General features: G+C 41.9%; 1 protein-coding gene across 1 annotated transcript; it reads left to right on the forward strand.

The window, feature by feature from the left end:
• The first annotated feature begins 6,371 nt into the window (after positions 1-6,371).
• LOC132830803 (beta-1,4 N-acetylgalactosaminyltransferase 2-like) lies at positions 6,372-39,854 on the forward strand. Its single transcript, XM_060848661.1, has 9 exons — positions 6,372-6,422; positions 16,589-16,695; positions 16,786-16,823; positions 24,888-25,068; positions 27,541-27,627; positions 27,731-27,918; positions 31,981-32,121; positions 33,521-33,746; positions 39,613-39,854. Exons 2-9 carry the CDS (start codon positions 16,668-16,670, stop codon positions 39,822-39,824), a joined length of 1,101 nt encoding a protein of 366 aa, XP_060704644.1. The 5' UTR covers positions 6,372-6,422; positions 16,589-16,667; the 3' UTR covers positions 39,825-39,854.
• Positions 39,855-72,089: the final 32,235 nt, after the last annotated feature.

Raw genomic sequence — 72,089 nt, forward strand, 5'->3', positions numbered from 1 at the left:
AAATCTAAACCAGAAATGGTTTCAGATTGGTTAGTTTCGGTTAAAGTCAGGAATGAAAAATGAAATAAGATTAGAAAAATGATGTCATCAAAAAAGGAGAGATGAACTGAACAATTGCAGCTTTCTGTAAAAGATTGATGTTTCTAACTTTGGCAATGATCAGTAAAATCTGGCGTGCTACTTCACATTTCTAAAAGAAAACGTATTGCTTTGCTGAGAAAGCCTTTGAGGACATTTGGTTAATGAGAGCGCTTTATTTAGATGATGGGTGCGTCCCAATTCCCGGGAAGAAACTTCTCTAGAGAAACGAGGGAAGAAGCTCAGCAGATCTGGCCGAGTTTTTCCAGCACCTGTAAAATGCACAATTGGATGACATCAGAAAGAATTAGTGAAAATTTAGTATAACATTGACCAACAAAATCATGGAAAAGGAACAGAGGCAAAATAAAAGTACCAATCAGTCCTGACCAACAAAAGCCAACAAACATTGCTCATTCCCAAGCAAATAACTAAAATCCTGAACAAGAACACATGTTGCTGGAAAAGCTCAGCAGGTCTGGTTTACAGCTTCTGCAGTTCTTTCAGCTTTCAAAAAAAATCCTGAGTTTTCTGAATAGCTGACTCAAAAGATAATCGAGCAGAGACTTGTACTGACGGTAAAAAAGGTCTGTTTTGTTATGTCATTCGGTGGTGCTATGTTAGTTTGATGTTTCAGGCTGTTAATGAAACTAACTGAGGTGTGTACATTGTGACATCTTTCTAAAACAATAATGTGTATTTTAGTGGTGCATTATATTAAGCTAAAAGCCTTGTAAATTTGGACAAATGAAAGCAAAGCAAATGGGAAATTTTCATTAGAACTTATCTATCCCACAATAATATATGATTTGTTCATAAGGATATAAAACTAGTTTACCAGCATTGCTGATACAAATCTTTAATACTTAACTTTGCCTATGTTTTTCAACAGGTGCAGATTCTTCAATGCATCATTCTTCCGCCTATTGACTTTACTGGTGGCATTTTTGCTCGGAACACTCATTTACACAAAATATATTAAGCCATGCAATTTAAACACTGTTATCCAACTCAAGAAGCAGATTGATAACTGGCATTTAAATCTTACACCACCAGAAAAGCTGACTTTTCTGTCTCCATATGGAGGAACTTGGTAAGCCATGTCAGATAATATTTCTACATTAAAATAATTCACATCCAGAACTGACTAAAAAAATTCATAATTCTGACATTTAATTATGTAAGACTTTTTTAATGTCTAAGATGCTTCTTTTACTGAGAACAGAAACTGTCAGCAATAGATTTAACATTATATAAATGATTTAGATGAGAATATAGGAGACATGGTTAGTAAGTTTGCAGATGACACTAAAATAGGCAGTATAGTGGACAGTGAAGACGGTTATCTCAGAGCATAACGAGACTTTCATCAGATGGGCCAATAAGCCAAGGAGTTTAGTTTAAATAAATGTGAGGTGGTGCATTTTAATACAGCAAGCTGTGGCATGACGTCCATGGTTAATGGTAGGGCCCTGGGGCGTGTTGTAGAAGAAAGAGACTCAGAATACAGGTGTATATTTCCTTCAAAGTGGGGTTGCAGGTAGACAGGGTGGTGACGAATGCACTATGCAGGCATGCCTTCATTGGTCAGTCCATTGAATATAGGAGCTGGGATGTCATGTTATGGCTGACATTGATGAGGCCGCTTCTAGAATACTGTATGCTGTTCTGGTTGCCCTGTTACCGGCAGGATATTGTTAAACTGGAAAGAAAAAATTCACAAGGATGCTGCCGGGACTGGAGGGTTTGAGCTATTGGAAGAGGCTGACGAGGCTGGGGATTGTTTGCCTGGAGCATTGGAGGCTAAGCAGGTGACCTAATAAAGGTGCGTGTGGAGAATGAGATGCCAGAGGAAGTGGTAGAGGTGGGTACAATTATAACATTTAAAAGGCAATTGAATGGGAATGTGAATAGAAAGGGGTTAGAGGGATATCAGCCAAAGGCTGGCAAATGGAATGAGTTCAGATTCAGATATCTGGATGAGTCAGGCCAAAGGGTCTGTTTCCATGGTGCATGATTCCCTGATTCTCTGACAGTACTTTTCACATGCGGAGATCCACCCCATACCTTACACCACTCTGATGACCTCTTAATAGCTAAATGAAATTGGCTTTGGAGACCCCACACTTTTTGCTGGATTCTATGTGCATGAATGTTGCATACTCGGAGCTGCCATGACAACATCAGGAAAACATTCCAACTGCAGATCAATGTCTTTCTCAATACTGGCCTTAACTTTATCTGCTGATGTAGAGTCTTCTCTGGCAAGTTTGCTTAGATTTCCTAAATGGAAACCATTCCTCACCTTGATCATAATGCCAAGTTTTGCGTGGTCTTTGGGAAGCAATGTTGCGTATTACCATGAGCAAAAATGTTGATGGTTTGGCAAGGATAATTCAAAAGAGCAAGATCATTGTGATTGTCAGACTAATGTCTGACAGTGACTGGAAAGAGCCAGTAAATTACTCAAGAATCAACAGCTGATGATTAATTGCTTCAGAATAGCTGAAGATACAGATAATAATATTTCCAAATATAATGGTTCATTGACAGTAGAAAAAACAAGATCAGGCATAAATATTGAATTTTGTTTAACCGAGGTGATTATGCAGGATTATGGCTGACAAAATAAACTTTTTTTTTAGATTAGATTAGATTACTTACAGTGTGGAAACAGGCCCTTCAGCCCAACAAGTCCACACCGACCTGCCGAAGCGCAACCCACCCATACCCCTACATTTACCCCTTTACCTAACACTACGGGCAATTTAGCATGGCCAATTCACCTGACCCGCACATCTTTGTGACTGTGGGAGGAAACCGGAGCACCCGAAGGAAACCCACGCAGACACGGGGAGAACGTGCAAACTCCACACAGTCAGTCGCCTGAGTCTGATGTAGCTACTGACAATTATTCAGCTGTTGTATTTGGAAACTTTTCCTACAATTATGAGAAGGTCCAAGTCATAAGCATCTTCCTCACATCAAGCTTTAAGAGTTTGAGACAATCAATATTTGGTAGGTTTATGACACTAATCATTTTCATTCATTCAGTGAAGGATGAAAATTTTGAGATGCGATAGAATGCCTTTATTTAAAAAAAAGGTTCACTCATTGGATGCAGACATTGCTTGTTAGGTACATCCCTGACTGTCATAGAGTCAAAGAGCAGTATAGCATGGAAACTGTCATTGTGAAAGTGGTGATGAGCCGCCTTCTTGAACTGCTGTGGTCCATGGGATACAGCTGCACATGCTGTGCTGTTAGGAAATGGGTTCTTGAGTTTTCAACCAGTGACTGTGAATGAATGGTGATGTATCTCTATTTCAAGGGAGTGAATGTCTTGGAAAGAAATTGTAGGTAGTTGTGTTCCCATATTTTTCTGCCTCTATGCTTTTGGGTGGTAGAGATTAGATTTTTTTAAGATGCTGTCAAAGGAGCCTTTGAGTCTTTTATGTACAATATCATTCTGCAGTGGTGGAGGAAATAAATGTTGAATTGGAGGACAGGGTGTCCATTATGTTGTCTACTTTATCCTGGATGCTGTCTAACTTCTTGAATGTTGTTGGACCTGTCGAATAATTATGTTTGAACAAATATTGTTGTTTTGTTGCCACTAATCACCAGATAGCCCCAAGACAAAGTGAAGACAAAGTAAGATTGATTGTAATGAACAAACTTAAAAAGAATCACACCCAGTATCATTTACTGCTAGAGGTGGAAAATACAGGTGACAAACCAACCATGGCTGAAAATGTGTTGCTGGAAAAGTGCAGCAGGTCAGGCAGCATCCAAGGAGCAGGAGAGTTGACGTTTCGGGCATGAGCCCTTCTTCAGGAATCCATTCAGGAATCATGCACGAAACGTCGACTTTCCTGCTCCTTGGATGCTTCCTGACCTGCTGCACTTTTCCAGCAACACATTTTCAGCTCTGATCTCCAGCATCTGCAGTCCTCACTTTCTCCTAGAAGATTTTAACCTACTGTGAATCCTCTTGCAAGGATGCCTTCCTTGAAGAAGCTCTCTTCCTCCCTCTACAAGGATTTCAGTGAGTCCCTCTCTCACTGCACACCCCAGGTCATCTCCTCTGCCCAGAAACTCTTCAGCCACGTTCTCAAACAGACTCGCTACCACAACCACATCTTCTTCCTCAGCGCCTGTCTACAGAACAGACTAATCCTGCACGGACTCCGGACTACGTTCAGACCAACAAAATTTGGACCCAACCAGGACAACCAGTACCTACAACAAATCCGAAGCCTCCAGCAACAGACCTCCCTCCAGATCCGCCGCTACCTACATTCCCTGCAATTAGCCCTACCCCAGCTCAGGACAACACTCTCACAGACCAGCAAAGGACCTCTACTGTTCTTCATCCACAGAAGAATCCATACACTAAACAAACAGTTCTTCCTAGCCATATCAGAAATTAAATACAGTAAGTACCAAAAACTTTCATGTACTTGCCCCCACACTGTGGGTTCCTCAACTGTTCCAGAATCTTCCATTCCTGAAGAGGGGCTCATGCCCGAAATGTCGACTCTCCTGCTCCTTGGATGCTGCCTGACCCGCTGCACTTTTCCAGCAACACATTTTCAGCTCTGATCTCCAGCATCTGCAGTCCTCAATTTCTCCTAGAAGATACAAACCAACCATGGTTAACCAAAGAAGTTATGAACCATATAACATTAAAAGAGAAACAAGAGGATTTGGAAAGTCTTTTTTAAAAAAACAATAAAAGTTGAAGGAAAAGAAAATAAAGAAGGAGAAAATAACCTGCAAGGGTAAACAAGCTTGTAGTGTGAAAAAGGATAATAAGAACTTCTTTAAATATGGAAATAGAGAGAAGACAGAGAACATGGGCCCCTTAAGGAATGAGGCGAGAGAAATATGATGTGGAGGAGTTGATGTTGGATTAGGATGTACAAAGTTAAAACTCACAATATAACAGGTTATAGTCCACCAGGTTTATATGGAGCGCTGCGCATTCATCAGGTGGTTCTGGAGCAGGACCATAAGACACAGAATATATAGCAAAAGATCACAATGCCATGCAACTGAATTGATATTTTGAACATACCATTTACCTGAGGTTACCAATAGTTACAATTATAAAGTCATAGAGATGTACAGCACAAAAACAGATCCTTCGGTCCAATTCGTCCATCCTACCCAGATATCCTAACCTAATCTAGTCCCATTTGCCAGCAATTGGCTCATATTCCACTAAACCCTTCCTATTCATAAGTCCATCCAGATACCTTGTAAATACTGTAATTGTACCAGCCTCCACCACTTTCTCTGGCAGCTCATTCCATACACGCACCACCCTCTGTGTGAAAGTGTTGCCCCTTCAGTCCCTTTTATATCTTTCCTCTCACCCTGAAACAATGTCCTTGAGTTCTGGACTCCTCCACCCCAAGGAAAAGACATTGTCTGTTCATCTTATCCATGCCTCTCATAATTTTATAAACCTTTATAAGGTCACTCCTCATCCTCTAATGCTCGAGGGAAAACAGCCCCAGCCTATTTAGCCTCTCCAGGAAGCTCAAATCCTCCAACCCTGGCCAACTTCCTTGTAAAATTTCTCTGATCCCTTTCAAGTTTTACAACATTCTTCTGATAGGAAGGAGATCAGAATTCCATGCAATATTCCAAAAGTGGCCTCATCAAGGTCCTGTACAGCCGCTATACACAAAGCTCTGACTGATAAAGGACAGTATACCAAATGCCATCTTCACTATCCTATCTACCTGCAACTCTACTTTCAAGTAACTATGAGCCTGCACTCCAAGGTCTCACTGTTCAGCAACACTCCCGAGGACCTCACCATTAAGTGTATAAATCTGCTCTGATTTGCTTTTCCAAAATTCCAAAATCCATCTGCCACTCCTCAATCTGTTGGCCCATCAGATCAAGATCCCATTGTAATCTGAGGGAACCTTCTTTACTATCCACTACATCTCCAATTTTGGTGTCAACTCCAAACTGACAAACTATACCTCGTAAATTCACATCCAAGTCACTTATATAAATGACAAAATTGAAGACAAATCATTTCCAAACTAGTTTCGCAGAAGTCATAGCAATGTTTGAGTAGATTCGGATTGGGTTATGATTATGATTGCGTTGAATAAGATTATGATGAGCAGACACATGTATTCTTTATATTTCACTTGTCAATTTGGCTAATGTTACCTTTAACTCCTTTACAGGTTAAATGACAAAAATAATTGCAGTTGTAATGTTGGGAAACCATTACCTTTAATAATCTCTTCCGATCCAAACGATGTATCCGCAATCAAAATAAGAAGAAGATTACAGTACGAACAACATAGAAAGCGGTAACTAAATTTGAAAGTACTGATATTTGAAGAACAACTCTCACAGATGGTATATAAATTGATGTTTTTATTTATCTTTGAAAACTTGCTTAACAGAACCATGCAAATCTTTTACATTGATTTGTATTTCTGTATTATGTAGACAGTAAGGAAAAACCTAATTTCATTTTTGCGTTCTGTGAGAGGTGATGCATGTCTGTAAATGTGTTTGCATGCACTGTAATTAAATGTTTCAAAAAATCTTGCGTTGAACGGTTCAGTGCTTTAGAAAACAAAGAATGCAAAAGAGAAACAAACTGGGTTGCTGCCAACCAACAAGGTGTCCTGGGACACAAGGAGGAAGGAACAAAACCAGTTCTTTTGAATGTCCAGAAGTTAAAGAGCTGAAGGATGTCTTTCAGCAAGTGACTGACAAAGGTCTCTATAAAAGCATGAGTTGATTTATGTGAACAGACTTCCATTGGCTGATCAAGATACTTATGTAAAGGATATGTGATAGACACAATGCAGAAGAATTAGTTCAAGCAAGGGAAGAGATTAAAGTCATGCTTTACAATGTGTAATGACTGTCCTGTTCTGTATTTGGGATTGTGAACTGAAATAGGAAAAGACGGTTGTAGAAACGTAGAAGAGTGGAAGGGATTGCTGGACTTTTTAAGAGCAGTTTACTGATCCACTTTATCAGAGCTGTTTGTGCTGCTGTTTGTTCAAACAGTGGAGAAGTTAATAATGGTTGAGCTGGAACCAGTGTTTGATGGGTATTCAGCAGACAAATTGCTGATTGGGGTGCAGAGTGATGATCAGTTGTTGACAACAACAGATTTTTACCTGTCAACAATTATAGGTAGTTGGCTCCCAAGTGGTTAAAAAGCTTGCGGCTGGTCACAGTGCTCCCAATGTGATCTCATCAGTACTCTATATAGTTTCATTAATACTTCCCTATTCTTCTACTCTAACCCTTTGAAATAAGAGCCAACATTCCATTGCAACCTGCTGCACCTGTGTGCTAACTTCCTACATTTCATGTCTCAGTACTCCCAAGTCCCTTTGTGTTCCAGTTTTTCTCCATTCAAATAATGCTCTGTTCTTATGTTCTCCCTTCCAAAATGGAACAATTTCACATTTTCCACAATATTCTCTATTTGCCAACATTTTGTCCACTTGCTAAACTTGTTAATACCTCCCTGTGAACTGTTCGTATCTCTCTTGCAACTTGCCTTTATATCTATTTTTGAATCATTTAAGCAGCACTTCTAGGGGTACAATGTCGGGATTATATGTTGTGCTCTGTGCCAGTGCTAAGAACTGTAAGATAGTAAATACATAGCTAAAGGGTTGGTGTAGAAGGGAGTACTTCAGGTGTGTGGATCATTGTCTCCTGGGCATATGGCCTGTACAATAAGAATGGGTTGTGCTGAAACTGGCAGAGTACCAATAAGCAGGCAGGGAAATTTGCTAATGCCACTCCGGAGAGCTCAGCCTACCGTGGTGGGGGTGGGAAGCCAGAGTAGCAGGTCATCAAGTAAAATGATCAAAGAGTTGTCAGAGACTAAGACCGAGAGGAAAAATGTTCTGAGATATATTTGTTTTAATGCAATCTCAGGCAGAAGAACTAAGAGCTTGGATTGATGTGTATGACTATGATGTTGTAGCTAGTACAGAGATTTGATTGGGAGAGAGAGACAAAATGAGCAACTTGATTTAGATGTTTCAGGCATGATAGAGAGGAATGCAAAAGAGGTGAGGGAGTTGTGTTAGTGATAAGGGAGACTGTCACAGCTGTACTGGGAGAGTACACCTTGCAGGGCTCATCCAGTGAGGCCATATGGGGACAGCTCAGGAACAGGAAGGGTGTAGTCACTTTGATGGGATTGTCCTACACACTTCCCAACAGCCAGCAGGTGATTGAGGCATGGATATGCGAATAGATTATAGAAAAATGTGAAAGTATGCCATGGTGAGTGGTTTTAACTCACACATAGGTTGACTGAAACTTATTTCGTGCCAGAGGCTTGGATCATATGGGGCGGCGGGGGGGGAGGGTTTGCAGGGTGTGGATGGTTTTGGAACATTATGTAAGTATTTCAACTAAACGGAAAAGGATCATACTAGACTTGGTTCTGGAGAATGAACTTAGCAGATTGAAGTTACAGTGGGGAAGCATTCCAGGACCAGTGACACTAATTCTGTAAGTTTTAAGTTACTTATGGTTAAGTAATTGTTGGTTGAAAGGTTTAAATTGGAGGATGGCTAACTATCGAAGTACTCGGCAGGAACTGGGAAAGGTAGATTGGGGTGGCTATTTGAGGGGAAGTCCACATCTGGAATGTGGGAATCTTTGAAAAGATAGTTGATTGGGGTTCAGGGCCAGCATGTTCCTGTGAAAATGAAAGATAACGATGAACTCGGAAACCTTGGGAACACGAAAAATTGAGAGTTTAGTAGAAAGCAAAAGGAGACATGCCTAAGGTTTAGGAAACCGAAGACAGAAAGAACCGTGAAACAATAAAAAGACAACAGGAAAGATCCTAAATGAGGAATGAGGAGGGCAAAAAGGGCCGGGAAATAGCTTTGGAAAAGAGGATTAAGGGAAATCCCAAAACAATTTATACTTATCTGAGGAGCAAGAGGTAGCGAAGGAAAGGATAGATCCACTAAATGAAAGAGGGGGAAACTTATGCATGGGGCCAGAGAAACTGGTTGAGATCCTTAACAGTGGTCCTTTGCATCGGTATTCACAAAGGATAAGGATATGATGGATGGTGAGTCCCAGGAGGGTTATGTCGAAACCCTAGGGCATGTGAATAAAAACAGGAAGAGGTGTTGGGTGATTTTAAAAGCTTCATGTAGAAAGGATCTGATGGGATCTGTCTCAGAATGATGAAGGAAGTGAGGGTAGAAATTGCTGGAGCTTTGTATTAAATCATTGTATCTTCTTTAGATTAGACTTTTTTAGATTAGACTTACAGTGTGGAAACAGGCCCTTCGGCCCAACAAGTCCACACCGACCCGCCGAAGCGAAACCCACCCATACCCCTACATTTACCCCTTACCTAACACTACGGGCAATTTAGCATGGCCAATTCACCTGACCTGCACATCTTTGGACTGTGGGAGGAAACCGGAGCACCCGGAGGAAACCCACGCAGACACGGGGAGAACGTGCAAACTCCACACAGTCAGTCACCTGAGTCGGGAATTGAACCCGGGTCTCAGGTGCTGTGAGGCAGCAGTGCTAACCACTGTGCCACCGTGCCGCCCACCTTTAGTCACAGGGAACGTCCCAGAGAACTGGAGAGTACTAAACATTGTTTTACTGTTTAAGAGGAGCAACAGAGATTATCAGGGAAATTACAGGCAATGAGTCTGATATCAGTGACAGGGAAATTATTGGAGAAGATTCTTAGGAATAGATTTACTCACATTCGGAAAAGTATGCACTCATAGCAAGAGGCACAAAGACTTTGTGTGGAAGATCATATCTCATGTTTTTTGAGGAAGCACAAAGATGATGGATGATGGTGAGGTAGTCGATGTTGTCCATGTGGATTTTCACAAGGCATTGGACAAGATCCCTTATGGCAGGCTGATAAAAAAGGTGAAGTTACATGGAATCCATGGTCAGCTGGTAAGATAGATACAGAACTAGCTTAGTCGTAGAGACAGAGAGTAGCAGCAGAAGGGTGTTTTTCAGATTTCTGTAACCAGTGGTGGATCAGTACTTGGACCCCTGTTATTTGTTATTGACATAAAATAATTGGGAGGAGAAGGTAGGTAGCCTGATTTGTAAATTTGCAGATGACACAAAGATTGTGGGCACTATGGATAATGAGGAGGATTGCCTGAGGACACAGCTGGATGTAGATAAGCTGGAGACTTGGGCGTAAAACATGACAGATAGAGTTTAATCCAGACAAATGCGAGGCAATATATTTTCAGAGATCTAATGCAGGAGTGACGTATACAGTTGCACCCTCAGTAGAACAGTAGAACACTAAGTCACATCAACACACGGAGAGGTCTAGGCAAACAGGTTCACAGTTCCCTGAAAGTGGCAGCACTAGTGGATAATGTGATCAAGAAGGCAGATGGCATGCTTGTCTTCATTGATCAGGGCATGGAATATAACAATTAACAAGTCATGTTATAGTGAAACAGAACTTTAGTTAGACTATAATTGGGACATTGTGTATAGTTCTAGTCACCACATTATCAGAAGGAGGCTTTGGAGAGGGTCTAGAAATGATTTACTAAGACCTTGCCTGGTTAGGAGGGTATTAATCATGAGGAGAGATTGGACAAAACTTGGTTTGTTTTCACTTGAATGTCAAAGAATGAGGGGCAATCTGATAAAAGCTTACACAATTATTAGAGGCACGGATAAAATGGAGACCTTTTCTCAGGGTAGAAAAGACAATTACAAAGAAATAAATAAAAATGTCAAAGGAAGTAAGCTTAAAAGAGATGTGAGAGGAATGTTTTTTTTATATACAGAAGATGATAAGTGCCTGGAATGCAATGCCAGAGGAGATGTTGGATACAAATTCTGATCCCACCATGTCCACAGACCAAACTTGAAGTAATTAATTTAATGGGTGTGACTGTGTTCTGAACATAGTATCCAGGTGCCTCTGCCTTTCCTCATGTATCACAGTGTCAGTGAATCAGACTCCAGCTCATCGACTCTCACGTTCTTGAACAACCAATTTTTGTTGAAAATGTGGTAACTATAGATTGGATCTGTTTCCACATGCTGCAGATACATCACTTTGCCTGCCCAACAACTCTAATCTGTTTAACTAACTACAATGGATTTTAAATAGTTTTAAAATCAATTGCTTAACTGCACTTGTCAGCTTTAATAAATGGAATAAGTTCAGATGAGATAACATGTTTGAGAGGACAGCTGTAAGATCCATTACCATATTCAAATGTAGAGAGAGGGGGATTCAGGGAGGATCAAAGGCCAGTAGCGCAGAGTGATCTCAGAATGAGGATGTTGGGTTTACATGGAAGTTAGAATCACCAAGTATGCAAAGTTAGCAAAGAAACTGAGAGAGAAAAGCGGTGAAGATATCACAGTGAGAAACTTAGAGCATTACTTGGGTGATTCACAAAATACAATTGGCTGAATCTTACATTTTCTTGGCTAAGTGTCAACTTTGTTAGTCTTTTGGAAAATCTTTTGACAAAAGTGAAATCAATATCACAGAATCCCTACAATGTGGAAGCAGGCCATTTGGTCCATTGAGTCCATACTGACCCTCCGAAGAATATCCCACCCTGACACCCCATCCCTGTAACTTTGCATTCCCCATGGCTAATTCCCAAGCATACTTCTAGACACTTGGGCAATTTAGCATGGACTGTGGGAGGAAACCAGGGCACCCAGAGAAAACCTATACAGACACTGGAGAATGTGCAAACTTCACACAGGCAGTTGCCAGAGGGTGGAATTGAACCCAGATCCCCGGTGCTGTGAGGCAGCAGTGGTAACCGCTGTACCACAAAATCACTTGCTGCATCTTACCAGATATTCCTCATTAACTGCCTATCTCACCCCTATGGCACCCTTCTTGTCCAGTTCAAGCCCCATCTTACCGCACACCATGCCCAGAACAACTCACTCGACACTCACGACATACCCAGTGGAAACCTGCATCTTGCCCCATATTGAAAAGGCATTTGTGCAACTGGATGAGCATGGGCATTCTGTACCTCCCCTGTCTAGTGACAGCATTCACTCAAGAATATGTTGGAGAAGGGAAGAAGAGTGTTTCAATTCTTTAACAGGATCTCACCATCATCTCACCTTAACAGCGTTACAGCTGGTTAAGAAAATCAAGCCAAGCCACTGGTAATGGGCAGACTGTTGGAGATGAAACAACTACTCAGTCCCAGGCATGAGAGGCCCCTTTGGTCTTAGCAATCAGGGGTTTCATTCACAGGTGAGAACAGGATCACCAGACAAATGTGTGCAAGGCACTGGCCTTCACGGTACCGAAGCTTCTGAAGAACAGCTTCCCTGTGGAGATTCAGCTTCTCGAGGTTGCAATTACTTGGCCTTCATGAGCCTTGATCTCAGGCTTCCTTGTTGATACACACAGACCCTGCCCTCCACTGTCCATATTGGTCAATGGTCAGTGGTCAATGGTTCTCAGGACCAAAGGCATCGTGACAGGGGATGGTGAACTGAGTGAGCACATGAGATGTCCTTTCCTCAGAAGAAGATGAGGAGATGCCAGGAGCCACTCAGACCGAGGAGGATGCATATGCACAGACCCCTCAGAAGACTTATTCAGGATAATTCAGAAATTGCTGACCCCTTCACCTTCACCCTGACTGCCTCCCTCCAACCTTTGGAAATTCAAGGTGAGCAGGATTCACCGGCCTTTGACAAGAAGACCCTCTGCATGCCTGGACTGTTCAGTCACAAACACACTCAGGGTCACCCAATGGGCATCACTGCCAAACAGACACCCAATCCCTCTATTCCTCCATCTCACCTGTGGACCCTGGGATGGGACTGAGACACTAAGAAAGAAAACAATACAATTGAGAATATTTTGGTGGCACAGGTGGCGTTGCACTTTATAAATATCACTACCGCATGAATATTTTTGGTTTTGCAACCAATCTAATTGTTTCAGTCTCTCTTGTGCCCTGAATGTGATGGTGTCAACATCCCCAGATCAATGTCTATGTTAAGACCCAGCTGCTGTAGTGTTGAAGCAAGTTGGAAAAGGCCGATATTAAGCAATGGGTTCTGCTCCTACCATGGCCCCTTGTGGTCAAATATTGCCATTCTTTCCCTGACCTTGATGTTCAGAAGTGTTGGCAAAAATGAGGTGCTCAGTGATGTGTGGGGCAAGGATGTGCAGCATACAAAGAGCCAATGCATTCAGATAAGAGGCCTACAGGTCTGCTTTCTTGACAGGGGATAAGTCTGTGTGTAATGTTGCTGCTCTCTCAAGGACATCTCATGAGTGCGTCTGGGAGTCCCCCTCCCCTACAGGTCAAACATCTGAAAATGCCAATTCTAGGTGTGCTTGTAGCCATTTTCTTTCTCATTGCACGCTGTCAGAGTGAGGCAATGTGACAGTGACACTCTTTGGTCAATGGTTTCCAGTTCCACATGTCGACCAGGCCCATTCTTTCCTAATGACTGTTCTCATGAACCCCACAGGCACCATACTTCCCCAGGTCCACTCCCAAATCCACCGACAATGCACCTGCACCTGCCCAATTTCCTCCCCAGCCTCTGGCATATGTGGTGACCATGCCAGGTAAAATCATACAGTGTCCCCTCCTGAAGCCAGACTCCTGCCTATGGACAAACTACAGCACACCCCATTTCATGCTTTATTGTATCACCTTTCCAAATTCTATTGCTCCCTTCAGAACTGTCATTCCTCCTTTTCCCCTCAGCCTACAATTTCCAATCCGAGAAACACTTTCCTGAGCTTTCTTCCCATAGTAACATGGCTTCCTGCTGTGTGTGAACCAATCCTGTATCTAGGTACCCACTCTGTCGCCATGTCGAGAATTCTCATTATCTCGTTTGTTCACGAGGGTGGTAAGATGGGAAGCTGAATAGTAATAATGCAAGATGTGGAATTAAAAAGCCATTAACAAGCAATAAACACCTTTCAGAGGCAACTCACTTTTCATCAGCGAGAATCTCACCTCACACCCAGAAATCAGTTAAAAAGTGTAACGAGTTGCTCCTGACATCAAGAGAGGCCTCATCTGACTGTCACAATTTTTAAAGAAACTTGAAAAACTGATTGACAGTTCAGAAACTCAGCAGCTGGGTCTTACTGCATAGTCCATTGAACATTGTTGTCCAGATGGGAAGAAATTTGAACACCAAGCTTCTTTAAAATTTTTATGTTAACCAAAGTAAGCAAGAACCAGTTCTAGATCTTACAGGTAAAACTAGATTACTATCCCAATGAGATAAAGGCCAAATTTTAGAAAGAGAGCAAAGTTCTGCTGTTTGCAAAAGAAGTCTCATGGAAATACATTGCCATTCATAGAACTGGCAGCACTATTTACTTTTAATAGGAAGTAATTCAGCTGTTACGATAACATTAAGGGAATTTATATTTGCCAGGAATTGGTGATGGAGAGAGTGTTAAGTCTGAAGGTTGATAAGTCCCCGGGGCCTGATGGTCTACATCCCAGGGTACTGAAGGAGGTGGCTTGAGAAATCGTGGATGCGTTGGTGATTATTTTCCAGAGTTCGATAGATTCGCGGATTGGAGGGTGGCTAATGTTGTACCACTTTTTAAGAAAGGTGGGAGAGGGAAAGCAGGAAATTATAGACCAGTTAGTCTGACCTCAGTGGTGGGAAAGATGCTGAAGTCTATTATAAAGGATGAAATTACGACACATCTGGATAGTAGTAACAGGATATGGTAGAGTCAGCATGGATTTCTGAAGGGGAAATCATGCTTGACTAATTAGACTTACAGTGTGGAAACAGGCCCTTCGGCCCAACAAGTCCACACCGACCCGCTGAAGCGCAACCCACCCATACCCCTACATTTACCCCTTACCTAACACTACGGGCAATTTAGCTTGGCCAATTCACCTGACCCGCACATCTTTGGACTGTGGGAGGAAACCGGAGCACCCGGAGGAAACCCACGCAGACACGGGGAGAACGTGCAAACTCCACACAGTCAGTAGCCTGAGTCGGGAATTGAACCCGGGTCTACAGGCGCTGTGAGGCAGCAATGCTAACCACTGTGCCACCGTGCTGTCCAAAATTCTTTTGGAATTTTTTGAGGATGTAACTCTGAAGATGGATGAGGGAGATCCAGTAGATGTAGTTGTAGCTGGACTTCCAGAAAGCTTTTGATAAAGTCCCACATAGGAGGTTAGTGAGCAAAATTAGGGCACATGGTATTGGGGGCAAAGTACTAACTTGGATTGAAAGTTGGTTGGCTGACAGGAAACAAAGAGTAGTGATAAACGGCTCCATTTCGGAATGGCAGGCAGTGACCAGTGGGGTACCGCACGGATCAGTGCTGGGACCGCAGTTTTTTACAATATATGTTAATGATACAGAAGATGGTATTAGTAATAACATTAGCAAATTTGCTGATGGTACTAAGCTGGGTGGGAGGGTGAAATGTGAGGAGGATGTTAGGAGATTACAGGGTGATCTGGACAGGTTAGGTGAGTGGTCAGATGCATGGCAGATGCAGTTTAATGTGGATAAATGTATGGTTATCACTTTGGTGGCAAGAACAGGAAGGCAGATTATTACTAAATGGAACCAAATTAGGTAAAGCGGCAGCACAAAGAGTTGTGGGTGTTCTTGTACACCAGTCAATAAAAGTAAGCATGCAGGTACAGGATGTAGTGAAGAAGGCTAACAGCATGCTGGCCTTCATTACAAGTGGGATTGAGTATAGAAGCAAAGAGGTTCTTCTACAGCTGTACAGGACCCGGGTGAGACCACACCTGGAGGATTGTGTGCAGTTCTGGTCTCCAAATTTGAGGAACGACATTCTGGCTATTGAGGGTGTGCAGCGTAGGTTCATGAGGTCAATTTCTGGAATGGCAGGACTACCTTAAGCTGAAAGACTGGAGCGACTGGGCTTGTATACCCTTGAGTTTAGAAGACTGAGAGGGGATCTGATTGAGACATATAAGATTATGAAAGGATTGGACACTCTGGCAGCAGAAAACATGTTTCCGCTGATGGGTGAGTGCCGAACCAGAGGACACAGCTTAAAAATACGGGGTCGACCATTTAGGACAGAGATGAGGAGAACCTTCTTCACCCAGAGAGTGGTGGTTGCGTGGAATGCTCTGCCCCAGAAGGCAGTGGAGGCCCAGTCTCTGGATTCATTTAAGAAAGAGTTGGATAGAGTTCTCAAGGATAGCGGAATCAAGGGTTATGGAGATAAGGCAGGAATAGGATACTGATTAAAGATGATCAGGCATGATCATATTGAATGGTGGTGCAGGCTCAAAGGGCAGAATGGCCTACTCCTGCACCCATTGTCTATTGTCTATTGTATATTTTGAATGTAATCCAATTTTAATTACAGATTCAGATTAATCAGCAGACATTTAATTCAAATTTGTTGCAGATGAAATAAATTAGATTACATCTATGATATGGCACCTAATTAAATCTTTCTCAACAGGATTGAGTCACCTTTGAAGAAGGTAATCATTGCTCAACCCAATTCCCCACTCAGCTATCCAATCCATGGAGTTGAAATAATGCCACTGCAGTCCACTGTCATTCCAGGTGAGAATATCAACTTAAGTTTCATGAAAGCAATGAATGTTATTCTTTTTTACTTTTCCATTTTGTATAAAACACAATCTCTTTTTTCAGGTTTGGGTGTGTTTGCATTTGGTAGACAGAACTATATGGTAGGTACATCTCTGTTTCTTCCAAGTTTTTGTTGATCTTAAACTATGTCTGGCAACAATTCCACTGGGAAGCAGGAGAGTCAATGTTTCGAGCATAAGCTCGTCATCAGGAATGTGGGGTGGGGGGAGGGGGCGGTGTTGTGGAATGCCCAAGCAGACTGAGAGATAAATGGGAGGGGGGTGGAGCTAAAGGGGAAGTTAGTTGGAATGCAATCAGTAGATGAAGGTGGGGGGAGTGATAGTGATAGGCTGGAATGGAGGACGGGGCGAATAGGTGGGAAGGAAGATGGACAGATAGGACAGTTCAAGATGATGATGCTGAGTTGGAGGGTTGGATCTGGGATAAGGTGGGGAGAGGGGAGATGAGGAAACTGGGGAAATCGACATTGATCCTTTGTAGTTGGAGGGACCCAATGTGGAAGATGAGGCGTTCTTCCTCCAGGGGTCAGGTGATTAGGATTTGGCGGTCGAGGAGGCCCAGGACTTGCATGTCCTTGGGAGAGTCAGAGGGGGAGTTGAAGTGTTCTGCCACTGGGCGATGGGGTTGTTTAGATGTTCTCTGAAATGTTCTGCAAGTTGGCATTTAGTGTCAGTGTCCCAACTTGCGGAACTTTTCAGCGAACATCTCTGGGACACACGCACTTAACATCCCCACCGCCCAGTGGTCAAACACTACAACTCCCCCTCCCATTGAATTGGATTATGGCTTTTAACACTTTAACCCCACTGCTGTTCATCCAACATGATAAAGAAACCCAGCTTTGTGTGGTTAAAATGCACCCATTTTAAGTAAAGAGCACACGCATGTTTGACCTGCACCTGACCAACCTGGAGATAATATCAGCATTGACCATGTATCATGAAGATGAATTATATTCCATTCATTAGATTGTTTAGCTTTGAGAAGTTGAGTTTCATAAAACTTTCAGTTCTGTGCTCTGAGGAATTGTAACTACGAAAGACGTGCAGTAACAGGTTTAAGCTTGGCATAGGTGACATAGAATGTAAAGTTGTCGATCGGATAGTGAGTAACTTTGAAATATTTTTACTTCATAATTATTCCAAAAATTACATTGTTCTCTTTAACCCCATTGCGAGATACAATAGGTACGGTAAGTAATTTTGAGCTTTAGCATGACCATCTTCCAGATTTAATTCAATACCTTGTGGTTCGGTTACTCCGGAGTTCCATTTTCCAAACCCCCTGAGTAAGTTTGCTGATGACAGAAAGGCAAGGTGATAAAGAAGATCGTGGGTTACAGGAGGATAATACACAGATTATTCAGATGGAATTTAAGTCTGATCAGTGTGACATGATGCAGTTTGGAAGAAGGATCAAGACAACAGAGTACTCAATTAACTGCAGGACACTTCTCACCTCAGAAGAATGGAGGGATCTTGGGATGCTTATCTACAGATTTCTGAGGCAGCAGGATAGGTTAGCAGGGTAGTTAAGAAAGCATACAGATTACTCATGGCAGAGAAGTCACGTTGGAGCTGTACAAGACTTTGGTCAGTTCATAACTGGAGTACTGTGTGCAATTCTTGTCACCACACTACAGGAAGGGTGTGATTGCACTGGAGAGGGTGCAGAGGAGATTCATCAGGATGTTACCTGGATTGGGCAGTTTAGATATTAAGAGAGGTTGATAATTGTTTTTGTTGCAACTAGAAGGCTCAGGGGGAGCTGATAGAGGTGTACAAGGTATTAGGGGGCATGGACAGAAAGTAGCTATTCCCCATCACTGAAGGATTAATAACAAGGGGACATAGTTTTGCGGTGAAAGACTGGATCCATTGTTATCCTCCTGTCCTCTGGCACAGCCTTTATGGCCCGAGAGAAATTAAAATTTGGGTCAGAGCCACTGTATCTTGCTGCATTGTCTCCCACAGCAACTCATCTAGAGTTTGGGGATATGTTCAGTTTTAAGCCTGACAAATCCTCCATTCCCTCCTCATTCCTGATATTGCGCAAGATTCTCACAATCCCTGGTGTTGAATCCTGTAACTACATCTTGCTTCTCAAAAGTGCAAAGGATTCATTAAACACCCTGTCAATGTCCTCCAGCTCCACAAACAGATCATCTATTTGCTCCCTCATGAGCTACACTCCTTCCCAGCTTATCTTATTCCTTTGTTACAGAACATCTCCCTTTATTCTTAATCTTACCCCCCACTGTTTCTTCTCCTAACTATTTTCTTCGGTTCCTCCTGAAACTTTCCACTAATGCCTCCATTGAGTTGCTCCCTTTGTCCCTGCGAAAAGCCTCTCTTTTCCTTCTTATCCAGTGCTGAAAATTCCTTGATATCCTGGGTTCTCCTGGCTTGCTGCTCCTATGCTTCACCCTCAAGGAAACAGAGTGGGGCTTGTACTCTTGCCAATTCCAATGTGAAGCCTCGCCCCTCCCCTTCCATTGCACACCGACCAAGAACTAGCTGTTCTCACCTATTCCCATTTGGGTCAGAGCCCACCTATTTGAATAAAATCTGCCTTCCCACAATCCAACACCCAATTTTGCAGACCATCTTTTTCCTTTTCTGTGGCACATGTGAAACACATTGTTTTGTAGTCACAGTCACTAAAATGCTCTCCCACCACCACCTCAAACACCTGTCTAACTTCACTCCCCAGAGCTAGAACCAGCACAGCACTGTTCCTATCAACTGTGCGAATCTCAAGGCTGTGCTCCCTAAATTCCATCAGCATGGGGACTTTGCGATGAGAGGGGAGAACATGCTGGATCTGGTTTACACAAACATCCCCAACATATCTAGGGCAGAGCCCCAGTCCCACCTTCGCTCCTCAGGTGATATCTCTGTTATGCTAATCCCACCATACAAACCACTCATCAGACGTGTCAAACCGGTTCTGAAGCAGGTGAAAACCTGGCCGGGTGGAGTCATTTCTGCTCTTCAGGACTGTTTTGGGCGTACTGACTGGCACATATTCAAGGAGGTGGCAACCGATGGAGATTCCATCAACCTTCAAGGAGTACACAGTGTCGGGGATTTGCTACATTAGCAAGTGTATTGACAGCATCATTGTATCCAAGACCAACACTTCTCACCCCAACCAGAAGCAGTAGATGAGTGCAAGGGTGTGTGCGCTGCTGAGGCCCCATGATACCGCCTTCAGGGCCGATGACAACAGCGAGGGCCAACCTGACCCAGGCCATCAAAGAGGCAAAGCGAGCACACGCACAGAGAATACACAGCCCCTTTCAGGACAGCGGTGATACACAGAGCATGTGGAAGGGCACCCAGGCCATCACCAACTACAGAACAGCATCGCCTGCTTGTGCTGGTGATGCCTCCCTCCTTGATGAGTTGAACATCTTTTATGCACGGTTTTGAGGCAGAAAATGACATGGCAGTGAGGGAGTCCACCCTATCCCCACCCCCAGTGACTTGGTGCTGTGCCTTACCACGGCCGATGTGAGGAAAACCCTATGCAGAGTCGATCCACAGAAGGCTACTGGACCAGATAACATTCCTGGCAGAGTGCTCAGGACATGCTCTAACATTCTGGCAGATGTTCTCACAGACATCTTCAACATCTCCGAGCTGTGTCATAGTTCCAATACGCTTCAAGGCCTCTCCCAACCATATTATCCCAACTGCTCAACATATGATGCCATTTCTACCATCCACCAGCGTCTCTTACAGCACCACACTGAGCATGGGGCCCCCTGAGGGCTGTGTGCTCAGTTCACTGCTGTTCACCCTGCTGACACACGACTGTGCAGCGGTGCACTGGCTGAATCACATCATCAATTTTGCTGATGACATGACTGTAGTGAGTCCCATCAGCAGGAATGATGAGTCAGCACGCAGAGAGTAGGTGCAGCAGCTAACAGACCAGTGCAGAGCCAACAATCTGTCTCTGAACATGGACAAAATGAAAGAGATGGTTGTTGACTTCAGGAGGGTTGGAGTGACCACTCTCTGCTGTACATTGACGGCTCCTCCGCGGAGATCTTGAAGAGCACCAAATTTCTTGGCAGACACCTGGCGGAGAATCTCACCTGGGCCCTCAACACCAGCTCCAAAGCCAAGAAAGCCCAGCAGCGTCTCTACTTTCTGTGCAGGCTGAGGAAAGCCATCCCTCATCCTCACCACATTCTACAGAGGGTTCATTGAGAGTACCCTGAGCTGCTGCATCACTGCCTGGTTCAGGATTTGCACCATCTAAGATGATAGTGAGGACAGCTGAGAAGATCGTTGGGGTCCTCTCCCCTCCATTACAGACATTTACACCACACACTGCAACCAAAAGGCTAAGAACATTGTGGAAGACCCCACCCACCCCTCACTCAAACTCTTCTCCCTCCTGCTATCTGCCAGAAGATACCAGAGCATTCAGTCTCTCATGGCCAGACTGTGCAACAGTTTCTTCCCCCAAACCATCAGGCTCCTTAACAAAGTATGCTCAAACTCTTCCCCAACTGAAATTCTTTGCAAAACTTTAAATTGCTGTGAGAATCATATCTATTATTTATCATTCTTCTATTACACTATAACTTACTTATATTGCACGTCTTATGCACCATATGCCATGTACGATTGTGTATTTTGTGCTGTCTGTAAAATACCCTTGGACCTGGAGGAACACGGTCTTGTTTTTACTGTATCAGTTGTGATTTTTCTTTAGATTTCTTACCGTGTGGAAACAGGCCCTTCAGCCCGAGTCCACACTGACCCTCCGAAGAGCAACCCACCCAGACCATTCCCCTACATTTACCCCTTCATCTAACACTATGGGCAATGTAGCATGGCCAATTCACCTAACCTGCACATTTTTGGACTGTGAGAGGAAACCAGAGCAACCAGAGGAAACCCACACAGACACAGGGTGAATGTGCAAACTCCACACAGACAGTTGCCTGAGGTGGGAATTGTACCCAGGTCTCTGGTGCTGTGAAGTAGCAGTGCTAACCACTGTGCCACTGTGCTGTCTGTCATATGTATATGGTAGAAATGGCAAATTAAAATGTATTCTATTCTTCTCTCTCTGATCTACGTCATGATATTACAAAGCTCTCTCTTCCCCCCCACCCCCGCCCCCGCCCCCGAAAACTTTTACAGTACCTGCCCCTCTATTGTGCTTGGTCTGTACAGGATGTATAATACACTCCCAGCAGTGTGACTGCCCCCTTTTTATTCCTAAGGTGTACCCACAAAAGTTCATTTGAAGACCCTTTCAAGATATCATCCCTCCTTACTTTCATCACCGATTGCTTAATTAATAGTGCATTTAAAGATAGTTAATAATGATTAATCCTCTCTCACACCCTCCACTATCTTGCCTGAAGATCTTATCATCAGGAATGTTGAATTGTTCAGTCCTGCTTCTCACTTAGTTATGTCTCTGTGATGGCAACAACATCACAATTCCACATGTCAGCACATGCCCTAATTCATTAGTCTTACTCTGAGCTTTAAAGTAAGGGACAATTCAGCTTTGCCTTTCTCACCTGAAAGGTAAAAACAATGACTGCAGATGCTGGAAACCAGAGTCTAGATTAGAATGGTGCTGGAAAAGCACAGCAGTTCAGGCAGCATCCGAGGAGCAGTAAAATCGACGTTTCAGGCAAAAGCCCTTTATCAGGAATACAAGCAGAGAGCCTGAAGGCTGGAGAGATAAATGAGAGGAGGGTGGGGATGGGGTGAAAGTAGCATAGAGTACAATAGGTGAGTGGGGGAGGGGATGAAGGTGATAGGTCAGGGAGGAGGGTGGAGTGGATAGGTGGAAAAGAAGATAGGCAGGTAGGACAAGTCATGGGGACAGTGCTGAGCTGGAAGTTTGGAACTGGGGTGAGGTGAGGGAAGGGGAAATGAGGAAACTGTTGAAGTCCACATTGATGCCCTGGGGTTGAAGTATTCCGAGGCAGAAGATGAGGCATTCTTCCTCCAGGCATCTGGTGGTGAGGGAGCGGCGTTGAAGGAGGCCCAGGACCTCCATGTCCGCGGCAGAGTGGGAGGGGGAGTTGAAATGTTGGGCCACAGGGCGGTGTGGTTGATTGGTGCGGGTGTCCCAGAGATGTTCCCTAAAGTGCTCTGCTAGGAGGCGTCCAGTCTCCCCAATGTAGAGGAGACCACATTGGGAGCAACGGATACAATAAATGATATTGGTGGATGTGCAGGTAAAATTTTGATGGATGTGGAAGGCTCCTTTAGGGCCTTGGATGGAGGTGAGGGGGGAGGTTTGGGTGCAGGTTTTGCAATTCCTGTGGTGGCAGGGGAAGGTGCCAGGATGGGAGGGTGGATTGTTGGAGGGTGTGGACCTGACCAGGTAGTCACAGAGGGAACGGTCTTTGCGGAAGGCAGAAAGGGATGGGGAGGGAAATATATCCCTGGTGGTGGGGTCCGTTTGGAGGTGGCAGAAATGTCAGAATGATTTGGTTTATGCGAAGGTTGGTAGGGTGGAAAGTGAGCACCAGGGGCATTCTGTCCTTGTTACGGTTGGTGGGGTGGGGTCTGAGGGCGGAGGTGTGGGATATGGACAAGATGCGTTGGAGGGCATCTTTCACCACGTGGGAAGGGAAATTGCAGTCTCTGAAGAAGGAGGCCATCTGGTGCGTTCTGTGGTGGAACTGGTCCTCCTGGGAGCAGATACAGTGGAGCCGGAGGAATTGGGAATACGGAATGGCATTTTTGCAGGAGGTTGGGTAGGAAGAGGTGTAATCCAGGTAGCTGTGGGAGTCAGTGGGTTTGTAAAAAATGTTGGTGTCAAGTCGGTCGTCATTAATGGTGATGGAGAGGTCCAGGAAGGGGAGGGAGGTGTCAGAGATGTTCCGGGTAAATTTAGGGTCAGGGTGGAATGTGTTGGTGAAGTTGATGAATTGCTCAACATCCTCACGGGAGCACGAGGTGGCGCCAATGTAGTCATCAATGTAGCGGAGGAAGAAGTGGGGAGTGGTGCCGGTGTAATTACGGAAGATGGAATGTTCGACATAGGCAAGAAAGAGACAGGCATAACTCAACTTGGGCTGATCTCTCTCTGCCTTGGTTCCTTTACTAAAGTATGCTGTATCCCAATTGGACTAACACCCTGTGTTCTCAACCCCACCAAACTGGTTTAAATTCCTCCTATCAGCATTAGCAAACTCACCTGGAAGGATGCTGGTCCCACTCAGGTTCAGATGAAGACCAAATGGGTGCCACCTTCCCCAGGAATGGTCCCAATAATGTAGGAATCTAAATCTTCCCTCCTTCACCAGTTCTTGAGTTTTGCATTCATCTGCGTTATTCTCCTATTTTTGTACTTGCTGGCATGTGGCACTGGGAGAAATCCAGAAGTTACAATGTTTAACATCCTGCTCCGGACTCCCAAATTCTTAATGCAAGACCTCATTCTTCATTCTGCTAATATCGTTAGTACCAATGTGTACTATGTCCTCAGTCTTACCCCCAACAGGATGCCCTGCAGCTGCTCAGTGACATCCTTCACCCTGACACCAGGGAGGGAGCGTACCAGGCTGGAGTCATGTCAGTAAGTACAGAAACACCTGTATGTTTCCCTAATTAACAAATCCCCTTCCACTCTCACTCCTACGTTTTTCATCCTCCCCTCCTGGATAATCTGGATGCTGCACTGTGCCAGAAGCTTGGCTGTGTCTGCACTCCCTTGATGAGCTAGGACTCCTAAGAATTCCCAAAATGGAAAACCAATCGATGGGCAGACCCCAGAGGACTCCTGCACTACCTGCCTGATTGTCTTTGATTGTCTGATGGCCACCCATTCTGTTCTTTCCTCCGATCCCATCAGCTGAGGTATGACCACCTTTCTAAATGTGCAATCCACATTACAATCAGCCTCACAGATGTGCCACATGGAACCAGCCACTGCTCGAGTTCAGAAACACAGAGCTCATGTTTCTGCAGTTGGGGGGACTTCATTTTCACTATATTTCAGAGAGTAAATGGTGTAGTCCTTCACTCCACAGATATTAATTGTCACTACCTTTTTCAGATGCTTAATTGCACATGCATACAGCTGCATTTTACGAAACTCACCATCACATTTCAATGCACAGGTTAATTATCCATTTTCTTGTTGTTTAGGTGAAACTATCAGCTACCCAAGGAGTATTTAACACAATTGCTGAGGTCCCAGATGGTGTATTGAAAGGTTTAGGTGACAAAACTTTAACAATAACAAGTCCAAGCTTAGAATTCATAAATGCTGTACTTAAATATATTACTTACACAAGCAAACAACATCACATCAGTACAACTGATATAGGTAAGTACAGCTTATAGTATTTTATTTGTTAATATTAGTGTTAAAAAGCTTTGCAATTCTATCTGTATGTGAAATGAATCCTCTTTTTTGATAATTATTCCACGTTGTTCCTTCATGATGTAGGCATCAAAAAAAGTGATTCTTACAATTATTCTTGGATCGTTATATCCTAAATTCAAACTGAATTCTTTTACACTTGGCATTAAAACTTTTTATAGTTTTTGGCAGAGCAATTTATTGATACACTTGCTAAATTGTAAAAATAGCAAATCACCTCAGTTAGATGTTTTTCAGTTCGAACTGACACAAATCCCAACTCTCTTATCCTGTAGTTCTGTGGAGACTGTGTACCTCTGGACCAGTAATCCCAGAATACCAGTCTCATGTTCTGGGTGATTAAGATCCACTTTTGCAGATGGTGAAATTTGAAATCAATAAAAACAACTGGAATAAAAAGCCAATTTAAAGGTGATCATGTAACTTATATCTTTTAAGGAGGAAGATCTGCTACCCTTCACTAGTCAACCTAATGCTATTCTGAATTAATCCTATCCAACCTTGCATGATCCAAATCCCTCGATTCCCTGCTTGTTTTTCAGTCTGTCTAAATGGCCTCGTTTAAGATCGATGCAACTCTCTAATGCTGACTTCCTACATAACTCCAATATTAATCCATATTCAGTGAAGCTGCAGATCTGAAGTCAAAATGCAAAGTACTGGAGAAATGCAATGGGTCTGGCAGCGCCTGTGGAGATAGAAATAGTTACCATTTCAAATCCGATGATTTCTTTGAAATTTCCAATATCAATCATTTATGGGTGTCTTCAACCAGGGGTGAGGCCATTTTTAAACTATTGTGTACGCTTCTGGTTGCCCTGCTACAAGAAGGAGGGTGTTAAGCTGGAGAGCATACAGAAACATTTACATGGATGTTGCTTCGCTAGGATGGTCTGAGTTATAAGGAGAGGCTGGATAGGCTTAGTTCTTTTTTTCCCTGGAACTTCGGAAGCTAAGGAGTGGCCTAACAGAGGTTTACAAAACCAAGAGGGGCATGAATAAGGTTATTGGACAAGGTTTTTTTTAGGAGTAGGGGAGTCCAAAACTATAGACATAGGTTTCAGTGGGAAAGGGAAATGTTCAAAAGGGATCTGAAGGGCAGATTTATCACACAGAGCGTGGTGTGTAAATAGAATGAGTTGCCAGAGGAAATGGTAGAAGCTGGAACATTTAAACGATATTTGGACAGGAACATGAATAGGAAAGGTTTAGAAGGATATAGATCAAATGCAGGGAATACTTTAGTTGAGGATACCTGGTCAGCAGGGACACATTGGACCAAAGGCTCTGGTTCCATGTTGTCAGACAGTAAATTTGATTTGGAAGAACAATGCAATGATTTGGTATTATATGTAACCATTCCTGATTTCTAAGCTATGCCGCCCATGTACTGTAACTTCATCATTAACCGTTCCAAAGTGGACTGCAAGTATTGCACAAAAATCAGCTCCAGTTTATTTCAGGTTATTTTCGAGGACCACCCAAAGTGAGGCTCAAGCTCATCAAAAGATCAATCCATTTGGTCTATCATGGGTTTTCTCAGCATTTTGACCGAATTGCAATCTCCTGCCTTTCCTTATAACCTTGCCCATTTTCCATTGCCTTTCAGGCCACAAATACAGAATTATATCGCAAAACAAAACACAAAACCCACACTCAGCAGTATTCATCACAGAATTCATCCTGGACCAATCCACTCATATAGACTCGTGTAGGAAAATGTACAAATAATTCCACAGATATAGCATTTACTGCAATACCTAAACATCAAGATTAGTGTCATCAGTGAATACTAGTGTATGCCAAACTTCAGTTTGCACAGTCAATGAAATATCCACAGAACACAGGACTGCAGAGATCAGGAAGGTAAAAGTGTACTTTTCAAACTGGAAGACAGTTAAGTCGTTTAAGTCACTATCTCAGGACTGGAAGTCCATTGCTATTCCCACACACTGTATCAACGATTGAGAGGATTTAGTGTGCTTGCTAAACACGTCAATTCCATTGATGTTGCTTTGGGAAAGAAATGAAGCAGAGACTTGATATTTCCCTGCAGATGAGTACTCAATCTCAAATGTAAAATTGAAGCTAAAATCTTAATCTTGTGAAAGGAATTCAAAGGGAGGATCAACAGAAACAAAATGTCTAAAAAAACATTGATTTGACAACCCAGAAAAGACCAAGAGGTAAATGGTTATGATGTTAACCACCTATTCTGTCATGGAATAACCAAACTTTTGGCACGATAGTTTTAGTAATTGGTTTAAGCTTAAGATATCTCATTTGGAATAGACTGTTTTTTTGTGTTTCTTAAATATCTTGTGCTAAGTTTGTTACAATCAGTTCATATTTTATACATCTGCAATTCAGAAAATCTGCTGTTTTGAACCTTATTTATATTTTCTCTGCACAAAGTGTCTTTTCAGTTTGAAGAACATGTTGCTGAATTCCCGATTATTATTAGGCAGCCCCCAATGCCACGATTGTTTGATCCTGGACCAGGTAAACTTGGTTTTAATTTGGGTCATAAACATTAGAGATTTGATCAATATTTTCAAATAAAATTGTTTCTCTAACTAACTTGGATTGTCTTCCCTTATTCCAGATAATGACATCAATTCCTTGGTAACCATTACAACAAAGACATTTTTAAGATATCATAAGCTTCGAATCTTGATAGACAGCATTCGGAACTTTTACCCAAACATGACAATAATCATTGCAGACGACAGTGAAGTTCCTGAGAAAATTGAAGGACCCCACGTTGAACAATACATCATGCCATTCGCAAAAGTAAAATAAAGATTTCTGTATTCAATTTATATTTTATACAGACTTGAAACAGAAGTTCGATTTGAAAGCACAATTCAACAATTTGATATTATATATGACACCATTGCTGATTTCTAGCCTGTCACAACTTAATGAGGTACAGAATACTGAAAATCGAGCCTTGATACTCTCAGAGTCATTACAAAAGTTAAAGATTTTAAAACAGTATGTGAAATTCTCAATTTACTTGCCTTTCTAAACCCAGTTTGACAGGAAGAACGGATCAGGATTCTATACTTAACAAGAATGACTATTTCTTACAAATGCAAATGTGTTGCTGGTCAAAGCACAGCAGGTTAGGCAGCATCTCAGGAATAGAGAATTCGACGTTTCGAGCATAAGCCCTTCATCAGGAATTTTTTACTTTTTTTACTTATTTCTTACAAATCAATAGATTCTATCTACAGGCAAACAGCTATGAGCTATTGACATCTAACTTGACTAGTTGTAACTGTAACCCCCTTATAAAGCTCCCCCTGCATACCCATTCAAACAAACAAAAATATTGCATTCTCGGTAGAAGGAATAACTGGGAAGGCAAGTCAATGGCCCCTGTTCACAGGGTTTGCTGAGATGATCATTTTATTTGTCAGAATTTGTTGTTTTTCAATCTCTTTTCTCCAAGTACTTTCACATCCTTGCAAGAGGCACAGAGCAACTGGCTCACAAATTATAAAGTCTCTGCCTTTGTTGTTAAAAGCAACAGCTTACAGTGACTGGTGAGGGAAAATACAATTGGCTTTCTTCAGACTGCAGAGAGATGTACCACTTCCCCTTCTGGAACTCTAAAACAGGAGCAATTGGTCAGTTCATGAACTGAACCAGTCAACAGATGATGTTTAGGGAATTGGAAGAGGTATTTATTCTGAGATGTTCAGTTAATTAAAAACAAAAACACCTTCCCATTCTATCACATTAAATCTCAAGCTCTGAATTCTTCAGATGTGAGCTGCTTTCCATGAAAACCAATCTGGAAATGGAAACATCAAAAACAACTTGCATTTGTATACACATATAATCAGTGTCAGCAACATTTTTTTTTTCAAAACCCTTTTCCAATTCAACACATTTATTACTCTTCATTGGTTATTCTTACTGATAATGTTTGCCCCTTGTACAGTTTTTTAAAATGAGTTCCCAATCCCTGTGATCTACTCCATTTTCTTTCAGCATTGATTAGCATTTAATCCAGTCAACCTGATCAAATGCTTTTACAAAATCTGCTGAACAAATACATTCATGTCCAAACCCTAAACTGTGTTCACTCATAAATCTTGTTCTATCCATTGCTTACCATTTTCCACGTCACCCTGGAACACAAATGGGTCACTTTTTATTGGGGATGGGCTGGGAATGCTAACATCAGTCTCACTTGCAGAAGAGAAAGCACTTGTAGTAATCACAGAAAAAATGATTTACCAGAAACAATGGATATTTCAATAGCAACAAGCATGAGCTTTGAACAAAGTGAACATTGACCAAATTAATCCAAAAGAACGCTATCTCAAATTTGAAGTCTCAAAAACAAAATCTAAAAATCACAAAGAAACTTTCCTATATTTAAGAAGGAAAATAAAACTAGAACTGTATAATGGAAATTGTAACAGAACAAAAAGAAGAAAGATCATTAGGCAAGTCCATATTTGCTGAGCAGAGATATTTATGGCCAAATAAGGATATTTGAGCCATAGATTACTCTTGCTATGATGTTACAGAACTGCACCTCACTGGGGTATGAATAGCACAATGTGGGTGGCATTAAAATAATTTGTATGGAACACTCTGTCAGACAAAGGACTGCAAATGTTGGAGATCAGATTCAAAGGTGTGATGCTGGAAAAACCCAACAGGTCAGGCAGCATCCAAAGAGAAGGATAGTGGATATTTCAGGCATAAGCCCTTCCTCATGAATGTGAGGTGGGGGTTCCCAAGGGGGCTGAGAGATAAATGGGAGAGGGAGGGGTAGGGAGGAGGTAGCTGGGAAGGTGATAGGCAAATGAAGGTGAGTGGTGATGGTAATAGTTCGGAGCGGAGGGTGGAGTGGGTAGGTGGGAAGGAAGATGGACAGGCAGGACAGTTCAAGAGGGCAGTGGAGGGTTGGATCTGGGATAAGGTGGGGGAGGGGACATGAGCTTGTGGAGGTTTAACAGTTCATCAACTTCATGAACACCTTCCATCCTGACCTCAGGTTCACCTCGGCCATCTCAGACACCTCAGTCCCCTTCCTGGACCTCTCCATCTCCATTTCCAGCGACAGGCTCAACACAGGCAACTATTTCAAACCCACCAACTCCCACAGCTGTCTGGGCAACATTCCTGATGGAGGGCTTACGTCTAAAATGATGACTCTCCTTCTCCTCAGATGCTGCCTGACCTGCTGTGCTTTTCCAGTGCCACACTTCTTGACTTTGTGAAACAAGACAGAGCATAACTCACTGACAGAAACACAGCATGTGGTCATCAACAGTCACAGAAGATAGATTATTGATTACCTAATATAATTTTGAGTCTGGTATAAAATTATCATCTATGATAGCATTTAGTATGAGCTTCAGTGAACAGTGTTACTTGGAAGAATAAGCCTGAAAACTGTCTTTGACTTGTCTGTTCTTGAACCAGTCTTACTCAAACATAGCTATCATCATGTGGCAGAAAGATACACAAAAATCACTAACTAGAAAGCTGAATAAACAACTCAAAAAACAACCCAGACAGAGAATAATTATAGTCTGTTTTGGAAATGGCTGTCAATGATGCTACAATTAAAATTGAGTTTGTGCAACAGTCCAGAATTTGACATGCACCAAGATCTCATTGCATTGCAGGATTGGACAAGAATCCAGCGATAGGGAATTTTGTGGGGTTGACAGGGCAGGGGAACACTGTGTGGTTTTGGAAATATAAATTTCATGTTTGACAGGCATTTGGAAGTGGAACTTCACGTGTTTTTTTTGTCTGATGGTTTTGTTTAGTACTTTATCTACTTCGTCAGTCTCATCTTAAGGAGGTCTCTTGGCTATTCCAAAATAGCCATGGTCAAAGCATGAGCAGCATTGCATCTTCATCCTGAGTTTGTCTGCGGATTTCATAAAGATGTCATGAGACATCTTTAGAGGGATGACCTCTTGTCTCCCATCAGCCATCCGACGGACCTTGAAAAGATACTCTCAGTTCTCCAATATGGAAGAGTCATTGCAGCTCCCATGTTACTTGATGCAATTATAATTTGCGTGACAGCTTTCTTGGTAGGTGAACTCTGCAGGTTAGCGATAGTTCACACTCAAACCAGTGTGGGTTCAGTCAATAACACCTTGAACCTGGGGAAGATTGAAACTGTGGAGAATCCCATTTCCCAAGCTGCTTGATTCTCTTCCTCATGGGTGAAGTACATGAAAATCTGCACTCATGGAAAACTGGCATCAGTTACACCCCACATGCATTTTATGGGTGGAGGATTGGCAACTGCCACACAGGCCCCCAGTTGGTCATTGAAATGAATTGCTGACAATGATTCAGGGTAGCTGTGACCTGGATGGCCACAGGGCTGAGATTGTAGCCCACTCCTTCTAAGCCTAATTCCTACTCCAGCAGGTGACATAATTTAGTGATGACAGTGTAAAATAGCCTTACTCTTTGACAACTAAGGACAATGATGGCGAGTCCAATATATGTGGGGATTCAATGTTCTCCTCTGGATGGATTTTCACTTGCTGCCTCAATCTCCAGATGCTATGCAACTGCAGCTGATGTTTGCTGTTGCTGTTTTCTCCTTATACAATGTCTTTGTAGTTAGATCAATGACATAACAATTGCAGCCACCATAATCTGTATGCAAGGTACACGAGGAGATAATCTAGGATGAACATAAAAGAAAGGTAATACAGCTTTATTGAAGGAAATCCTGAGCTCTTACATCAATAAAAATTAACCCTCAAAAAGAGTAGCGTTAAGGTTTCCAATTTCAAGAAAGCAAATTCTCCTCATTTATTGATTCTGAAACTCTTGCTATTTTATTCTGCACAGGGATGGTTTGCTGGAAGAAACTTGGCAGCTTCTCAGGTCACAACTAAATACCTTCTTTGGGTGGATGAAGATTTTTTATTCACAAAACAGACAAAAGTGGAAAAGTTGTTGGAAGTATTAGAAAACACAAACTTGGACGTGGTAAGAATGGAACTGGATGGAAAGTGAAAGAGTTTTCTGAAATATTTCAACCTGATGACAATTTAATTTGAAGCATGTTTTTTCCTTTCTTTTGTTTCTCCTTTTCTTCTTCCTTCTGTCACTCCCTTCCTTTTTTAGTCCCCCACCCTCCTTTCCTTTCACTCTGCCTCCCTCACTTCTTTGAAATTATAGAGATCAATGTTTTCTTCATGTTTAGTCACAAAAATGATTTCCAGAGCTCCGAGTCAATCATAGATTAAAGCTTGAGATTAATTTTATCAATGTTTCATTTATCTCGCACTCAAAGAAAGGATAGGTTTCATTCAGCTAAAAGATTAAAAAGCTGAAAAACTGAAATGGGGTCTCAACTTATCTTGGATCCAGCCATTCCCAGTTTGGCAAATGTGGGAGAAATGACTGTGATCAATTCTGTTCAGGACAAGCTTGGCTATTACATTATTTTAAAGAGTGTTTGTACCTTCATTTTAAGATTCATTGTTTTTCCAGGAATTTCTTTAAAAGGAGGCAGGAAATATTGAATACAAAAGGAACATGCCTTTATTGTGTTGCTTTTGGTCAACAAGGAAAAGGGATTTTACTTTTCAGCCTAACATCCTGACCGCCATCACTCTACCTCAAAATCAGACACTCTGAACTTGCATCTCTCCCAACCCCCAGTCACCGCTAGGACTTAACTCAGTTACAACTTCGTGCTGAAAATGTTCTTACATAACTGCTGCTAGTTTGTCATTTGCAGAAAAAAATGCAGGACATTTCAGAAACCTATTTTTGGAGGCGCTTACCTCATAATGTTTGAGGAAGGGATGAACAATGGGAGGAAGGAATGAAGAAGGAATGTAGGAAGTGAGGGAAGCAGAGTGAAAGGGAAGGAGGGTGGAGGACAAGAAGTTGGAAAAGAGAAAGAGAGGTAGGAAGGGACGGAAGTCGGAAAAAAGAAGGAAAGGAGGGTGGAGGACGAAAAGAAGGGAGGGAGTGACAGAAGGAAGAAGAAAGGGAGGAACAATGGAAAGAAAAGAAGGAAAGGAAGAAGGAAACAAGGAAGTGAGGGAGAAAGTGGGGAAGGATGGGAGGATACTACACAAGTATCTGCTTCTTTAAACCTATTCAAAAGAGGAAAACCAAGACCAAGCCTTCTCAAAGTGGAGACTGAGGAAACATGGATTTGTGAGCTGTAACTTTGAGATGCTTTGAGGCAGGAATGGCTGAGCACCCCCATCTTACCTCATTTTATGGATCTCCAGTTTTCAGCAAGAGACCATGACAATTATAAATCCTTTAAATGTGCTCACAGTGATCCTTGTGATAATAGAGGAAGTATTTCATTGAGAAAAAAAACACCATATTTTATCTCTAATTACTTGAATTATAACCTTCACAGGTTGGTGGCTCAGTAAACGGTAATCGTTTCCACTTTAGGCTGTGGTATGAATATGGAAATCCTGATGATGGAGAATGCTTGTTCTCAAAGGCTGGGGGCTTTCATCCCTTGAATGGGTTTCCAAACTGTGTGATAACCAGTGGTGTGGTCAATTTCTTTCTGGCCAGGACATCCAAGATATTGAATGTTGGATTTGACCCTCGATTAGCCAGGGTAGCTCATTCAGGTAAGTGAACCATTCAGTTGTGCTGCTCCTCCATCACTACCCTCAGTAGATTTGGTGATAATCAAGTTTTATTCTGATTTGTTTGTTTTCATGTTTCAGTAACAACCTTAGGGAGTCAAAATGTATGATGAACATGGGTCAGGGGTTTTGTGACAAAATGAGGTGGGATCCAAGGATTGTGGGCACAAAACATCCTTCCACCAGCTGCCCTGCTCATTCTCGGCATAGTCAAAAGTCTTGGAGATTTTCCAGGAGGCCACATTATATCTACAATGGAAGTGAACCAATTAAAACTCCTCTCCTGATCTGACTGAAAATTTCCAGTTAGCATATTGACCGAACAGTGGCCAAAACAGGGCCAGAGGAAGGGAGCAGCCAGCCAGTGACAAGCCAAGGTCTAACCTTCCAGATTGCTTTAATCCCAAGTCTCCTCCACACACTATCACTACCAACGATGAAGAATGACCAGAGCTGCAGTTCATCCCACCCTCAAAAGGGTTCCCCTTGGCAAAAGTGATCCATCAGCCTCAGGAATTTTTACTTCCACACATTTTAAACAGCTAAAAGATCACCTGCACTCTATCACTGCTAGAGTCCTACCTATTGGCCCTTCAATATCAGCAACTGTCCTTACTAAGACTGTGAAAACACCTCCAGTTATCAATTAATAAAGCATGCAAAAATTATGCCATTCCAGTGCATTGCAGAACTCCGACCCAGAGCTGATCCCAATCCCGAACAGAAAGATCAATCCATATTTTCAGAAAATCTGTCTGCTTTGACAAAATATTAGATTTGATTTAACTGTAAATGATGCATCAAAAAGGAAAATTCAAAATGAAACCAAAATGAAAGTTGCCAATCTGAATACAGAAACTTAATATTGTCTTGTTCTGCACATGAATGGTTTATTTAGATAGCTTAGGAATCTTTACAACTATTGATATTTTGTATATTTTACCAGAGCAGTAATGTCTAGTGGTTAGTTTTACATTATTGTTTCACATTGTTGGTTCACATTGATCTGAAATTCCAGATTATAAATTTAGTAAAGGATGAGTCACCATAGGCTCACTCTCTCATTGAGGGAGAATATCTGGTGGTGATTTTAACCTAATGGTTAAGTGAGAGGCTTGAATTCAGAAGGTATCTTGTTGAGGTGGTCATGTGGACAAATCCCTTCTGGAAAAGCTCAGAAAGTTCGGAAGCATTCAGATTTTCAAACTGTCGTGTTATTTCTTCCTTATGAAATGGTCTCTAACATTTTCCCATTCACTGACATTCTTTATCAATCCCCATCCGACAAAGATATTGTTAACACAGATGCAAATCAAGTACAATAGTGGACTAACCTGCTCATTGTTTAGCTTCTCTGTGAGGCCCAATGTGGTTCAGGGTCTGGGAAAGCTTCAGTGCCAGTTCAGTTCCTCTTTCTGCCTGATAAAATCTGTGACCTGTTTGCAGATGTCTGGCAATGACGGAGAATATGCATTATTTGCTTTTCTACTTGCTGCCACCAGACATTATATAAGCTCTCTCCATGTTAATACGGAATATTTAGAATCTGCTGCAGTAAAGAAAAGTATAACCTTATTACGAGGCGTCTCACTATCACCTATAGCCAGGAGATTGTACAACAGACAAAATCATCTGGTATAATGTCACTCCCATGATGATGCATAATCTCCATAACATATTAGCTACGAAGGCACAACCTGTTACAGAGTCATAGAGTCATACAGCACTGCACAGACCATTCAATCCAACCAGATATCTCTCCAACCCTTTCTTATTCATGCACTTACCTGAAACACGCATCCACTGCTTCCTCTGGAAGTTCATTCCACACACAAACTACCCTCCCTGTAAAAGAAATTGACCCTAATGTCCTTTTTAAATCTCTCTCCTGTCACTTTAAAAATATGCCCCCAGTCTTGAAATCCCCACCTTAGAGAGATGACACCTACCATTCACCTTATCTATACCCTTCATGGTTTTATATACCTCTAAATGGGCACCCCTAAACCTCCTATGCTCCCATGAAAGAAGTTCTAGTCTATCCAACCCCTCCTTATAAAATCAAACCCTCCATTCCCAGCAAGATACTGGTAAATCTCTTCCAAACCCATCTCCGCTTAAAAATATCCTCCTGTAATAGGGCAACTGGAACTGGACACAGTGCTCTAGACCAGCATCCTGGACAACCTCAACATAATATCCTATATTCTGTTAGATGACAATAACCACACGGAGATGAGGAGATTTTTTTGTAAGGGTGAAGTGTTATGATCTGGAATTCCCTGTCTTATTTTGTAATGAAAACAGATCCCTTAATAAATTGCCAACTTAAATGGTTGCAGTGAAGTGGAATGAAATAGCTGAGTACCAATAATCCCTATTTGAATAGAATCCAGCAAGAAAGGCTGTGGATAGGACTTTAAACTGTGTGTGTGTGTGTGTGTGTGTGTGTGTGTGTGTGTGTGTGTGTGTGTGTGTGTGTGTGTGTGTGTGTGTGTGTGTGGTGGAGGGGAGGAGGAGGGGTGTGTGCATTCAATTATTGGGGAAATTAGAAAGCCCAATTTAAAGGAGCAGATAAGAGTGCAGGTTAGCAATGTGGCGCATGGTTACCAGACAATAAAGGTGAGGGATAGAACAGGTGAATATTTTTATGCACCAAGGAATTATAAAGAAGTAGAGAAATTTAACAGTGGAACAAATTTAAAAGCTTTGTATGTAAATGAATGAAACATTCACAACAAAATTAATGAATTAATATAAACAAAAGAGTGCAATTTGCTAATAATTACTGAGACAAGGAGACCAGGTCTGTGAATGAAATATCCAGGGGTACTCAGCATTTCGGAAAGGAAGGGAGGTGGGGGTAGCCTTGCTGGTGAAGTAAGGGATCATGCTGTAATAGAAATGATATAAGCACAGGAGATCAAGATATGTAATCAGTCTGGGTAGAAATTAGAAATAGCAGTAGGATTAATCTAAAAGTCTCCTAGGAGAAAGTGAGGACTGCAGATGCTGGAGATCACAGCTGAAAAATGTGTTGCTGGAAAAGCGCAGCAGGTTAGGCAGCATCCAAAGAGCAGGAGAATCGACGTTTCGGGCATGAGCACTTTTTCAGGAATCAGCAGGAGAATCGACGTTTCAGGGCTTTCCTGAAGAAGGGCTCATGCCTGAAACATTGATCCTCCTGCTCTTTGGATGCTGCCTGACCTGCTGCGCTTTTCCAGCAACACATTAATCTAAAAGTCCCCAAACAGTAGTTCTGCAGTGGGGCACAGTATAAACCAGGAAATATTAGAGGCTTGCAAGAAAGGTTCATCAAGAATCATGGATGATTTGAACATGCACATAGATTGGAAGAATGAAATTGGCACGGATAGCCTGGAGGCAGAGTCCATTAAAGATTGTATATTTGAGCAGTATGTTGTGAAATCAACCAGGGAGCAGGCTATTTTGGATTTGGTATTGTGTAATGAGGAGAGATTAATTGATGACATCATAGTTAAGGATCCTCTAGGGAGTAATGACCATAGTATGATAGAATTCAAAATCCATTTTGAGGGTGAGAAAGTGGAGTCCCCCAGTAGTGTTCTGAAATTAAACAAAGGAAATGATATAGGCCTGAGGAGATTTGGCCTGAGGAGATTAGGCAGGAAGGCTAAATGGTAAGACAGCAGATGAGCAGTGGCAGGTGTTTAAAGAGCTACTGAATTCCTCACAAGTAAAGTATATCGAAGTGAGAAAGGGCAGGGAGTAAAAACATCCATGGCTAAACAAGAAGGTCAAGGACAATATAAAGTCAAAAACTAAAGTATACTATATTGCAAAGACTAGTGGAAGATTGGGAAACTTTCAGATATAAAGGATACTGAAAAATTAATAAAAAGAGCTAAGCTAAAATTTTGAAAGAAAACAAATACAAAATATCAAAAAGGATAGTAACAGCTTCTATTGATATAAGAAAGGAAAGAGAGCCATTAATGTGAATGCTGATTCCTTGGAAGATGAAACCAATAAGTTAAAAGAGGGGAGCTGGCAGAGATCCTGAATCAATACTTTGCCTCAGTTTTCATCGTGGGGTACAATAGTACCATGCCTGTTAGAATGGGCAAGTCGGAGATAATAGAAAGAACTTAGAACAATCACCATCGATAGGGAAAAGGTACGATGTAAACTATTAGGTATGAAGACAGACAATTCTCCCAGGCCTGATGGCCTACATCCTAGGGTATTAAAGGAAGTGGCAGCAGAGATAACCATTGGTTAAAATATTCCAAAATTCTCTGGACACAGGAAAGATCCCAGTGGATTATAAAATGGTTAATATAATGCCCTTATTCAAAAAGCAAGAGAGGCAAAATGTGAGAAATTACAGACCAGTTAGTTTTACATATGCTGTTAGAAATGTGTCTGAATCAACTATCAAAGAAGCAATATTAGGATATTTGGAAAGTCAAAATGCTATCCATCAGAGTCAGCATGGTTCTTTGAAAGGCATGACTAATGTTTGACTAATTTGCTAGAGCTCTTTGAAGAAGTAACAAGCAAAGTGGATAACGGGGATGCTGTAGATGTAATTTATCTGGACATTTGGACTGCGTTTGATAAGGTGCCACAAGGTTGGATCATATGGGATTAGCCTGGATAGATGAATGGCTGATGGGCAGAAGACAGAGAGTCTGAACAAGTGTTTTTTTTTCCCTGGATGGCAAGCTGTAACTAGTGAGGTGTCATAGGGTTCCATTCTTGGAGCCCAGCCATTTACAATCTGCATTAACGACTTGGATACAGGGAGGAAGGCTCTTTAGCCAAATTTACAGGTGACACAAAAAATACGTGGAATGGTAAATTGCAATGAAGAAATAACCTTACAAATAGACATTGATAGTTTAGGTGAGTGGACCAAACTGTGGTAGATGGATTGAATGTGGATAAGTACAAGGTTATGCATTTGGGTCAAAAAACTGGAAAGCGACCTATTATCTTAATGGGGAGAGACTTCGGGATGCACTGGTGCAGAGGGATCTAGTGAATTGGTTCATGAGTCACAGAAAGCTAGCAAGTGGGTACAGCCGTTCATAAAGAAAGTGAATAAAATATTAGCTTTTATAACCTCAGGAATAGAATATAAAGGTAAGGAAGTATTGTTGCAACTGTACAAAGTATTGGCGAGACTGCACCTGGAGTATTGTGCACAGTTTTGATCCCCTTATTTGAGGCAAGATGTAGTGGCATTGAAGGCAGTTCAGATGAGGTTCACTAGATTGACCCCAGAGATGATGAGTTTGCCAGATGAAGAGAGATTGAACAGTTTAAGCCTACACTCTCTGGAATTTAGAAGAATTAGGGGAGGTATTCAAGTATTTGGATGAGAAGTCATAGTATTAGGGTAAGGGGTAGAAAATTTAAAACAGAGTTGAGCAGAAACTACCCCTCCCAAAGAGTTTTGGATACTGGGACAATGAGTAAATTTAAGGAAGAGTGAGACAGAATTTTACTTGGTAATGGATTGAGGGATATGGAGAGAAGGCAGGAAAATAGAGGTGAGGGGCATATCAGCCCCTGATTGAATCTCAGAATGCAGAAGGTCTTGTGGATCAAAGCCAAACAAAATCAATGAACTTGGTTTGGGTTCTGTTTTGAGGATTGGGATATACTAAGCACAACCTTCCCATGGAACATTTAGTGGATGGAGGAGATATTGTAATGTGTGGATGTTTGTTCGGTATGTGAAAGAATTGGGCTTGTTACATGAAATAACCTTTTTTCATTCTATGCTATTCTATTATTATGCTTGACCTTTCCAGCCTAATGTTTTCACAAGTGAAACTGAATTTGAAATCTTTCCTAGAGTTTTTCATTGACGGACTCGGCAGACTGCTCGTGGGATCATGTAATGATGTCATTGTTGGACATCAGATGCGCCAGAGTCCAAAAAATGACACACAGAAAGCAGTTGAACAAAAATATGCAAGGTTTCGACGGCCCTCTAGGCATGACACAGATTTCAAACTTGCACTGCATTATTTCAAAAACCATTTAAAATGTTACACCAAGATTTAATGGGTAAGATTGTACATTTCTATTCCTGATGAAGGGCTTTTGCCCAAAACATCGATTTTCCTGCTCCTCAGATGTTGCCTGAACTGTTGTGCTTTTCCAGCACCACTCTAATCTAGACCCATAATCTTGACGGACCATTCCACGAGCTCTATCTCATCATTATCTCCTTCAGCCTCTCCACTCCCTTGATGTTATTGGGCTGCTTCTTTAATAACCACTCCTGGATACAGTGAACATTTCGGCAATTCAACATTTCTTCTTTTTCTTTCATGGAATGTGAGCATCACTAGAAAGACCAGTAAATGTTGACCATCACTGCTGCCTTTGAAAAGGTGTTGACAATCCACCCTCTTGCACTGCTGCAGTCCATTTAGTAAACATCAGGAAGACTGAGGCTACTTTCTTGCTTCCCATCACAAATAGAAATGATCGCTATAAATTCTGTCTCCTTCCCAGTAGTTTCAACCAAAGAGATCTTGGTATCCTATTTTGGTATCCTGAGCTTTGACCACATATGATGTCGATTATCAAGACCACCTACGTCCTCTCAACTATTTCATCAGCTCCCGAAACCCTCACCCATACCCAGAACCCTTTTGAAGGTTGGACATATAGAGGAAGCAGCGCTGAAAATATGTTGCTGGAAAAGCGCAGCAGGTCAGGCAGCATCCAAGGAACAGGAGATTCGACGTTTCAGGCATAAGCCCGAAACGTCGAATCTCCTGTTCCTTGGATGCTGACTGACCAGTTGCGCTTTTCCAGCAACACATTTTCAGCGCTGATCTCCAGCATCTGCAGACCTCACTTTCTCCATATAGAGTAAGCAGCCAGGAGTCGATCTGTAGATGGTCTACAGTAGAGAAGATAGTCACCTGAAGCCAAATGAAGGTGACGTTTGATAGTTGTACATTGTGACCACAGAGAAGCTGGAGGCGATGGCCCTTTGAAGGAGGGGTGTGGAGAGCTTTCTTTTGCCAAGAGAGATGATGTGCCCCAGACCCTTTCAGGGATGGATTCTTTCCGCATGTTTGCTCACCTGCAACTACTCAACCATTCAAATACTCTTCTGACGGCCTTCCTTGGTGCTACCTTCCATTAATGTGAACTCGTTCAACGTTCTCTTGGCCATATTTTGACACATGCCCATGTCCCATTTATACATCATTTATTGCCCACTAATCTACATTGGTACCTTGTACATTAATGCCTTAACTTTACAATCCTCAGCTTTAAAAATCAATCCATACTCTCTGCTTTTCCTATCTCTTGTAACTCCTCAATCTTGACAATCTTCCACAAATTCTGATTTCCTCCAAGTCTGACCTCTTGGGAAACCTCACATCTATTGCATCATGCTGGCAAATATGCCTTCAACTTCCCTAGCATACACTCTGATATTTCTCTCTAAATCATTCCTTAAAGTCATTTTGCCTGATTTTACATTTTGTTGAAGTTCATATGAAGTGCCTGGGGCCTTTTATTGTATATGTTGCTAAAAATTGAAGATGATTAATTATACCTGATTGTGGTTCTTTGAAGCACTTTGGAATGTCTCTCCGAAAGATGCAAATTATTTTTATCATTAATTTTGCTTTCTCAATTTCCTACTCTTTAAAAAATGGATGTTGTGAAATTTGAATCTGTGCAATACTAGATTAAAATGTTGAAAATCTATTATTACAAATAAAGTATCTTCATGATCAATGCAAATACATGTTGTGATTTGAATTAATATAATTATCTACATGTTTATATTCATTTTGATCCTTATTTGAACAGTCATAAGATGCCGCAGCAACACATTTTATCAAAGTAACAAAAACTATCTCCCTGATTGACAGCAGTCAATATTAATGAGCATTCAAGTGTCATAGAGTCTGTGTTTTACAGCATGGAAAGAGGCTCTTCAGCCCATCATGTCCATATCAGTCACCAAGCACCTACCTACTCCTGACGCACTTTTCAGCACTTGGCTTGTAGCCTTGTAAGCAATGGCACTTCAAGTGCTTATCAAAATATTTCTTCAATATTGTAATTGCTCCCACCTCTACTACCCTTTCAGGCAGTAAGTTCCACGTACCCACGACTTTATGGGTAAGAAAAAGAATACCTTCGAAACCTCTTGTCCTCTATCTTAATACTATGTGCACTGGATATTAAAGCCTTTTCATAAGGGGCAATTTTATTCTTATCAATCCTATCTGTGCTGCTCGCCTTAATAAAGATTCTCCTCAGCCTTCTCTGCTCTAAGGAAAACAACTCCAGCCTATTTACTCACTGTTCAATGCTAAATCATTCCAGTTCAGGGAATCTCCTGGTGAATCTCCTCCCCACCCTCTGTGGAGTAGTCACTTCCTCCTTGTAGTGTGGCAACCAAAGCAAAATACAGTGCTCTAGTTGTAGCCTAATCAATGTTTTCTACAGCTCATCTTAACCTCCCTGCTTTGGTATGCAATGGCTTGACTAGTAAAAGCAAGTATTCCATCCGCCTTAATCACCTTATCCACTGACCTGTTACCTTTAGGGATCTATGGACATGCACATCAAGGTCCCTCTGATCCTTTGTACTTCCAAGAGTCCTACCATTCATTGTGTACTGCCTTGTCTTTTCAGTCCACCCGAAATATATCGCCTCACACTTTTTCTGGATTTAATTCCATTTGTTACCTTTCTGCCTACCTTACTGTCCTGTAGTCTAAGGCTTTCTTCTTCACTGTTTATCATATGACAATTTTCATATCATTTGCAAACTTTCTGATTGTGTGGTGCAGGAAAAAGCACAGCAGGTCCTGAAGGATCCTGCTGGAAATGGCTTGGAAAGGGTGGACGCTAGGAAATCTTTTCCATTAGGCGAGGAGACTAGGACCCGTGGACACAGCCTTAAAATTAGAGGGGGTCAATTCAGAACAGAAATGCGGAGACATTTCTTCAGCCAGAGAGTGGTGGGCCTGTGGAATTCATTGCTGCAGAGTGCAGTGGAGGCCGGGACGCTAAATGTCTTCAAGGCAGAGATTGATAGATTCTTGATGTCATGAGGAATTAAGGGCTACGGGGAGAATGCAGGTAAGTGGAGTTGAAAAGCCCATCAGCCATGATTGAATGGCGGAGTGGACTCGATGGGCCGAATGGCCTTACTTCCACTGCTATGTCTTATGGTCTTATGGTATTATGAAATGTTGACTCTCCTGCTCCTCGGTTGCTGCCTGACCCACTGTGCCTTTTCAAATGCCATACCTTATTGACTCTGATTGTCCAGGATCTGCAATCCTCAGTATCTCCTGATTGTTAGTGTCTCATTAACTAATTTGCTCATTCATGATTGCTCTTTGCTTGGTTATCTTTTGTCCCTTATTTACTTATGAAATATATTTGAACTTTCCTTTATTTTGCTTATCACTGTTTTGGCAAGTTACCTCTTCACTTTCCTTATTTTCTTTTCACAACTCTCTGCACATTTTACACTCTTAGTCATAGAGTCATAGAGATGTACAGCACAGAAACAGACCCTTCGGTCCAAATCATCCACGCCGACCAGGTATCGCAAATAACTCTAGCCCCATTTTCCAGCATTTGGTGCACATCATTCTAAACCCTTCCTGTTCGTGTAAGCATCCAAGTGCCTTTTAAATATTCTAATTGTACTATCCTCCGCCATTTCCTCTGGCAAGTCATTCCATACATGTGCCATCTTCTGCATGAAAATATTGTCCTTCAGGTCCCTTTTAAACCTTTCCCCTCTCATCTTAAATCTATGCTCTCTAATTTTTCCATCCTGGGGAAAAGACATCAACTACTCACCCTATCCATGCCCCTCATAATTTTATAAAACTCTATATAAGGTCAACCCTCAGCCTCTGATGCTCTAGAGAAAATAGCTGCACCATACTCAGCTGCTGCCTATTGCTCAAACCCTCGAACACTGACAACATCCTTGGAAATCTTTTCTCAACCCTTTCAAGTTTCACAACATCCTTCCTATAGCAGGGAGATCAGAATTGCACAGAATTGGTCCACAGAAGTGGCCTAACCAATATCCTGTACATTCGTGACATGACCTCCCAACTCCTATACTCAATGCTCTGATTAATTAAGGCAAGTGTACTAAATACCTTCTTTACTGTTCTATCCACCTTTGACTCTGCTTTCAGGAAGTTATGAACCTGAACTCCAAGGTCTCTTTGTACAGCAACACTGTGCAAGATTTTACCATTAAGTCTATAAGTCCTGCCCTGATTTGCGTTTCCAAAATGCGACACCTGACATTTATCTAAATTAAACCCTCTCTGCCACTTCTCAGCCTGTTGGACCATCTGATTAAGATCCCATTGTACTCTGAAGCAACCTTTTTCACTGTCTACTACAACTCTCATTTTGGTGTCAGCTGCAAACCTACTAGCCAAAATTCCTCTGTTCACATCGAAATCATTTATACAAATGACAAAAAGCAGTGGACCTAGCACCGATCCTTGTGGCACATTGGTGGTCACAGCCTCCAGTCTGAAAAACAACTCTCTGCCATACCCTATGCCTTCTACCTTTGAGCCCATTCTGTATCCAAATGGCTCGCTCTCCTTCTATTCCATGGGATCTAACATTGCTAACTAGTCTACTATAAGGAACTTTGTCAAATGCCATAGAGATCATGTCCACCGCGCTATCCTCATTTATCCTCTTTGTTACTTCTTCAAAAAACTTAATTTAGTTAATGAGACACAATTTCCCATGCACAAAGCCATGTTGACTATCCCTAATCAGTCCTTACCTTTCCAAATGCATATAAATCCTATCCCTCAGGAATCCTTCTAACAGCTTGCCCACTACCAACATCAGGCTCACCAGTCAATAGTTCCATGGCTTTTCCTTACTACCTTTCTTAAATAGTGGAACCATTTTTCTGGTATCTCATCTGTCGGTATTGATGATTCAAATCATAGTCATACAGTCATAGCCTTTGTCCAATACATCCATGCTGACTAGATATCCTAAACATTTGGCCCATATCCCTGTAAATGCTTTCTATTCATACACTATCCAGATGCCTTTTAAATGCTGTAATTGTACCTGCTCCACCACTTCCTCTGGCAGCTCATTCCATACATGCACTGCCTTCAGTGTGAAAAAGATGCCCCTCAGGTCCATTTTAAATACTTCCCCTCTCACCTTAAAAGTATGCCCTCTACTTTTGGAATCCCCTACCCTGTACAAAAAGTCCTTGGTAATTCACACTATCTGACCCCTCGTGATTTTATGAATCTCGAAAAGGTCACCCATCAACCTCCAACTCTCCAGGGAAATAGCTCCAGTCTATTCAGTTTCTCCCTGTAGTTCAAACCCTCCATCCCAGCAATATATTTGTAAATCTTTTCTGAACCCTTTCAAGTTTAATAATGTCCATCCTATATCAGGGAGATCAGAACTGAACACAGTATTCTACAAGTTGCCTCACCAATGTCCTGGACAACTGCAACATGATGTCACAGCTCCTACACTCAATGCACTGACCAATAAAGGCAAGTGTGTCAAATGCCTTCCTCACCACACTGTCGACCTTTGATTCCATTTTTAAGGAAGTGTGCACATACATCCCATGCCCCTTTGTTCGGCAACACTCTCCAAGATCTTATCATTTATTGAATAAAACTCCCCTTGATTTGCCTTTCCAAAATGCAAGACCTCACATTTGTCTACATTAAACTCCATCTGCCACTCCTCAGCCCTTTGGTTCAATCCCCAAATGTCGTAATGCACTGTAAGGTTCTATGTTCTGACCTTCTTCACTGTCCAATCCACCACCAATTTTGGTGCCATCTGTAAATTTACAGAGTATACCTTCTCTATTCACATCCAAATCGTTAATTTAAATACCAAAAAGCAGTGGACCAAACACCAATCCTTGCAGTACACTGCTGGTCACAGGCTTCCAGACTGAAAAATAATTCTCCACCACCATTCTGTCTCCTACCTTTAGACAATTTTGTATCTAATTGGTTAGCTATTCCTGGAATCCATGTGATCTAACATTGCTGACCAGTCTATCATGTGGAACCTTGTCAAAAGTCTTGCTGCAGTCCACATAGGCAACAATTATCGCTCAGCCATCAGCAATCTTCTTTGTCACTTCTTCAAAAACCTCAGGCAAGTTCATGAGACACAATACACTAAGCCATATTGACTCTCCTAAATCAATCCTTGCCTTTCCCTCAGAATCTCCTTCAACAACTTGCCCACTACCGACGTCAGGTCCTCTGATCTATAGTTCCCTGACTTTTCCTTACCACATTTCTTAAATAATGGTACCACATTAGCCAACCTCTAATCTTCTGGCACCTCACGTGTGGCTATCGATGTCACAAGTATCCCATCAAGGGGCCCAGCAATCTCTTCCCTCGCTTCCCAAAAGACATACACCCAATCAGGTCCTGTGGAATTTTCCCCCTGCATTTTAAGACATCCAACAGCTCCTTCTTTGAAATACCGACATTTTTTAAGATATCACTGTTTATTTCCCCAAATTTTCCAAATTTCATATCCTTCTCCACAGTAAATACTGGCCAATGACATCTGGTGACTTAACCACTTGATGGCTCATGAAAGCTTTCACTCATTTGTCTTACCCATTAATACGGTGCATTCCTCCACATCGAAGCTTCTTCATACCTGTTAGTTCAAACCTTCACCATTGCAGGAATGTTATGCACTCTCACTTTTTGAAAGACTCCCTTTTCTCTGATGTAAATTTTCCCATCAGAAGCTCCTCGCAGTCCACCTTGGTCTGATCCTGTTTTATCACATTAAAATCAACCTGCCCCCACCCCACCCCCACCCTTGTGTACTTATGGTTTTTTTTGGTCCAGCTTTGCCTCTTGCCATGACCACCTTCAATTTGAATGAGTTATGGACACTATCACCAAAATGCTCCTCAAAGGACACTTTACCCGTTGCTGGCTTAGTTCTATACAATTAGGTCCAGTACTGTTCCCGCCTTTGGAGGACATTCTGCGTGCTGGTGTAGAAAGCTTTCCTGGATATGTTTTAAGAATTCCTGAATATCCCAATTAATATTGGAAAAGGTGAAAGTCTTTACTATTTTCATCCTCTTTTTTAACACTTCTCTGAAATTTACCTAAGTATCTGCCCTTTTACCTTTTCTTGACTGTTTGGGGATCTATAGTACATTCTGAAAAATGTCATTGCACCCTTTTTGTTTTTATGTTCAACCCATATAGCCTCTATAATGGAACCACCAAAGATTTTAATCCCTCCTATATGCAGTATTTGATAAATACTATACCAATACTTGATTAATATTGCAACACCAGATCCTCTTTTACACTTCTCCCTGTTACATTCATTGACAGTTAATGAATACCATTCACTAAATTTCCAGAAGCCATTCTATTATGCAATATCACAGTTAAAAGGGATTGTAGAGGATTACTCAAATTTTTCAAGAGATACAGACCAATAACAGGAATACAATCAGGTCAGGGATCAAAATTCACACCAAAATTATTCAAGGACATTATGGACAACTTAGCAATAAAACAATTCAAGTCTACTGCATACCATGCAGAGTCATAGGGAGCAGTAAAAACGTGGCATCAGACATTAATGACCATGTTGCAGGCTTAGAGAAGGTGCAAAACTTGGCCTACTCTTGGGAAATGAGGCAGGGCAGGTGACTGAGGTGTCAGTGGGGGAGCACTTTGGGGCCAGTGACCATAATTCTATTAGTTTTAAAATAGTGATATAAAAGGATAGACCAGATTCAAAAATTGAAGTTCTAAATTGGAGAAAGGCCAAGTTTGATGGTATTAGGCAAGAACTTTCAAAAGCTGATTGGGGGCGAATAGGGCCCCTCAAAGATCAGCAAGGAGCCAGAGAAAATGGGGGGAGATACTAAACGAGTATTTTGCATCAGTATTTACTGTGGAAAAGGACATGGAAGAGATAGAATGCAATGAAATAAATGGTGACAGCTTGAAAAATGCCCATATTACAGAGGAGGAAACGCATGAAGGTGGATAAATCCCCAGGACCTGATCAGGTGTATCCTAGAACTTTGTGGGAAGGTAGGGAAGTGATTGCTGGGCCTCCTGCTGAGATATTTGTATCATTGATAGTCACAGGTAAGGTGCCGGAAGACTGGAGGTTGGCAAACGTGGTGCCACTGTTTAAGAAGAGTGGTAAGGACAAGCCAGAGAGCTATAGACCGGTGTGCCTGACGTCAATTGTGGGCAATTTGTTGAAGGGAATCCTGAGGGACAGAATGTACATGTATTTGGAAAGGCAAGGACTGATTAGGGATAGTCAACATGGCTTTGAGCATGGGAAATCATGTCTCACAAACTTGATTGAGTTTTTTGAAGAAGTAACAAAGAAGATTGATGAGGGCAGATCGGTAGTTGTGATCTATATGAACTTCTGTAAGGCGTTCAACAAGGTTACCCATTGGAAACTGGTTAGCAAGATTAGATCTCACAGAATACAGGGAGAACTAGCCATTTGGATACAGAACTGACTCAAAAGGTAGAAGATAGTGGGTGGTTGTTTTTCCAGAATGGAGGCCTGTGACCAGTGGAGTGCCACAAGGATCAGTGCTGAGTTCTCTGCTTTTCTTCATTCATAGAAATGATTTGGAAGCGAGCATAAGAGGTACGGTTAGTAAGTTTGCAGATGACACCAAAATTGGAGGTATAGTAGACAGCAAAGAAGATTATCTCAGATTACAACAGGATCTTGATCAGATGGGCCAACAGACTGAGAGGTGGAAGATGGAGTTTAATTCAGATAAATGTGAGATGCTGCATTTTGGGAAAGCAAATCTTAGCAGGACTTATATACTTAATGGCAAGGCCCTAGGGAGTGTTGCTGAACAAAGAGACCTTAAAGTGCAGGTTCATAGTTCCTTGAAAGTGGAGTCGCAGATAGATAGGATAGTGAAGAAGGTGTTTGGTATGCTTTCCTTTATTGGTTAGAGTATTGAGTACAGGAGTTAGGAGGTTATGTTGCAGCTGTACAGGACATTGGTTAGGCCACTGTTGGAATATTGCATGCAATTCTGGACTCCTTCCTATCGGAAAGATGTTATGAAACTTGAAAGGGTTCAGAAAAGATTTGCATGAATGTTGCCAGGGTTGGAGGATTTGAGCTATAGGGAGAGGCTGAACAGGTTGTTTTCCCTGGAGCGTCGGAGGTTGAGGGGTGACCTTATAGACGTTTACCAAGTTATGAGGGGCATGGATAGGATAAATAGACAAAGTCGTTTCCCTGGGGTCAGGGAGTCCAGAACTAGAGGGCATAGGTTTAGGGTGAGAGGGGAAAGATATAAAAGAGACCTAAGGGGCAACTTTTGCACGCAGAGTGTGGAACGTGTATGGAATGAGTTGACAGAGGATGTGGTGAAGACTCCGCCCTTGAGTCTCCTCCACTTCCCGCTCCTCCGCCCTTGAGTCTCCTCCACTTCCCGCTCCTCCGCCCTTGAGCCCCGCTCCTCCAACCGCCACCAAGACAGAACCCCACTGGTTCTCACCTACCACCCCACCAACCTCCGCATACAACGTATCATCCGCCGCCATTTCCGCCACCTCCAAACGGACCCCACCACCAAGGATATATTTCCCTCCCCTCCCCTATCAGCGTTCCGCAAGGACCACTCCCTTCGTGACTCCCTCGTCAGATCCACACCCCCACCAACCCAACCTCCACCCCCGGCACCTTCCCCTGCAACCGCAGGAAATGTAAAACTTGCGCCCACACCTCCACACTCACTTCCCTCCAAGGCCCCAAGGGATCCTTCCATATCCGCCACAAGTTCACCTGTACCTCCACACACATCATCTATTGCATCCGCTGCATCCGATGTGGCCTCCTCTATATTGGTGAAACAGGCCGCTTACTTGTGGAACGCTTCAGAGAACACCTCCGGGCCGCCCGAACCAACCAACCCAATCACCCCGTGGCTCAACACTTTAACTCTCCCTCCCACTCCACCGAGGACATGCAGGTCCTTGGACTCCTCCACCGGCAGAACACAACAACACGACGGCTGGAGGAGGAGCGCCTCATCTTCCGCCTGGGAACCCTCCAACCACAAGGTATGAATTCAGATTTCTCCAGTTTCCTCATTTCCCCTCCCCCCACCTTGTCTCAGTCGGTTCCCTCAACTCAGCACCGCCCTCCTAACCTACAATCCTCTTCCTGACCTCTCCGCCCCCACCCCACTCCGGCCTATCACCCTCACCTTGACCTCCTTCCACCTATCCCACCTCCATCGCCCCTCCCCCTGGTCCCTCCTCCCTACCCTTTATCTTAGCCTGCTTGGCTCTCTCTCTCTCTTATTCCTGATGAAGGGCTCACGCTCGAAACGTCGAATTCTCTGTTCCTGAGATGCTGCCTGGCCTGCTGTGCTTTGACCAGCAACACATTTGCAACTGGTACAATTACAACATTTAAAAGGCATTTGGATGGATATATGAATAGGAAGGGTTTGGAGGGATATGGGCCAGGTGCTGGCAGGTGGGATTAGATTGGGTTGGAATATCTGGTCGGCATGGACGGGTTGGACCGAAGGATCTGTTTCCATGCTGTACATCTCTATGACTCTATTTCCATTGGTTGGAAGCTCTAGAATTAGGGAGTACAATGAGAGCTTTGAGGAGCAGGAAAACAGGCTTGAACAGATTGAGACTGAGGAAGTCGATGTGCTGGAAATTTTGACATTAAGATTGCTAAGTCCCGAGAGCCCATCCAAAGTTATTGTAGGTTGCTCCAGGAAGTGAGAAAGCAGGTTGCTCAGCTCCTGGCGAAGGTCTTTGCTTCCTCACACTCTATGGGAGACGTACCGGAGGATTGGAGGGAGGCGAATGTTGTTCCTCTTTTCAAGAAAGGGAAAAGGGAAATCCCTGTCAATTACAGACCAGTCAGTCTTATGTCTTTGATCAGCAAGATTTTGGAAAGAATTCTTAGGGGTAGGATTTATGACTATTTGGAAAAGCATCGCATGACTAAAGGCAGTCAGCATAGTTCTATGAGGGGCAGGTCATGCCTCATAAATCTTATTGAGCTCTTTGAGGAGGTGACAAGACAGATCGATGAAGGTTGAGCAGTGGATGTGGTGTACATGGACTTCAGCAAGGCATTTGATAAGGTTTCCCACAGTAGGCTCATTCATAATGTCAGGAGGTATGGGATTTTAGGGGTATTTGGCTATCTGGATACAGAGTTTGTTGGCGGCAGAAGGCAGAGACTGGTTGTAGATGTTGAGTATTCTGCCTGGAGATCAGTGGTGAGTGGTGTCCTGCCATCTTTGTTCTTGGGCCTCTGCTCTTTGTAGTTTTTATAAATGACTTGGATGAGGAGGTTGAGAGGTGGGTTCGTAAATTTGCCAATGACTCAAAGCTTGGAAGTGCCATTGATAGTATCGAGGGCTATTGCAGACTGCAGCATGACATTGACAGCATTCAGAGCTGGGCTGAGGAATGGCAGTTGGTGTTCAACCTAGATAAATGCAAAGAGATGCATTTTGGAATGTCAAACTTAAATGCTGAATATAGGATTAAAGACTGGATTCTTGGCAGTATGGAAGAACAATGGGATCTTGGTGTTCAAGTGCATAGATCCCTCAAAGTCGCCACTCAAGTGGATAGGATTATTAAAAAAGCATATGTTGTTTTGGCGTTTATTAACAGGGGGATCAAGTTTAAGAGCCGCAAGATTTTGCTGTCACTCCACAAAGCCTTGGTGAGTCCCCAGTTGGAATATTGTGACTAGTTCTGGTCGCCTTATTATATGAAAGATGTGGAGGCTTTGGAGAGAATGCAAAAGAGGTTTACCAGGATGCTGCCTGGACTGGAGGGCATGTCTTATGAGGAGAGGGTGACTGAGCTTGGACTTTTCTCTCTGGAAAGAAGGAGGGAGAGAGGTGACCTGATCAAGGTGTACAAGGTAATGAGAGGCATGGATAGAGTCGATAGCCAGAGACCTTTCCTCAGGGCAGGATTGAGGGGTCATAGTTTTAAGGTGTTAGGAGGAATGTACAGAGGAGACGTCAGGGGTAGATTCTTTACACAGAGAGTTGTGAGCACTTGTGGTGGAAACAGAGTTACGAGCGACAATTAAACAACTGCTGGGCATGCACATGGACAGCTGTGAATTGAGGTGGGTGAAGGTCAAGTTATTTAATTTGAGATGACGATTAATCTTCGGCACAACATTGTGGGCCAAAGAGCCTGTGCTGTGCTGTACTTTTCTATGCTCTGCAATCTGAGAATTAAGGCCAGACCATCCAGGAGAGATATTAAAAAACACTTCCACACACAAAGGGTGGAAGATGTTTGGAACTCTTCAACACGAACAGTAATGGATGCTGAATCAGTCATTAATTTTAAATCTAAAATAGATAATTTTTTTATTAATCAAAGGTGTTAAAGGACATGGGCCAAAGGTAGGTCTGCAGAGTTATGCCACAGATTAACCATGACCTCATTGAATGGCAGAACTGGTTTGAGGGATCCAATGGTCCACTCCTGTAGCGATGTTCCTATGTTCTTCTCTCACAAAACACTTGCAATCGAGCCTCTGGTTCTCGATCCCTTTATGAGCAGGAACAATTTCTCCCTAACTCCTCTACCACTGTCACCTTAAACCTTCTCTCAGATCTCCTCTTAGCCTTCTCCTCTTCAAGGAAAACAATCCTAATGTCTCCAATCTCTGCTCAATAACTGCAGTTGCTTATCTCTGACACTAATCTCATAAACCTCAGTCAAGCCAGATTTTCCATTTGTCCATTAAGAGCAGTATGACGCTGAGCCATCTTTGGTCCCAGGCTCAATACAATGAATCCAATAAGCTGCAAGTCTCAAGTCAATGGCTTTTCTACCTCACCTGATCTGGAGACATGAGCACTTGGTCAGTTCACCAACTGAGTCAGCCAACCGGGGATGCCAAGGGAGCAGGAAGTGGGGTGTGATTCACATCAGAGTCCTGGTTTTCTTGAGATGCTCCAGTAAGTAAATGTGAAAAATACTTCATCCTATATCACATGGAACCTCAAGGTCTGATTCTCTCAACGTGAGCTGCTTTCAGTGTAAATCAGTCTTGAATTGATGAGTCAAACAGCAAATATGGATTTATATTGATATATGCTGAGAGATAAGGCAAATCCTTTGTCAGACTTGTGTTCCAAAGTTACATGGTTGTTTCTATTCTCACTGTTGCTGTTTATTCCTGTACAGCTTTTTCTTTGAGTTGCCTATTGCTCTTGTGTACTCTGTTATCTTTCAGCATTATCAAGAGCTTAATCCAATTAACCCAATCAAATGCTTTTTTCAAAATCTACAAGACAAATATATAATTCCTGTCTCACCCTAAACTACATCCCCTCAATAATTGTACAATACCAGTTGCATCTCTTGTCTCTCTTCCTCCCAGGAATCCAAAACTGGTTGTCTTTAATTTGATTCTGTGACATCTCACCCATGCTCTTCGTCCTTATTTTATTATTATTAGGTACACAGTGTGAATAATACCTATCAGACTAGAGCTACTGGGGTGGAATTGCCACTCAGTCCTATTGAGTGCAAGTCCTGCTCCAGCACATGTCACAGTTTAGTATTCTTGGCTGGGAACATCTTTCAGGGAATTGAAGAAAATAACATCAAGGCCTATCTGTCAGTAAATGCAGGTGCACTTTCTTCAAACAATTTCAGCTCTCCACCATTCTCTGCAATGATTGGTCTGCTGCAATATCCTGCCATAAGAAAGGCAACATGTCAGATGTTGTGCACCACTGTGTGTGTGAGGTTAGCCTGCCATTGTTATATAGCTGGAGGCAATCATTGGTGGGTGCGCAGTGGGAACATCAGGAGGAGTGTGAGTTGGAGTGCTTGTAATTACATCATGAGTTCTGACTAATGGGGGAATTCTGCTGGCTAAGTATTAGGGACTTGATTATTTGATTGGTGCTTTGTCAGTGATACATTCACTGACATTGAGCACCCACATGAGTTCATTAAGGTTCTTGTGACACTGTTCCTGGATCCTCAACATTAAATGGCAACAACTGACATCTGCCAATGTCTCTCCTGCTTTTCTGAGGGTGGTCCTTGAGGGCATCCTTTACCCAGGACACAATGGCATGCCTCCTATTGACCACAGATACAATCAGTAGCTCAAGCACCAGACATTCCTTCTGCATCTGTCTTCATTTTTCCATGTTTTTAATCATAACATTGTTGTTTAGTGCCATTTCTCCTTAAAAGGGTCAAACCATCTTCAATAACACATGGCTGATGATAGCATGTGATGTTCACTCAATATCCCCCAGCCCTTGCATATTGTAGAGGCAACCAATCACACAGCAGATATTGAGCCCTACACTACATCGTAATTGGGTGTCAAAAACACACTTATGTGCATCTCTAATGAAACCAATGGGACCATATGTCCACTGGTAACCCCAGCACCTGGAAGCTAATTTTTAGGCTAGTTCTGCAGGTATTAGCTAATTGTGTCTTTTTTCTGGGATTTCTCGGAGATAGCTCCCTCATTGTAAAACTGTACAATTCTACAAAAGACTGCAACTCCTGGTCGCTGTCAACTGGTATGCCATTCAAATTTTGAACAGGATCCTTCCAACATTGGACAATTTACAAGTCATTTCGGTGAATTGAAAAAGTAGGAGGGGATGTGGTGGAAGTAAATGTTGGAAAATAAATGAACTCCATGTCTATTGTTCATACCACTTTAAGCTAGATACTTCTTGTAACATAATTGTGGCTAACCCACTTTCAAAGAACCAATTTCTCCTCATTTATTGATCCTGAAACTCTTGCCATTTTATTCTGCATAGGGATGGTTTGCTGGAAGTAACTTGGCAGCTTCTCAGGTCACAACTAAATACCTGCTTTGGGTGGATGAAGATTTTTTTATTCACAAAACAGACAAAAGTGGAAAAGCTGGTGGAAGTATTAGAAAACACAAACTTGGACGTGGTAAGAATGGAACTGCTTGGAAAGTGGAACAATGTTTCACAAATACTTCAACCTGATGACATTTCATTTTTATGTTTCGAGAAATGAATTTTAATTTGCATATCAAAATATAAAAGATTGATGTTTTGTTCATATCTATACACACAAGTAAGTTTGACAGCAGGAAGCCTGTCATTCAGCAAGAAAAATAACTCCCATCTTGCAGTTAGAACATTGGAGGATATTTAGGAAACCCATTTTTCCAAGCTCTTAACTCATAATGGTTGACAGAGGGAGGGAGAGAGGAAGGAAGAAAGTGAGGGAGAGGTACAGGAATGTTGGAAATAAGAAAGGGAGGATGAAAAGAACAAAGAAACATCTGCCATTCAGAAAGTGTTAGAGTGTATTACAAAGGGTATAACAGCAGAACATTTACAAATACATAATATAACCAAGCAGGGTTAGCATGGCTTCATGGAAGGGAAATCATCCCCGACAAATTCATTCCAATTCTTTGAGAAAGTAACAAGCAGCATTGATAATGGGGAGCCAGTAAATGTAATATATTTAGATTTCCAAATGGCGTCTGAGAAGGTAACACACAGACGACATCATTAGATAAGTGCCCATGGTGTTGGGAGTTGTGTATTAACATGGATAAAGGTTTTGCTGGTAGAGAGAAGACACAGTTGGGATAAAGGGGGCACTTTCAGGATGGTAACCTGTAACTAGTGGAGTTCTACAGGAATCAGTACTCGGGCCACAATAATTCAGACTATATTTTAAGAATATATATTAATAACTAGGATAATGGAAATGGATGTACTGTGAGCAAATTTGCAGATTACACAAAAGTAGATGTGAAGGCAACTAAAGAGCATAACACAAGAAGTTTATAGTGACTACAGACAGATGGAGCAGATGGGGGCAACTTGTCAGATGGAATATAATGAGGGAAATGTGAGCTAAAGCACTTTGGAAGGAAGATTAGAAGAGTTGAGTATTATTTAATTGGGAAAGACTGCAGAAAGCTGCACGACAGAAGGATTTGGGAATCTTCATACATGCGTCACAAATAGCTGTCAATAAAATTCAATAAGTAATCGAGAGGGCAAATCGAATGTTGCCTTTTTAATTCAAAAGGAAGGGATTATAAAAATAGGGAGGTCTTCGTAAAAATATACAAGGCACTAGCCAGACCACAACTGGAATACCGTGAATGGATTTGGTCCCGTTATAGCAGGAAAGATGACGTGTCATTGGAGGCAATCCAGAGAAAGTTCACTCGGTTGATTCCAGGCATGGAGGGAAGGTCTTATGGAATGAGGTTAAGTAGATTGTGCCGGCACACATCAGAGCTAAGGAGAATGAGAGAAAAGCTTATTAAAACATAGTATTCTTAGGTGGCTTAACAGGGTAAATGGAGCGACATTTCTTCCTCTTGTGGGAGAGTCTGGGACCAGAAGGTGTAATCTCAGAGGAAAGGGTCATCCATTAAGTCCAGTGATAAAAAGGATTTTTTTTTCAAAATGCAGTGAATCTATTAAATTCTTTGCCGCAGAGAGCTGTCAAGGCTGGACCATAAATTATATTCAAAACCAATATACTAAATTTTAATCAGAAAAGGAATCAAGTGTTATGGCGATAAGGCAGGAAAATGGAAATGAGGATTATCACATCAACCACGATCTCATCAAATGATAAGGCAGATCTGATGGGCTGAATGGTCCACTTCTGCACCTATGTCTTCTGGTGTAAAGGTCTGAGAAAGGACGGGAGAGAAGGGAAGGATATAGGAAGGTAAGAATGAAGGAACGGAGGAAGTAAGGAAAAGAAAGAAGAGGCCAAGACAACGAGGAAAGGAAGAATGGTGGCTCACTGGTTAGCACTGCTGCCTCACAGCGCCAGAGACCTGGGTTCAATTCCAGTCTCAGGCGATTGTCTATGTGGAGTGTGCACATTCTCCCTATATCTGCATGGGTCTGCTCAGGGTGATCCAGTTTCCTCCTGCAGAGTTTGGATGTGCAGGTTGAGGGGATTGGCCATGCTATATTACACATAGTATCCAGGGATGTTAAGGTGGATGAGCCATGGGAAATTCAGGGTAGGGGGTGATTCTGGTTGGGATGCTCTTAAGTGGGTTAGTGTGGACTCGATGGGTTGAATGGCCTACTTCCACACTGTAGGGATTCTACAACTCTCGGAAGGGAGGAAGAAAGGATATTTCACACATATTTGGTTCTTTGAATGTGATCATGTGATGGAAATATCGACCCCACCATCCTAAGGTAAGTATCAGGATGCCAAGTAGGTTCATGAGCGGAACATTTGGTGTCCTTTTCAAGTTTCACAATATCTTTCCTGTAGCGGGGAGCCTAAAATTGAATGCAGTACTTCAAAAGTGGCCAATCCAATGTCCCATACAGCTGCAACATGACCTCCCAAACCATATACTCAATACATTGACCAATATATTCAAGTATATCAAATATCCTCTTCAATATTCTGTCCAGTTGAGACTCCAGTTTCAAGGAACTATGAACCTGCATTTCAAGGTCTTTTGTTTGGCAACACTCCCAGGATCTTAACATTAAGTGCATAAGCTCTGCATTAGTTTGCCCTATCAAAATGCAGCACCTCACATTTACCTAAATTAAATTCCATCTGTCACTCCTTGACCCATCGGCCCATCTGAACCAGGCCCTGATGTACTCTGAGGTAACTCTCTTCGCTGTCCGCTACACTGCAGAGTTTGGTCTCTTCTGCAAACTAATAAACCATAAAGACGGAGGCATGGAATTGAGGATGATCAGCAGCCTGAACCAGAAATTGGCCAGCTGAAAGAAGACAGAGACTCTGTTTTGGGTCCAATGCTGTTTGTCATTGTTTTAAATGACCAGGATTAGGGCATAGAAGGATGGGTTAATAAATTTGCGGATGTCATTAAGGTCAGTAGGGTGTGGATAGTGACGAAGGATGTTGTAGGTCACAGAGAGACATAGATAAGCTGCAGAGCTAAACTGAGAGATGGCAAATGGAGTTTAATATAGAAAAGTGTGAGGTGATTCACTTTGGAAGGAGTAACCGGAATGCAGAGTACTGGGTGAATGGTAAGATTCATGCCAGTGTAGATGGGCAGAGAGCGCTCAGTGTCCAGGTCCTTGAAAGTTGCTACACAGCTTGATAGTGTTGTTAAGAAGGCATATGGTGTGTTAGCTTTTATTGGGAGAGAGATTGTGTTTCGGAACCCTGAGGTCATGCTGCATCTGTATAAAACTCTAGTGCATCTGCACTTTGAGTGTTGCATATAGTTCTGGTCATCATGTTATAGGAAGGATGTGGAAGCTTTGGAAAGGGTTCAGACAAGATTTACTAGAATGCTACCTGGTATGGAAAGAAGATCTTGTGTGGAAAGGCTGACAGACTTGAGGTTGTTTTCGTTAGAGAGATGAAGGCTGAGAGGTGACTTAATTGAGACATATAAGAAAATCACAGGGTTAGATAGGGTGGGCAGGGAGAGCCTTTTTCCTCAGAAGGCAATGGCTAGCACAAGGGGATATAGCTTTAAATTGAGGGGTGAATGCACTGCCTGCAACAGTCATAGACTCGCCCACTTTAAGGCAATTTAAATGGTCATTGGATAGGCATATGGACGAGAATGGAATAGTGTAGGTTAGATGAACTTTGGATTGGTTTGACAGGTCTGCACAACATCAGGGACTGAAGGGTCTGTACTGCGATTAATGTTCTATGTTCTATACTTCCTGTATTTACATCCAAATCATTTACATCAATGACAAAAAGCAGTTGATTTGATTTGATTTATTATTGTCATATATTGAGATACAATGAAAAGTATTGTTGTGCATATTACCCAGACAAATCATAACTTACATAAGTACATCAGCGTAATACAACAGAATGCAGAACATATGTGTTACAGCTGCAGTGAAGATACAGTGAATGGTTAACCCGACCATATGAGAGGTCAGTTTGTTAGTCTGATAACTGCCAGGAAGAAGCTGCTCATGAATCTGTTGGTACCGTTTTCAATGTTTTTTTCCTTTTCTACCTTTGGAAGAGGGTGGGAGAGAGTATAACTGGAGGGGGAAGAGTCTTTGATTGTGTTGGTGGCTTTCCTGAAGCAGTGGGAAGTGTGGACAGAGCAAATGGAGGGAAAGTAGGTCCGTGTGATGGTTTGGGCTGCATTCACTAATCTCTGTAATTTCTTGTCATCTTGGGCAATGCAGTGCCATATTAAGCTGTGATGTATCCAGATGGGATTATTTCAATGGTACACCTTTGCAAACTGGTAAGGGGTTATTGTGGACATGCTGAATTTCCTTAGCCTTCTGAGGAAGTAGAGTGTTGGTGTGCTGTCGTTACTGTAACATTGATGTGATGGGCCAGGACTGATTGCTGGTGATATTTCCACCCAGGAACTTGAAGCTGTCAACCACCTCCACCTCAGCACCATGGATACAGATAGGGGACTGTCCTCCACTCTGCTTCCTGGAGTCGATGGCCATCTCCTTCATTTTGCTGACATTGAGAGAGTGATTGTTGTCTTTACACCATGTCACTAAGCTGTCTATCTTTTTTCCTGTACTCTACCTTGTTGCTGTAATCAGCAAACTTGAAAATGAAGTTAAAGCTGAATTTGGCCAAACAGTCAGGAGTGTATAATGAGTATAATATAGGACTGAGTATGCAGCTTTGCACCGATGTTGAGGGTTATCGTGGAGGAGGTCTTATCACCTATCCTCATTGATTGCTGTCTGTGGGTCAGGAAGTTGAGGATCCAGTTGGAGAGGGGGGAGCAGAGTCTGAGGTTTTAGAGTTTGGAGATGTGTTTGTTTGAAATTATGATACTGAAGGTGATTCATCAGCTAAGGGAGCTTTTACTTCCTTACAGTTTACACCAATATTCTTTCACTGCACAACTCCCACATATTGGCCCTTCAATAATACCAACAGTCCTTATTATGACAGAGGGTTCACCCTGAACAAAGAACAAAGAAAATTACAGCACAAGAACGGGCCCTTCGGCCTCCAAGCCTGCACCATTCCAGATCCTCTATCTAAGCCTGTCACCTATTTTCCAAAGATCTGTATCCCTCTGCTCCCTGTCCAATCATGTATCTGTCTTGATACATCTTAAATAATGCTGTCTTGCCTGCCTCTACCACCTCCTCTGGCAACTTGTTCCAGGCACCCACCACCCTTGAGTAAAGAACCTTCCACACATATCTTCCTTAAACCTATTCCCTCTCACTTTGAACTCGTGACTCCTAGTAATTGAGACCCGACTCTGGGAAAAAGCTTCTTGCTATCCACCCTGTCTATACCTCTCATGATTTTGTAGACATCAATCAGGTGTCCCCTCAACCTTCATCTTTCTAATGAAAACAATCCTAATCTAGTCAACCTCTCCTCATAGCTAGCACCCTCCATACAAGGCAACATCCTGGTGAACCTCCTCTGCATCGTCTCCAGAGCATCCATATCCTTTTGATAATGAGACAACCAGAACTGTACACAGTATTCCAAATGCGGTCAAACTAAAACCTTACCAAACAGTAATATGAAGTGCCAACTCTTGTACCTAATACCCCGTCCAATGAAGGAAAGCATGCTGTATGCCTTCTTGGCCACTCTATCGACCTGCATTGTAACTTTCAGGGAACAATGGTCTTGCACGTCCAGCTCTCTCTCTCTCTCTACATCAATTTTCCCCATGACTTTTCCATTTACTCCATGGTTCACCCTTGAATTGGTTCTTCAAAAATGCATCACCTTGCATTTGTCCAGATTGAACTCCATCTGCCATTTCTCTGCCCCCTCACCAATCTATCTCTAGTCTGTTGTATTTTTGACAGCCCCATTCACTATCTGCTACTCTACCAACATTAGTGTTATCTGCAAACATGCTAATCAGACCACCTATACCTTCCTCCAGATCATTTATGTATATCACAAACAGCAGTAGTCCCAACACGGATCCCTGTGGAACACCATTGTCACAGTTTTCCATTTTGAGAAACTCCCTTCCACCACTACTCTCTGTCTCCTGTTGCCCAGCCAATTCTTTATCCATCCAGCTAGTCCATCCACTGGACCTCATGCAACTTCACTTTCTCCATCAGCCTACTACAGGGAACTTCATCAAACGCCTTACTACGGTCCATGTATATGACATCTACAGCCCTTCCCTCATAAATCAACTTTGTCACTTCCTCAAAGAATTTGATTAAGTTTAAAAGCCATAGCTTTCCCTGCTCAAAACCATGTTGTCTATCTCTGATAAACCCATTTTCTTCCAAATGGGAATAGATCCTATCCCTCAGTACTTGCTCCAGCAGCTTCCCTACCACTGATGCCAGGCTCACCGGTCTATAGTTACCTGGATTATCCCTACTATCCTGCTACAAGACCTTTCAGAGCGCTGCTCATTCATCAGGTAGCTGTGGAACATGATCATAAGACACATAAGAATTTATAGCAAAAGATTACAGTGTCATGCAACTGAAATAGCATATTGAACAAACCTAGATTGCTGTTAAGTCTTTCAGCTTTTTGAATGGGTTGGAGGTTTTAGTTCATTAATATGTAAATCCCAGAATTTATTTCAAGTTGCATTCTTGACATAACTGAAGGTTTTATAATAAAAAGGTGACATCTCAGTTCAGAAAATGCATTAAAGGTGTGAGGTTAGAGTTCTGTATGCGTCCCAGTCTTGAGTAAGACTGGTTCAAATTCCAAAGTAAGAAATTAGAAAACGTTACAGGGAGTGATTGCCTGCAGGGACTGCCTGCAGATTGTGTGTTTTTTGAGCAAAATAGAATATATCTGCAAATATAATTCAGCAAATGCATTCTCAGTCTTTGAGGATGCCAGAGCTCCCGATTTGCAACAACGCAAACAACGCAGAGTGATCAAGCAGAGGCTGACAGCCAAGATTGGAACCTATGAGGATGGCCTCAACTGGGACCTTGGGTTCATGTCACACTACAGATGCCCCCACGACACTCTGCATTCACACACACACAGTCAAGCAGACCCTCTCGCATGCACACGCTCTCTCTGTCATACAAACACACACAGATATACCCCACACAATCACACCCACGTACACATCCTCTCACAGGCTTATACTCCATCACATTCACATACACACTTTACCAAACATGCACTCACACAGACACACATTCTCTCACATGCATGTACACTCATACGCACACACTCACATGCAAACTGTCTCTCTCTCCCTCTCTCTCTCTCTCATGCACAGACGCACACATATAAGTCTATGGGGTATATTTGCATTTGCTGTATTATATTTGCACATACATTCTATTTTGCACAAAAATCACACAATCTCCAGGCAGTCCCTGCAGGCAGACAATCCATGTAATATTTTATAAATTTGTAATTTGGAAATAGAACCAGTCTCACTCAATGCTCACACCTTTAATGCATTTTCTGAGCTGATGCCACCTTTTTTTTAATAAAACATTAAGTTATCTCAAGAGTGTGACTTAAAAGCTCTGAGATTTACGTATTAATGAACCAAAATCTGCAACCCATTCTAAAAAATGAAAGATTTAACAGCAAGTTAGGTTTGTCCAATATAGTATTTCAGTTACATGACCCTAATCTTTTGCGATAAATTCTGTGTGTAATGATCTTTATCCACAGCTACCTGACGAATGAGCAGTGCTCCAAAAGCTAGTGCTTCCAAATAAACCTTTTGGACACTAACCTGTTGTTATGTGATTTTTAACTTTTTCCACCCCAGTACGACACCAACACCAACATCATGGCTATTATTTTCAGATGTTGCTAGACCTGCTGAGTTTCTCCAGCATTTTCTGTTCATGTTACAAAGATTAATTCAGGTTATTATTGAATTGCATTGCAAGGGTAGGTCCCACAACTGAACTCAACACCATCAGAAGACCCATTTTTTGAGACAGACAATTCAATCTGCCAAAATATTAAGCAATTAATTATCTGTCATTGCATGATTGTGCTAATGCTGAATATTTAGAGAGAAAGGAGGAGAAAGTGAGGACTGCAGATGCTGGAGATCAAAGCTGAAAATGTATTGCTGGAAAAACACAGCAGGTCAGGCAGCATCCAAGGAGCAGGAGAATCGACGTTTCGGGCATGAGCCCTTCTTCAGGAATCACACAATCACACAATATTTAGAGAGAAAGCTAAGGTAAGGAAATCATAAACTTTGTCAAGAAACATCTTATTGTGGCTTCACTCTGCCATTGGTTCGATAGGTTCCACAACAGACAGCAAGATCATGTGACTTCATATCACTTCCAAAAATGATGCACACTGTCTCAGTAGCATTCTGCATACTTCAGCTTCATGTGTTACACTACAAGAACCGCAGCAGGGATGTGGAAATTATAATTTTAAGTGTGAATTTCGATGATCTGGAATTGCATGCCTGAATATGTAGTGAAAGCAGATTCAAATATAACTTTCAAAAAGAGGTGAATGTAGAAATTATCAGAGTAGTAGAGAAGAATGTTGTAGTAAAGGGGCCAAAACCCCTCAGTTAGAAAGAATTCAGGAATAAGTAAAGGGCTATAATGCTTCTTGGTCCATATTATTGAGAGATAAGACCATGGGAGCTATGAGAGGAGCAAATATTTAAGTTTATAAAGTGAGGTTTGGACTGAGAAAAGCTCAGTTTATAAAGTGAGTTTTGGACTAAGAAAAGCTGGAAAATGATGCTAAAGCTGTAAAAAGCATTAGGTCAGCCCACCCCAACTTAGTAACTTTGAAAGGATTTGAACATATTGTAGAGAATAAAAATAAAGCAGTTTTCTTTAGCAGTCTGCTGTATTTTGAAAAGATTGGGAATATGCAAAGCAACATGTCAGGCAGTCTGGATGGGACATATCTTGGCTTATTGTGCAAAGTAAGGGTAGAAATTCCAAATGACTTGGCCAAAATCTTCCAATCCTCCTTGAAGGTGTGGGTGATTCCAGAGGTCTTGCTGAGTGCAGATGTCACAGCCCTGTTTGCAAAAGGGGAAGGAATGTCAACCTTCACCCTCATGATCCTAGTTGGAACATGTTTAAAGACAATAATCTAGTGCAAGATTATTCACATTTGGAAAAGTATGGGTTCGTAAATGGAAGTCAGCACCGTACAGTGCAGGGTTGGGTTACAAGTATACAGAGCTTACTGAAGAGCAGGAAGTCACTTCATTTCCACCTGGACTCATCCATGATCATAGTCAAACCCCTGCCCTGAACTCCTCCAGTCACCTCTTCCCAGTGAGTGCCAGAGTGTTCTCGCTGACCCTACCAGGAATTTCCCATGTCCAATAAAGGAGAGTTGGTGGATCCCATTAAATGCTAATGAGGACTTTGCAAAGCTTTCTGTAAATGAGTGCCTGCCGTACAGATACATCTGGTCTTCCCTTTTTTTCCTCTTGATGCTCACATGCACCACTGGCACATTCTCAGTCGTCCATTTCCAGCATCACATTTTAAAATTGGGAACAAAATCTCAGAATATAGAAGGTCTTGTGGATCACAGCCAAAGTCAATTAACATGGTTCGTCATTTTATTTGAGGATTGGAGTCTATTAAAAGCAACTTTCCCAGGGAACATTTCATGGATGGAGAAGATCTTGTCATGGCGTGAATACTTCTGTGTTGTGTTTTGTGTTTGATACATTAAATAGCATTTATCATTCTGTGCTATTAACTAAAACTGAATTTGAAATCTTTCCTAGAGTTTTTCGTTGACGGACTCGGCAGACTGCTCGTGGGATCGTGTAATGATGTCATCGTTGGCTATCAGGCATACCACAGTAAAAACAATGCCACACTGAAAGCAATTGAACAAAAATATGCAAAATTTAGACAGCCCACTAGGACTGAAACAAATTTCAAACTTGCACTATATTATTTCAAAAACCACTTAAAATGTTACACCAAGATTTAATCCCAGGTTTCTAATCGACACTGACAACATCAAGTTCTATCCTGTCACTATCTGTTTCGGCCTCTCCTCCCCCTCGATGCTATCGGGCTGTTTCTGTGACACTGCTTCTGGATGCAGTAAATTTTCCTGCAATTCAACATTTCTTCTTATTTGTTCCTGAAATGTGGGCATGAATAGAAAGGCTGTTAGTTTTTGACCATCACTAATTGTTCTTAAGAAGGCGAGGCACCTTCCTGTACAGAACATTGGTTAGACTATTTTTGGAATATTGTGTACAATTCTGGGTCTCCCTCCTACTGGAAGGATGTTTTGAACTTGAAAGAGTTCAGAAAAGATCTATCGGGGTGTTGCCAGGGTTGGACGATTTGAGCTATAGGGAGAGGCTGAATAGGTTGGGGCTGATTTCCCTGGAGGCTGAGGGGTGACTTTATAGAGGTTTATAAAATTATGAGGGGCATGGATAGAGTAAATAGACAAGGTATTTTCCTTGGGATGCGGGAGTCCACAACTAGAGGGCATATGTCTAGGGTGAGTGGGGAAGATTTACAAGGGACCTAAGGGGCAATTTCTTCACATATTGTGCGTGTATGAATGAGCTGCCAGAGAAGTGGTGGAGTTTGGTACAATTACAGCTTTTAAATGGCATCTGGATGGGTACATGAACAGGAAGGATTTAGAGAGATATGGGCCCAGTGTCAACAAATAGGACCAGATTAATTTAGGGCATCGGGTCAGCTTGGACGAGTTGGACTGAAGCGTGTGTTTCTGTGCAGTGCATCTCTATGTCTCCATGACAAACATCATCTCTCAACTGTAAATTCCTCCATCACCATGTCGTCCAAACTGTTTAGAACCTTTGTGTCCTATTTGACCAACAGCTAAGCTTCCAGGAACATATCCAGTTCCTGCAACAGTAAAGACCCGCCGATATTAAGGGCATTTAAATGGGCATAGGGCATACATATGGATAATAATGGAACAGTGTAGGTTTGATGAGCATCGGATTAATTTCACAGGCCAGCTCAGGGCTGAAGGGCCTGTACTGTGCTGTAATGTTCTATGCTGCATGTTCTACATCCTATCAATGACCATAATGACCTAGAACTGCTGGATACTTTTGCTAACTCCAGCTTTGATTGTTCAAGTACTCTCCTGGCTGCTTTCCCAGCTTCCACCTTCCATAAATGTGAATTTATTCAGAATTCTTTCGGCCTTATTGTGACAGGCGCATGTCCTGTTTATTCAGCATCCCATGTCCACCCACCCTCAATGGCAGCTGATTCATCAATTCCTTCATTTTAAAATTCTCAACCCTGTTTCAAAATCACTTCATATTCTCACTCATTACTATCTCTGTGACCTCCTCAGCCTTGAAATCCTGCTAAGGATTCTGATTTCCTCCTTCTGATTTCCTCTTATGCATCCCCAGTTTCTTTATTTTGTGCTGACAAATATCCTTCAACTTCCTTTCACAATAAACTCAAATGATCTCTCTTTAAATCGCCCCTTTGAAATCTGAGAAGTTACCTTCCATTATTTACACAAAGTGATATTTTATTTGTTGATGTTCTGATGAGGTGCCCTGGAACATTTCATTATGTCGGGAGCTACATAAATGAATATTGTTGATGCTATCTGATTGTAATTCTTTGGGCCATCTCACTATCCTAAAGGGTATGTTACTTCTTTTATAATTAATTGTCTTTGCAATTCATGGCACAAGTATACTTTGTTTTGACGTGCACAGTGAATACTGCAGTTAAGAAGGAACTCTCGCATTTTTTCCTAAAAACCTGTGCCCTCAGAATCCACTGCATAGGTGGATCACCCAGGCAAACCACTCCATAATTCCATGGCATCAAAGGCTCACCATGTACACAACTCAACTGGCAATTACTCTTGGATGAACACAAATTGCAAATGTAAACATGTTATTTTCCATGGAGACCAGTTCAGCCAAGTTGAGTAATGTTTACATCTCATGAACACATAGAAGAATTTTCCATCAGAATCAATGCAATAGACCAATAGGAGTTCTTATTGATATTTCCTTTGCTACAAAGGAATATCTCTCAATGGTAACACCTGAAAACTGTACAGGATGGAGCAGATGATGATAGATGAAAAGAAGATTGAGATATTGAGAACTTCAAATCTACTGGACTGTATACCTCTCAATGTTGGTTTTTACTAAAGACATTGTGAAATCCCTTGTTAGAAGTTGTGCTTGGTAGTGTAGAACATCAGTACTGATGAAAATAAGACAAGTTGTTGAAGCTTTTCATCTCAGGTTTATCAAAACAGACTTCTAAGAACACTGAGGAATAATGTAAGAAATTCAGAACACTGAATTATTGATCGGGAAGGAGAAAATAATACATTAAGAATTTGGCTGGTCACTTCATGTGTAGCTAGAGCATAATGACAATTGTGAAGATTTCCTGTATTTGTTACTTCTAGTGAGATTGTTGAGAGAGTACCAGGAATATTCTTAGTTTTTTTCTGGTTTGAAGGTGAAGACTTCAACTCAGCAGATGAAATGATTTGGTTATGGATTAATAATTCTAATATATAAAAAAAGCTTGTGGATTTTAGATGTTGAGTGGCCATGACAAAACTGAAACTGAGTTTCAATGATAAGATCATTCTGTTCCAAGATGCACTTGACATCACTGTCAACAATACCTTCCACCACTTCAATGATGATCAAAAGTAGCATGACCATGCAATACTTGATTTGTACTGCTTTTGTCGACGACACAGATGTGGGCAATTTTCAACATTTTCAAGCCAGTGTTTTAGCTGTACTAAAACAGCATGATTTGGGATGCATTCAGTACTTGAAGCCAAGTCTTCAGTGCTGTTGTGGGCCTGTTGAAAGGTCCCAAGGTATTTGCAGTAGCCAGTACCTCCCGCTGTTCTTTGATATCATGTGGAGTGAATCAAATTGATTGAATACTGGGATCTTTGTTGTTGGAGAGCTCAGGAGGAAGCCAAATGAGATCATCCATTCAACACTTCTGGGTGAAGATGGAGGCACATGCTTTAGCTTTGTTTTTTGCACTGATGTGCTAGGTTCCTCCATCTTTGGGAATGACGACATTTATACACATTAATAACTGGGTTTAAAATCTTTCTCATTAATGGTGACCAGAAAGCTATTGTCAACTGAAATCTCTTTCTTTAGTCTGTCTGGAAATCATTCTCAATAAACATTAACCAACTACTGCTAATGGATCAAACAATAATTTATCATGCTCTATTTTTGGTATTATAAATACTGGGGTATCAATTATAACATTTGGTTGAATTTTAATGTCCTGATTTACGATGATGTTTAGAATGATCTGGTTTACATGAAACTTATATTTGCACAATATTAAAATATTGAAAACAAGTTCTGTCAAATAAAGGGTTTTCTTGATCAACATGAAGACATGATGTAATTTATGAAGTCATAGTTGTTGATATGAGAAGATTGATATTGTTTCTTGAGTAGCTTTCTCCATCAGAAGACACAACAGAAACAAATTTTCATCAACTGACCGAAAATATCACTCTCAATTAACAGAGTTCATTCTAAAAAGAAATGAAGTGTCAATTTTTTAGGTTTAATGAGCATCATATAATGTTATGAACCTATTTAATAGTGGCTCATAAACCCATAATTTTCTTGAATACCGTTTTTGTGAGCATGGTTTTAATATTGTTTCTGTCACTTGAATCAAATTAAGTCAAAGCAAATATGAAGGAAGCAAAAATATCTAATTTGCTGGGCTGACTCACCATCCTGTTTGTTTTAAGACTTGACCATACTCTTCTTACATTGCAGAATGAAGGAAACACAGAACTGTTACGGTTCAAAGGATGACCGTTTGATCCATTGTGCCAACACCAACTCTTCAAACAGGCATAATCTATCTACTGCCAAAGTCCTGCTTTGTTCACGTACCCTTGCACATAAAATCAATCCAGGAAAATCATCCAGTGCCTTCTTTAATGCCCCAGTTGAACCTGCTTCCACCACATTTCCAAACCCTGACTATTTGCTGCATGAAGAACCTTTCTTTATATCACCCTTACCTCTTTTGGTCATCACTTTATATCTATGCCCTCTCAGTCTTTTTCAAGTGGGAATCACTTCTCCTTATCTAATCTATCTGGCTGCTCATGCTTTGAAAGTCTTTTGTCAATTTCCTCTCTGCCTTCTTTTCTCCAAAATGTACAGTCCTAACTTCTTCAATCTATCCTCATAAGTGAATTTTCTGAGTCTTGGGACCATTCTTGTAAATTGTTCTGCACTCCCTTCAATGCAAACCTTTTCTATAATGTGGCATCCACAATGGGACTACAGTTGAACATCTAGTATGCTCCATCTCAGAGAGTTGTGGAGATGAGATCACGGAGAGTAATTAAAGTGAAGATGTTTGAAGATTTTTAAAATAGATATATTTTTGATATGTTGAGGAGTTGAGGGTTATGACGAGTTGGTATGAAAGTGGATTTGAGGCCTGGGATAGATTATCTATGCTGAAAAATGTGCTGCTGGAAAAGCGCAGCAGGTCAGGCAGCATCCAAGGTGCAGGAGAATCGACGTTTCGGGCATAAGCCCTTCTTCAGGATTATGATTTTCTCATCGAGCATCTATGACCTTGCTGAATGGCCGGACAGGCTTGAGAGTCTGAATTGCTGGCTCCTTCTCCTCTTTGTCATGCTCTGATGTTCTTATGACATATGGTTAACCTCATAGAGCTTGTGGGACAAATGGGATCCAATTGAGCCATGAATTCCCAGGGGATCCTGGAATGCAGCAACTAAATTGATTATGGTAGTGAGGAAACCACGAAGATTTATGTTAGTTTTATTCATTCCAATATTGAAATTTCCATTGAAACATTCACTGCTGAGTCTATTTTGCCTTTTATTATAATAACCACTCTTTAAAAATTGTTTGAAACCTAAATTTATAAGAAGCTTCAGATCTTTTAGAATACTTCTCTCAGCTTAACATCACCTGGCTCTTCTTCTGGTGTTGCAGCTGGTGCCTTGGTTTTCAGCAGTCGTGGGTCCCTCTTGGTGGTAAAGATTCCACAGAATCACTCTGTGCAGATAATGGTCTCAATGCAGAAAGTTAGAGTGAACTTGGACTTGCGGGTGGAGAGGATGTTAGGCTATCTATCTCCTCCTTTTGGATGAATTGAACAACAGTCTCAATTCCTTGAGGATATTTTGAAATAAAGAAATTGTGCTGAGTGATCTATCAATTTGTGAATAAATGCTTGAGACAGTACTGAGTTTTTTGACTTTATAGATAAGCTAGAACAATAGAATAGTTGGAAATATCCCCCTAACTTCTCTGAAATGCGCAAATACTCATTTTATTCACTTGTGTCTACTTGAAAAGTTCTCTGCCCTGACATGAAACTTCCAAATGAAATTCCATGCCTCTTCCTTTGATTCTGAATATTCCTTTCTAAACTTTTTCACAAAATTGACATTTTTAGTCAATTGGTTACAACTAAAAATTTCGTGATTTGTGGAAATGATTTATATAAAGGATTTTGAGATGGGTGTTGAGGGTAATACATCGAAATTTGCAGGGAATACTAAGCTAGGAAGAATAGTGAATTGCAAGAATGATGCTGAGTGACCTCAGAGGGGCACTGACAAGTTGGCTAAATGGCAGATACCTGGCAGCTGAAAATCAATGCAGAGAAACATGAAATATTGCATTTTGGCAGAAGGAACACAAAGGGACAATATAAGCTCAATGATACAACTTTGACAGGAGTACAAGAGCAGAGGGCACTTGGGATTCACATGTATGATTCTTCAGAATATGGCCAAGCAAGTCGAAACAATTGCTAAAAAGGCTTCCAGGATTCTTCAGACTCGACCAGTGGAGTGCCACAAGAATTGGTGCTGGATCAACTGCTTTTCATCATTTATATAAATGATTTGGATGTGAGCATAAGATATATAATTTGTAAGTTTGCAGATGACACCAAAATTGGGGATGTAGTGGACAGCGAAGGTTACCTCAGATTACAACGGGATCTTGATCAGATGGACCAATGGGCTGAGAAGTGACAGATGGAGTTTAATTGAGATAAATGTGAGGTGCTGCATTCTGGGAAAGCAATTCTTAGCATGACTTATACAATTAATGGCAAGCTCCTAGGGAGTGCAGATTCATAGCTCCTTGAACTTGGAGTCACAGATAGATAGGATAGTGAAGAAGGCATTTGGTATGTTTTCCTTTATTGGTCAGAGAATTGAGTACAGGAGTTAGGAGGTCATGTTGGGCTGTACAGGACATTGGTTAGGCCACTGTTGCAATATTGTGTGCAATTCTGGCCTCCATCCTATCGGAAAGATGTTTAGAAACCTGAAAGGGTTCAGTAAAGATTTACACGGATGTTGCCAGGGTTGGAGGATTTGAGCAATAGGGAGAGGTTGAATAAGCTGGGGCTATTTTCCTTGGAATGTTGGAGGCTGAGGGGTGACCTTATAGAGGTTTATAAAACCATCATGGGCATTGTTTATATTCTATTCCTATCTTTCGCTGGGGTGGGGGAGTCCAGAACTAGACAGCATAGGTTTAGGATTAGAGGGGAAAGATATAAAAGGTACGTAAGGGGCAACTTTTTCACACAGAGGGTGGTACATGTATAGAATGACCTGCCAGTGGAAGTGATAGACACTGGTACAATTGCAACACTTAAGTGGCATTTGGATATGTATATGAATAGGAAGGGTTTGGAGAAATGTGGGCCGGGTGATGACAGGAGGGACTAGGTCGGGTTGAGATATCTGGTCTGAAAAATGTGTTGCTGGAAAAGCACCGCAGGTCAGGCAGCATCCAAGGAGCAGGAGAATCGACGTTTCGGGCATAAGCCCTTCTTCAGGAAGAAGGACTTATGCCTGAAACGTTGATTCTCCTGCTCCTTGGATGCTGCCTGATCTGCAACGCTTTTCCAGCAACACATTTTTCAGCTCTGATCTCCAGCATTTGCAGTCCTCACTTTCTCCTAGTTGAGATATCTGGTCGGCATGGACAAGTTGGACAGAAGGATCTGTTTCCGTGATGTACATCTCTATGCGTCCATGACTCTACCAAGACTTCCACTATCTTTTCAGCTATGTCATTTAGAACTATAGGGCACAGCCCATCTGATATATAACAGCATTTTATCAATGACAACAAAACATCAAGTCTGCTTAAACAAGGTGCTCTGAGAGAGGAAGAGAAGGAACAACATTAAATCCTTCTTTGGTGAAGATTGATTAGGACCATTACACCATAGAAAGGCTG

Source organism: Hemiscyllium ocellatum, chromosome 32 (assembly GCF_020745735.1).
Source record: "Hemiscyllium ocellatum isolate sHemOce1 chromosome 32, sHemOce1.pat.X.cur, whole genome shotgun sequence".
In the NCBI taxonomy this organism is placed as follows: domain Eukaryota; kingdom Metazoa; phylum Chordata; class Chondrichthyes; order Orectolobiformes; family Hemiscylliidae; genus Hemiscyllium; species Hemiscyllium ocellatum.

Bases quoted from the DNA above. Each gene is read 5' to 3' on its own strand.
- LOC132830803 (XM_060848661.1), top strand. From the start codon at position 16,668: ATGCCACTGCAGTCCACTGTCATTCCAG. The intron at 16,696-16,785 runs GTGAGAATATCA...CTCTTTTTTCAG, and splicing joins GCAGTCCACTGTCATTCCAG to GTTTGGGTGTGTTTGCATTT. The intron at 32,122-33,520 runs GTAAGAATGGAA...TAACCTTCACAG, and splicing joins AAAACACAAACTTGGACGTG to GTTGGTGGCTCAGTAAACGG.